Source organism: Coenobita brevimanus, chromosome 110 (genome assembly GCF_032717465.1).
Source record: "Coenobita brevimanus isolate Jiangsu-jjx chromosome 110, ASM3271746v2, whole genome shotgun sequence".
Lineage (NCBI taxonomy): Eukaryota > Metazoa > Arthropoda > Malacostraca > Decapoda > Coenobitidae > Coenobita > Coenobita brevimanus.
In genome coordinates this window covers 4,212,535-4,284,623 of record NC_137063.1, presented here as the reverse complement: position 1 = coordinate 4,284,623, position 72,089 = coordinate 4,212,535, and the positions used below count along the sequence as shown (strand labels likewise).

General features: G+C 41.8%; 3 protein-coding genes across 4 annotated transcripts; 1 reads left to right on the top strand and 2 right to left on the bottom strand.

Annotated features, from left to right (window-relative positions):
- The first annotated feature begins 13,998 nt into the window (after positions 1 to 13,998).
- On the top strand, positions 13,999 to 18,343 carry LOC145417412 (uncharacterized). The gene is made up of 6 exons (XM_080286093.1): positions 13,999 to 14,160; positions 15,098 to 15,275; positions 15,654 to 15,757; positions 16,258 to 16,319; positions 16,786 to 16,915; positions 18,131 to 18,343. Exons 1-6 carry the CDS (start codon positions 13,999 to 14,001, stop codon positions 18,236 to 18,238), a joined length of 744 nt encoding a protein of 247 aa, XP_080142219.1. The 3' UTR covers positions 18,239 to 18,343.
- A 7,159-nt stretch (positions 18,344 to 25,502) lies between these two features.
- On the bottom strand, positions 25,503 to 42,506 carry LOC145417362 (glycerophosphocholine cholinephosphodiesterase ENPP6-like). The gene is made up of 8 exons (XM_080286037.1): positions 42,367 to 42,506; positions 41,371 to 41,617; positions 39,365 to 39,571; positions 36,445 to 36,583; positions 33,957 to 34,117; positions 32,058 to 32,178; positions 28,552 to 28,686; positions 25,503 to 25,984 (listed from the first exon to the last, which is right to left on the bottom strand). Exons 1-8 carry the CDS (start codon positions 42,501 to 42,503, stop codon positions 25,737 to 25,739), a joined length of 1,395 nt encoding a protein of 464 aa, XP_080142163.1. The 5' UTR covers positions 42,504 to 42,506; the 3' UTR covers positions 25,503 to 25,736.
- Positions 42,507 to 60,066: 17,560 nt separating this feature from the next.
- On the bottom strand, positions 60,067 to 69,268 carry LOC145417316 (uncharacterized). Of its 2 annotated transcripts, XM_080285990.1 has the most exons (4): positions 69,094 to 69,268; positions 62,418 to 63,050; positions 60,849 to 61,016; positions 60,067 to 60,593 (listed from the first exon to the last, which is right to left on the bottom strand). In XM_080285990.1, exons 1-4 carry the CDS (start codon positions 69,254 to 69,256, stop codon positions 60,355 to 60,357), a joined length of 1,203 nt encoding a protein of 400 aa, XP_080142116.1. In that variant the 5' UTR covers positions 69,257 to 69,268; the 3' UTR covers positions 60,067 to 60,354. The 2 variants fall into 2 exon arrangements, with proteins under 2 accessions (XP_080142116.1, XP_080142117.1); XM_080285991.1 differs by lacking the exon at positions 60,849 to 61,016.
- Positions 69,269 to 72,089: the final 2,821 nt, after the last annotated feature.

The window sequence follows — 72,089 nt, the reverse complement described above, 5'->3', positions numbered from 1 at the left end:
ATAAAACTAATAAATAAAAAATATAACCATAAATAAAATAGATAGAAATAGATTAAAAAAATTATCAGATAAAAATAAAAAAATAAATAAAATAAATAATAATAAATAGAAATAAAAATAATAAATAATAAAAGGATAATAAATAGAATTAAGAAATAAAAATAAAAGAGGAAATTAAAACTGAAAAAATACAGAAAAATAAAAAAAAAATAAGGCAGTGATAATAAAAATATAAAATTAATAATTACTAAGAAAATGAAAAAAAAAAATAAGTACAAATAAAAAAACAAAGTAAATAAAATAAATAAAATAGGTAAATAAAAAATAAATAAATTGAAAAAATAAAAATAAAGATCAATAAAATAAGAAATAAATTAATATGAAAAATAAATACAAATTAAAGAAAGATAAATAAAATATAAAAAAATCGATGTAAATGAAAATAAATACAAATAAATAAAATAGAGTAAATAAAAATGAAAATGAAAATAAATAATAACGAAAATAATGAAAATAAAATCAGTCATTCAACCAGGCAATTAATCTCATCCCTCCAACACTGACATCTTTATTATTATTATTATTATTATTATTATTATTATTATTATTATTATCATTATTATTATTATTATTATTATTATTATTATTATTATTATCATTATTATTATTATTATTATTATTATTATTATTATTTATTGATTTTTTTGGGGGGTCAGGGGGGTTGGCGCTCCCTCCTCAACCCCTCCTTTGCTAATCGTGGGGGGGATGTTGGGGGGATAGGGGCCCCGTCCTAAGCTGAATAAAATCGTCTGTAGTTACTTAATATATATATTTTTGTCACTTGCTATTTCCAGAAGTTTTCTCTTAGCTCAGAGGGGGTTTATTTTGAGACTGAACCCCCCCCAGCTCGAAAAAATCCCTCCTATGGTCTATAAAAATCGTCTGAGGGCAGCAAAACACACACACACACACACACACACACACACACACACACACACACACACACACACACACTTAAATAAATAAAAAATCGCTACTTTGATACTGGCTAATCCCTGCAATCCCATGACGCGATTTTTGTTGTAATCCCACCCTCTCCAGACGATTTTATTCAGCCTCTCAGTCCATCCGAATTGCAGGGGTTACATAAATCCCCCTCAATCCCTTTTAGTTCCGAGAGAAAAGAAAAAATCCCCTCATCAATCCCTCCCCCCTCCACTGCAAAAGGACTCATCATCAGCTTAATAAAATCGTCATGAGGTAAAAAGCATAAAAATCGACATGACGTCCAGTGGGGTTGAAAGGCTAAATCCGCTTCATCCCGTAACGTAGCTCCTCATTCCGTGCCTACCTTCCATTCAGACGGTTTCACTCAGGAGGGACCCTTTACGGAGCTGCTGGGGGTTAGACACAGCTTCCACAACCCCTCCTCCCCTTACCTATTCTAAAAAAAATAAATAAATAAATAAAAGCGTGTAGGTGGCAGTAAAGATAAACCAAAACAAATCACTGGCCTGAATTTTGAAAAGGTGAAATTTTGTGGCAATTCGTCGCCATGGTAACCAACACCTGTGGATTTACGACGCCTTACACCTGTGCCAGTCCGCCATGTTGTTTACCTGTGATGTATGTTTAAAATTTGTTCAGTAGGTTTTGAGTAAGACGAGAAATACATAAGGAAATTTGTAGTTTGCGTCTAAATTACACAAGAGCTCCAGAGCTCATACTTAATGTTTATTTACATGTTCAAATGTTAGCACAGAATATTGCCAGGCGAACACTGAATACCTGCCATGAAAAGTGAAACAAGGAAGTGAGCATGGAAGTGAAAAAGTTACTACATGACAGTATTGATACCAACGCTAACGTATGGAAGTGAAGCTTGGACCTTGTTGGAGGGACGCAAGTCAAGAGTGAGAGCAGTGAAAATGAGTTATTTGAGAGGAGCATCTGGAGTCACATGGAGAGAAAGACTGACAAATGAGGAAGTGAAGGAGCGTTGTGGTGTGGGTGTGGATGTGATAGGAAGCGTTAGGAGAAACATACTGAGGTGGTTTGGCCATGTCGAGAGGATGGAGAGTGAGAGACTGACTAGGAAAGTGTATGTGATTGAGATGGAGGGGGGAAGAGGGAGGGGGAGGCCAAGGATGAAATGGAGGGATGGAGTGGATAGGTATATGAGAGAGGGGGGTGTGAGCTGGGAGCAAGGCAGTGAAATGGCGGGAGACAGGGCGACATGGAAGAGATTTGTTTGTGGCCACCCCTTACGGGATTATGGCGTCTGGCAATAGATACTGTAGATAGAAAAGTGAAAGATTATGACCTATAGATAAGCAACATGGCACCCGGACAAACACAATTACCGCAAGTCTATGAAAGGCGCTGATAACACACCTCTTGCTTATCAGCTTATATCTCTGCATACTGGAATAATCCCCCGATCTCCAGACGAGCTGATTCATCTCTGGGGATTTTTTTTTTTTCAAGGCCTCAGCTATATGAAACTTAAATTTAAACCCTCCCTCTCCTCACCCATAGATCCAAAAATTCGCTTCTAAATTGGATAGTCTAGTGGAGGTACCCGGAAGTATATAAAGAATAAGTTGAGACTGAAATATTTGACCCATTCATTACGATACATCTTTTTTTTTTTTCATTTCATACTCGCTACTGCCACATTCTATAACCATTTTCTTTTTCTTTTCTTTCTTTCTTTCTTTTTTTCTTTTCTTCTTTTTTTTTTGAGCGGTGGGTGACTTTTTTGAGGTATTGTCCAACCTCACTAGTTCGTTAAGCGTCTCCTAAATAGTCATATTTGCTTCACTTTTTACCCATGTGACTTGCCCATCATATGCATCATTAGCATCATCGTAATCGTCATCATCATCATCGCCATTATCATCATTATCATCATCATCATCGCCATTATCATCATTATCGTCATCGTCATCATCATCGCCATTATCATCTTTATCGTCATCATCACTATCATCTTCATCACCATCGCACGTCTACATCCCACTAATACGTATGAGGTGTGTAGGATCGAGAAACACACACACACTCACACACACACACACACACACACACACACACACACACACATCCAATATTACTCACGAAAACTGTCCATATGTTATTATTATTATTATTCATTCATTCACTCATTGCCAGACGCCATGTATCCCAAACGGGGTGGCCAAGGGCTTAGAGTTAATTGTTTTACAGGGAGGGGCACTAATCGTCCACCAACCCCACTTTTATTATTATTATTATTATTATTATTATTATTATTATTATCATTATTATTTTATTATTATATGTTCAGCCTCAATATGTGTGGAGTTCAAGGTCCGAATTCTCGTCGGGTAAGGAAGCTCCCTAGCACTTCTTCCTTAGCGATTTATTTTAGGATATGGGTGGCTAATATCCTTTTGTAGGTTATTTATGCAGAGTATGGCGATATTTGAAGGATTTATGTAACACAGAGGAGGATAGTAGGTGGAATAAACAAAATAAATCTCTCAGGAAAAGATGTTAGGGAGCTTCCTCAACCAACGGGCTCAGGTGTTTATTTCCAACAGCTATGAGGGAGGGTGTTGTGGTGTGGCTGGCGGGGATCTGTGTGGTGATGGCGGCTGCAGCTCTTCAAAAAAGTAAGTCAACAACGCTTTGCACAATCATCAGTTTCGTCTACACTTCCACAGCGCCTACTTCACACTTCATATCTACCCGTCACTTTCCCCCCCTACGCTTCATATACAAGGGAAATATCCATGGGTAGAGGAAAAATATTAATCTTTACCTAACGACAAATGTGGAGTTAGGTACAGATTTTCCCCTATTTTTCCACTTCATTTCTTACAAACTTGCCTCTCGCGTTTTTTCCTCACTCGTTTATCAAGGGAAGCTTACCTCGTCTCTCTCTCAGCTTAGGAATATTAACCAGCATGAGAAATTGAGAAAATATGAGGTAAACTTTAAAATCTTTCATTGTATTCATCATTTCTCATGTAATCGAGTCATCTGCATCGCTAAAAATCAGAGTTAATGTCACTACTATATTCTTTTTACTCTACGTTTGGCCTAAAATTGTCACCTCTCCATTTTCTGTGCTGGGTTCCAAAAATGAATGAACACTAGAATATGTTGATGGTCACGAAAAAATGCCATGAAAAGTATGCAGAGCCCTGACATTATTTTTCTGTCCCTGAACTGCGTGAAATAAGCTGCGGAAGGATGAAAATTTGGGCCAGGATAAGGTAAAGAGAGTACAGTGATTTTGCCCCTTATTATTTTCTTCTGTATAAAATTGCATAATGACTGAATATTATCGTCCACGCCTTGTCTAGTTAACCCTGCTTGTGTTTCTCGTATTTTATTTTTTTCCGAAGGCGATTTTCTATTTCTTCCTTCATTTTGCTCAGGAATCATTTTTAAAGGATATTGTTAACGTTACAGGTCTCACATCTTTGGCTGGTGATTTCTTCATTTTTTGCATCCTCTGTTTTAGAGATTTCCGTACGTCTGTTTTTAATTCTTCTTTTCTAACTCAAAAGTCAAAATATTTCCACACGCAGCTCAGTCCCTCCCAGTACTTTATATAGTTATAGTTCTCGTCCATGTGGTGTTTTTATTTTCGTTTTTTTTCATACATTCTTTGAGTTTGTTTGTATTACGGAACGTGCTATTGGTTTAGGCTTTCTCTCCGTGTGTATTGTCAAAATATTCTTGGGTTCGTTTGTCGTCTTTGTATTCTTCAATTTGACTTCCATCATCGTTACATATCCATATATTTTTTCTGCTCACTTGTATTCCATAATGAACTAATATTATTTCGGTGTTTCTGGTAAACCTTTTCCCCCAAATATGCCAATTCTTTTCTTGTTTCATTTTGTAACTATTCTTCAATATCATGCAAATTATCTGATTTAAATTTCGTATTCCTTGGTCTAAAAAAAATAAAAAAATAAATCAACAATGGTGTGTCTAATGGCTTTGGGCAGGACTCCTAGGCCGCCCCAACCCCCCGTGAGAGGAAGTCTGGAGGTCTCGCCCCGGCTAAAGCTCTGAGAGAAGGTCTAGTAAGCAAAATTCCGTGTTCTTTGGTTATAAACTGTGGCCGTGCATAACAGCTAAAACGACACAGTAGCTCAGTAGGTACCTAAGTGACTGAGTGACGCAGATGGGGGCAAGCACTGTATCTGGGAGCCCCTGTGGGTGTCGCAGAAGTACGGCGTCGGACTGAAAGCTTCGTGTTTAGCATTCCTGTCAGTTGAACAAAATCATGTGGTGTGTTAATCAGGTAAGGTTGGTTGGGCGGCATCGGGTGTGGGTGCTGGTGCTGGTGTGGGTGCTGGTGTGGGTACGGGTGTGGGTGTGGGTGCTGATGTGGGTGTTGCAGCAGTGAACGCCTTACTCTCCGCTTCACCACAACACAACGCGCTCATCATCATCATCACACACACAGGATCAACGGTAAGGCAGGTGGAGGGGGAGAGGGAAACACAAGGAACCTCTCGTAGTTATGCAGGTATTTCAGGTAACAGCAGACCTCGTAACACCTCTTCCTTAGCGAGTTATTCCACACATCATACCTTAATAATAACCTATATGCTATTGATGGGAAGTAAGCCTATAGTGAAACAATATACGAAAATATAACGTTAAGGTGTAATACTCAAAATAAGTCGGCGAGAAAAGGGTGTTGCGATGACTCATATACTACCTAAAATAAGACTGTAAGACCTATTTAAAGTATATATTTAATTAAGATAGATGTAGAAAAAGGTGTGATTTAATTAAGGTCTTTAGTGAAATAATTATGAGAGAGAGAGAGAGAGAGAGAGAGAGAGAGAGAGATGTAGTCTGGCTGAGAAGGCAAGATAAGATGTTGAATTAGCAGAAGATGCATAGTTGGATGTGTGTGTGTGTGTGTGTGTGTGTGTTTGTGTGTGTGTGTGTGTGTGTGTGACGGTATGTGTGTCTGGCAGTACGGTGGTGTGGAGGGGGTGAGGACGCCAGGGGGTCGAGCTGTATTTCACGTGGACCTACCTGACGATGGAGGTAGGGACGCTGCCAACGCCACCCACACGCAGCTCTCACGACTCATCCACCAGGCTAGGGAGGTGGGTCACTGGCACATCACTGCTCACATCACGCTGTCACATCACTCCTTACATCATACTGTCACATCACTAGCACATCACACTGGCACATCACTAGCACATCACACTGGCACATCACTAGCACATCACACTGGCACATCACTGCTCACATCACACTGTCACATCACTAGCACATCACACTGTCACATCACTAGCACATCACACTGGCACATCACTAGCACATCACACTGGCACATCACTAGCACATCACACTGGCACATCACTGCTTATATCACACTGGCACATCACTGCTCGTATCACCCACATCACAATCCTGTAGTGGCAGGTGGGGTTGACCATGATCCATCCACTCACTTTTTTTTTTTTTTTTTTTTACGTGTCCGACTCTGGGCAAAGGCTCAGGGCCTATTCCTTGGGGGCAGTCACCTATCCCAAGGCCCAGTAGTCCTCCTACACCTCCACATGTCACCACTTCGGCGCTAACACCCAACGTCCATATTGAATACATGCTAGGGGTGTCTCATACAGGACTGGTGTATTGGTATTAGCGGGGGTACTTTTACGACTTGATGTACTGCTGCGTACTTCTTCCTTCACCTTTATCACTCTTTTTATGCGTCTGTCCTCCTCTCTTTCTTTATCTTCCATCCTTTCTTTCACTTTTATTACTTTTCTGGTGAATCTACACTGAGTGAGAGACCTAAGGGTTTCCTGTAACCCAGAAAGCCATGTAAACGCTGGGTGGTAACCATATTGCCAAATTACGGGATTACGTGGAGCCTACTGTGGTGTCCCTGTTAAATGGATGGAGAAACGCAAATGCGACATCCATCTGGGAACCAAACCTCCACACGCTTCCCCGCGCCTTGCCGCGGTGAGGCACGGTCTTCTGCAAGGGAACATCAGTCCACCGTACGGGACGGGTCTGTAAGGGCGGCTTCTTGCCTGTGGGTGATGGGTCTGCTCGGCCAAACAGACGGGGGTTACTCAACAACAAAACAGTAGCATCATGATCCTGTTGTATATACATAGATCAGTGACATTCATCCTGACTCACGTATACAGTTGGCTTGTAAGTTTTTATACATTATACGCTTTCTTTATACATTACACACTTTTCTTATGCAGCCTGGTACAGTATCCCTTGATTGTGGAACCGTTCACTTTTTAACATAGTTTTTCTCTCTCACACACACACACACACACACACACACACACACACACACACACACACACACACACATTTCTATTTATGTATTCTTTCCAGTAAATAGGAATGTTCTTATAGTAAATTCTAGTCTCTTAAAGATGCCATGAGGAGGCTAGTTGCTTCTGTGGAATAACTGCATATCCTTTCTGCTGCTTGGGTCTCCGTCTGTAATTATTCTGTTGTTGTTGAAGATGATGTTGCTTATCCTCGATCTGTCTAGCCGAGCGGACCAGTCGACCACAGATAAACAAGCTGCATCTGTGGGACATCATCGTGTGGAGAAGCAGATCCTCTTGTATTTAGAACCTCATCAGTGTCCTTGGTTAATTAGTTCTCATAGGCCATATTTTAAGTAATTATAGGGATCTCAAAACACCTCTTCCTTAATGATTTATTTTGCACTTTACATTTCGGTACCCTATTTCATGTTATTGATGCAAGCTGTGTTTATCCATATTAAAGAAAGTGGCTGTCGTGGTGTAATAAGCAAAATATATTGAGAAGGATAAGGCATTACGGAATTTTAAAAGCCACCTAAATTACGGATCATATTACAATGGTTTAATTCTGGCAACCTCCAGACGATTTTCGCAGGGTTTGGGGAGGTTTCTCATAATGAAGGGGTTATGACGTAGAGAGTGAGCATTATGTAATTATTTTTCTCCAGCTGCGTGAGGTATCGTGGCACGTGACGGTGGTAGTGATGAGTGACCACAGGGCGTTTTTGTCCTCGATGACCCTGTGGTTGGTGAAGGGGAGGCTGCTGGTGTGGTGGACGAGGCTGCTGGTGCTCACTACACTGCCTCTACACACCCTGCACTCACTCAGACACACACTCGCCTTCACCAACTCGATCCTGCTCCATCTCAGCCACACACCCACACCAAGGCAAGTCTTTAACACACACCCAGGTAAGACTTTAACACACACAGGTCAAGCATTAATATTCAGGTCAAATATTAACTCACAGATTAGACTCGTAAAAACACTCAGACTTTAACACTCATACACTCAGATTAGAATTTAACATTAGGACTCGTCCATATTGTCAATTGAGGTCATGTTAGCTGCGTGGTCAATCTTCGCAGTAAATTTTTGCATTATACTGATCGCGGTCTCAGGCGGGTCACTTCCCCTGTCTTCAGCACAAACATCACGAACCTCCAACCCCTATTGTCCCGCCCATCAAGTAGTGGGTCTTTAATCACCGCTGGGGTATTTCGTAATTTCATAAACACAGTGCAGCATAACAGGACTGTATCTGGAAAACTGTACCTATCTGCTGGTTTGTTTGTCTGTCTCTCTTTCTGTCTGTCTCTCTGTCTGTCATTCTGCCAATCGTTTTGTCTGTCTATTCTTTGGTCTGTATCGTTCTGTTTGTCTGTCTGTTATTCTTTGTTTATCTTTCTGTCTATCTTTCTGTTTGTTTTTCTCTGACTGGCTTTCCATCTCTATCCATATGTGTATCTGTATCTGTTTTTGTCTTTCTGTCTGCCTGTCTGTCTATACCCAGACGCCTTAACTCAGATCGAGCAGCCACAAACAAATCTCATCCATATCACCCTGTCCTCGACCATCAATTTGTCCTCCCTCCAAATCACACCACCCTCACTTGACTTATCCTTCAGTCGCATCCCTCCACCTCCTCCTCGGTCTCCTCCTCCCACTCAACCCCTCCACCCTAGTCATATACACTCCCCTAGTTCATCTCTCATTCCCCACCCTATTCACATGGCCAGACTCTATCAAGGTACCATTCTTCTCACACTTTTCAACATATCTACATGAACAACACAACGCTCCTTAACTTCCTCATGCTTCTATTTCCCACGAACCTGGAATTATCATGTGAAATAACATTGCGATATACGAATTTAACTTTATATCTTGAACGAAAAAAATATACACTGGGGGGGCTGTAACTTAGCAAATTCTACTTGGTTGGTTTTACTGTTCCTAATGCCATTTTTGGATCATACACTGACGACCGTTTGTTTATAAGTAAAAATGCAAAGAAACTCGTAACTTTTGTCGGCACATTTTGATGCACGTAGAGTAGTTTTTCCTAGCCTCTCTTTACGGTGCTAACTGACGCCTGTATATGGGATGCAGGCTAATATAATCTAAGCTCCAAGTGTCCCATATTTTTGTCCAACAGAAATTAATGGTTTGCCTTTCCCTTCAACGAGGACTATGCATAAAGTTGTTATTACATTTTATATACCAACCGACAAGCTTCAGTTGGTTTGAATACAGTTTGGACATTTTTTAGCAAACTGTTTACGTGATGCTGATGAATAACCTTAAAACATATGAATAAAATGGTATCTATACTTTTTCATTTGTTCATTCTTTACTAATTATAACAAAGAAAAATTAAGATCTAAGCCCCTGGGAATATCATAGCTCCTATCTCGAGACAGACTTTGTTCTCATCGCTCTTGAGTTCGTATATAACCTAGTCTATGTCCATTTAGATACCTTTTTTGTGAGTGGTCAGTTCAGAGAGTCATAGTTTCAGAGTGAGCTTGTTTGCCTCTTGAGAATGCCGCCTTTCAGAGTGAACTTGAAGGTGTTTGCTAAGAGAGAGTCATATTTCAGAGTGAACTTGTTTGCTATGTCGTGTGTCAGAGTGAGGTGGGAAGTGTCTGCTAAGAGTGCCACATTTCAGAGTCACCCTGTACGCGGAGCTGCCTTACACCCTCGATGGCACCCCGCCCCTCACACTGGCACTCTGGACGCCTCACACTGGCATCGTTAGACAGACACACACACCTTTTTTCTTCAATAAATTTTTGAAGTAAGGGACAGTACGAAACATAACATTTTTTTTGGCTTAATTAGGAAGAAAATGCCCCTATGTACTATGTAATATATGTACTATGTAATATATGTAACAATGGTATCTCGCTATAACAAACTCATTACATTATGTTTATGCTGATAAGGGCTAAGAATAATGAGGCCGAATTATTCAAAGCATTTTTTTCGTGTTGCCTCTTGCTTTGCTGTTTATTTTAGATTTTGTAATTCAGCTCCTCAAAACCATAATAATTCGCCCCTCAAAACCATTAATATTAAAATAATTATTATTATTTTTATTATTATTATTATTATCATTATTATTATTATTATTATTATTATTGTTATTATTATTATCATTATTGTTATTATTATTGTTATTATTATTATTCTTATTATTATTATTATCATCATAATTATTATTATTTTGACACCCTTCATTTTCCAACATACAACCAGGTGTTACCCCTTCACGAGAGGCCTTCCTTAAGCAAAATAAATTCGTCTTCAGGTACTAAGAAAGAACTGAATCGAGTAAACCATCTTAAGGTATTTTTCAAGATGTTATTTTGCTGATGGAGTTAAGGTGTCATTCAAAAGATAAATAAATAAATAAAATAAATAAAATAATAAATGAGCGAAGACCAACGGTGATCCAAAAAACCCTAACACCTCTCCCTTACCGATTAATTTGTATATTTCGTCTTCACTTCTCTTCCAGGCTCTCCCTAGCACCTCTACCTTACCGATTTATTTTGTATATTTCATCTTCACTTCTCTTCCAGGTTCTCCCTAACATCTCTCCCTTACAGATTTATTTTGTATATTTCATCTTCACGTCTCAGGTTCTGCCTAGCACCTCTACCTTACCGATTTATTTTGTATATTTCGTCTTCACTTCTCTTCCAGGTTCTCCCTAGCACCTCTCCCTTACCGATTTATTTTGTATATTACACCTTCACATCTCTTCCAGGTTCTCCCTAGCACCTCTCCCTTACTAATTTATTTTGTATATTTCATCTTTCTTCCAGGTTTTCCCTAGCACCTCTCCCTTACCGATTTATTTTGTATATTTCATCTCCTCTTCCAGGTTCTCCCTAACATCTATCCCTTACCGATTTATTTATTTTTTTTATTTCATCCTCACTTTTCTTCCAGATTCTCCCTAGCACGTCTCCCTAAGCGATTTATTTTGCACATTCCAGGCTGCCCCATCGTCCTCGGCTGGTGGTGTCTCGCGTGGTGGTGTCGATCGAGAGGACGGAGGTGGTGGCGGACCCGACCCATCCCGGGGGCGAGAGGGTCATCGCATACAACGCCGAGAACAGGATGATGGGCGCGCTAGCTGCCTCCGTCAACTTCACGTGAATAAGCATCAATTTTCACGTGAATGGCATCAGTTTTCACGTGAATTACCTCAGAGTTCACGTGACTTATCATTTTTCACGTGACTGTCATAAACTTCTCACGTGAATGTAGTCAACTTTTCACGTGAATATCATCAACTTTACGTTACTATCACGAACTTCATTGTGAATATCATACGTGAATATCGTCAACTTCACGTGAATATCATAAACTCACGTGAATTTCATTAACCATGTGAATATCATCAACTTCACATAAATATCATAAAACGTCAGATAAATATCATCAACTTCACATGAATATCATCAACTGTTCACGTGAATATCATCAACTGTTCACGTGAATATCATCAACTTTTCACGTGAATATCATCAACTTTTCACGTGAATATCATTAACTTTTCACGTGAATATCATTAACTTTTCACGTGAATATCATTAACTTTTCACGTGAATATCATTAACTTTTCACGTGAATATCATCAACTGTTCACGTGAATATCATCAACTTTTCACGTGAATATCATCAACTGTTCACGTGAATATCATCAACTTTTCACGTGAATATCATCAACTTTTCACGTGAATATCATCAACTTCACATGAAGGTCATAAAACTTCAGGTGAATATCAACTTATCACGTGACTGTCATCAACTTCACGTGCATTTCATCAACTTCAGGTGAATATCATCAAGCGAATATCATCAACTTCTCTACTTTCACGTCCTCCTCTGTAGTTCATTCTGGCTACTGATGATGATTTTATTTAGTTTAAGAAATGCAACACCCGATTACACTCCTAAAACATGTAATTCACTTTCTCGCAATACAAATAATAATAATAATAATAATAATAATAAGAAGAAGAAGAAGAAGAAGAAGAATAGCAATGACAATAATAATAATATAAAAAAAAATAATAATTTGGTTTTACGCCAGGTATCCCCGAAGGGCTAAGGCGTTGCCCCTGGGTAGAGGACTTTTGGACTGGAGCGTGTAGCATTTTATGACCGGATGCCCTTCCTGATGTCTACCAATGACCCTTGGGTGGATTCGATCCTCCGACCCTTCGATGGATCGAATAATAATAATAATAATTATAATAATAATAATAATAAAATAACAAGAACAAGAACCACAACAACAACAACAACAACAACAACAATAATAATAATAATAATAGCCTAATAATAATAATAATATCATCAACAACAAAAACAACAACAATAATAATAATAATAATAATAATAATAATAATAATAATAATACAACCCCCCCACATACAAAATCCACGAATCATCTTTAAAAAAAAATCTCAGAACTTACAATGCTTCCTATATAATCTACAATTTACCTTATCTTGTATTTCCTTAAGAGTTGACGCAAGGTATATGATTGTCCTGGTAAGCGCTCGTTGTCGGTCACCAGTCACCCAGGCTAACATGGAGAGAGAGAGAGAGAGAGGAATGGCGGAAAATACGAGGGAGGCAGAAAGGGGATAGAACACGATTACCAGGAAGAGATAGGAGTGGTAGACGGAAGATGAGATTCGGATATTTGCTGGGACTGGATGGAACTGGGCATCAAATAAATCGTAGTTGAGGAGGAGGCATTTGTCCTGCAGCGGTCTGACTTACGCTGATGATGATGATGTTAGATTTGAGGAGAGTTTAGCACATCCTTACAGTCCATCTCTCACATCCTCCTTCCCTCCTACAGGGTCCTTTACGTGCCTCCTTCTGACGGTCACTGGGGAAGCCTAAACAGCGAAGGGAAGTGGACTGGGATGATTGGGATGGTTGTGAGGAAGGTAGGTACAGGTGTGTGTGTGTGTGTGTGTGTGTGTGTGTGTGTGTGTGTGTGTGCGTCCCAGTTCGTAACACCTTTCTTGCATCACCAGGAGGCGGACATCGCGCTTGGCCTGTTCACCATTACCCCTCAACGCCTGCAAGCTGTGGACTTCACCTACCCCGTCACCATTAGCCACGCCCGTATCCTGTCAGCCCGACCAAGCCCTGAAGTGACCCTGTGGGGCTTTCTACTGCCCCTGACGCCGATAGTGTGGCTGTCGATCCTGCTGTCACTCGCTGTCTACACCCTCATCATGCTCCTACCCTCCTGTCTCCCTCAGAAGTCACTAAACAGCTCCAAACTTTTCAACAGTTCGTGCAACATCATCCGCGTGCTCTTGCAACAAGGTGAAATGTCCACGTGCATTTTACTTACTCCTGAAGGGACAGAGAGGAAAAAATGTCCACTGAAAGAAAGGATTAAGGTGTAATATCCCGGACCCCTACGCTCCTATTTATTGGGGGGAAAAATTGCACTGATGATGACAACAACGATGATGATGATGATGACGATGACAATAACGACGATGACGACTACGACGACGATGGCAACGACGATGATGACGATGATGCTGTGTTTCAGACGTGCTGGCGTGCGAGGGGTGGTGGTGGTGGGAGAGGGTGGTGGTGGGCGTGTGGATGCTGACGACCCTGGTACTGACGAAGAGCTACGCCGGCAACCTCATGTCCCTCTTGGCCGTCAGGTATGTGCCAGACGCCTTCAACACCCTCGAAGACCTCCTCAACAGCCGCGTCACCGTGCTCTTCGCGAGGGGCACGGAAGAGGAGAACGCCTTCAAGGTAATCAGAAGTCTGGTCTTGGCTGGGCTGTTCTGTCTCTGTATGTATAGAGATGGCCCGGGTTGTTGACGGGTTTGGCTGCGTTTGCTTTCTTCTGTACACTCGCGAAGGTGATAGTAGGAGGGCGAGATAGTTTGCTTGGTGTGTGTGTGTGTGTGTGTGTGTGTGTGTGTGTGTGTGTGTGTGTGTGTGTGTTTGTTTGTGTGCAAAGTAACTCAGTTTTCATCCGATTTTAATCAGACTTGGAAATGTTGAGGGTCAGTCAAGGAGCTAACTTTTTTTTTTTTTATAGAATAGATCACACGTCAGAATCAAATGACAAGGTAAAACAGCACTGATCCGACATAAACCAGACTTAATGGAAATGGAGAGAGTATGGCAGGAACAAAAAGAATAGATTATGAGCAAAGTGAGAGGTAAAGGCCACAGACTTAGACAAAATTCGGCCTATGTGTGTCTGTATGTGGACAAACTTGGATCAAACTTGGCGGAAGGGTTGATGGTCAGCCAAGTGGTTGATCTGCTGCTTAAGGACAATAGGTCAAAAGCCAAGGTCACATAACAAGGAGTGTATTATTATTATTATTATTATCATTATTTTTAGATTTAGATTAAACTTTGTGGAAGAGGTCAGAGTAAAACAGAGATGAAAGGAATCGATTGTAAGGACAGTCGAAGGCCAATGTCAAAGGGAAATTCCTAAGGTCAAAGTTACATGTTGAGGTCAACTTAAGCCATTTTGATACGATTTATACCAGACATGGTGGATGGGTTGAGGGTAAAGGGAAGGAGAAGGGTGGTCGATTTAAGACACTCAGGTTTTGAAAAATTTAGGCGGGAGTGAATAGAATCATCGGGGGAGCATGAATATAAAAGACGTCCCCTGAATGAACTTATTATTCATTTATTTATTCATTTTTTATTTATTTTTTGACAGACTGCCACCAGCGGCCTGAAGCGTGAGGTGTGGAAATTGAGGGAGCAAGACCGAATTGGATTTTTCACCTCGGTAGATTTTTTCCAGACGCCCGATATGCTGCGTCGATCCGCCAAGGTGCTTGTCAACAACGAGGTGTATAGTAAGAAGTCTATGGCACTCGAGTTCAAAAATAAAGGTAACCCATTTGATCCTTCGTGTGTGTGTGTGTGTGTGTGTGAGAGAGAGAGAGAGAGAGAGAGAGACCCACGCCTTTGAGATCCCTAGAAAGACTCCATTCATTCCTACAACTCGTGGTTTCGCTCTCTCTCTCTCTCTCTCTCTCTCTCTCTCTCTCTGTGCAGTCTAGGATAGTTACCAGACACTGCCAGATGGTGTTAATATCCTGGGAAAGAGAAATACTATAAACACCAACAGACTCATGCACAGGACGATGAAGAAACGACAGACAGAATGAAAGAAAGAAAGAAAGAAAGGGAGAAACGAAGATAGAGAAATGAAAGAAGGGTATTCATCCTTCTAAGCCCCCATGACCACTGACCTACAATCCCCTCAGGTCACTGCGATCTCAGCCTGGGTCATGCGAGGTACGTGACGTCACTGGAGGCCATGGCTGTGGACAAGAACAACCCACTCGTTATCCCTCTGACCCGGAAGTACGTGTGACAGAATTTATGACACAGATGACACAGTATTTATGACACAGATGACACAGTATTTATGACACAGATGACACAGTATTTATGACACAGATGACACAGTATTTATGACACAGATGACACGGTATTTATGACACAGATGACACAGTATTTATGACACAGATGACACGGTATTTATGACACAGATGACACAGTACTTATGACACTTTATGGCACAGATGACACGGTATTTATGATACAGATGACACAGTATTTATGACACAGATGACACGGTATTTATGACACAGATGACACAGTACTTATGACACTTTATGGCACAGATGACACGGTATTTATGACACAGATGACACAGTATTTATGACACAGATGACACGGTATTTATGACACAGATGACACAGTACTTATGACACTTTATGGCACAGATGACACGGTATTTATGACACAGATGACACAGTATTTATGACACTTTATGGCACAGATGACACGGTATTTATGACACAGATGACAGTATTTATGACACAGTATGACACAGATGACACAGTATTTATGACACAGATGACACAGTATTTATGACACACATGACACAGTATTTATGACACACATGACAGTATTTATGACACAGATGAAATAACTTACGATAAATTGGTCTGTAAGTGTATAAGTGTGGATCTGATCAACAGGTGTGTAAGTGTGGATCTGTAAGTGTAGTGGAGTGTAAGTGAAGGAAGATTTAATAAGTAGAAGTGTAAATAAGTGTGCAAATAGGTGCTGACGAGTTTGTAAGTGTAGGAAAGTATTCAGAAGCGTTTGCAAGTGATACAAAAGTGAAGATGAGTGTAAGTGTGCATGAGTGTGTAAGTGTAGAACAGTGTGTAAGTGCAGTGTTACCTCGTGTACATGGTGAAGACGTACATTGATGATTACTAGTAGTGGTCGTTAGGGTGTAGAGGTGTAGTTAAGGGTGTAGAGAAGTGTGTGAAACTGGAGTGTGTAAGTGTGGTAAGTGTACACATGTTCTCTGGTGTACAGGGTGATGCAGGTGTCGGAGGGAGGGCTGTACGACCACTGGCAAAGGTCCCTCTTCCCAAACACCACCATCTGCCTCAACCCGCCCACCAAGTTCGCTGTCAAATCGGCTCTCGCACTGAAGAACATCTGGGTAAGTACTGCAAGGCTACCACTTGAGTCTTACACAGTCCCTCTCCTTCAACAACCCCTGGAGAAGTACTTGAAGGCTGCCACTTGAGTCTTCCACGTCCCCTTCCTTCATTCCGACCTCACGACAAATCACTCTACATCTGGGTGTTTTCTTTGTCCGTCTCTCGCCTGTTAGAGATTATTATTATTATTATTATTTTAGTATCTTCAGTACAATAAAGTCTTTGTGTAAACCTTCAGCACGTTTATTTATTTATTTATTATTTGTTTACCTACTCTTCAACACTCTAATTTTTGTCGCCCCTTCACCACGATGTTTTTAAGGCTGTTACCCCTGCAGTAATGACGTCCCGTTTTCCTTTTACACTCCAATTCCATTTTCTAATACACTTTAATCTGGCCACATTTAATTTCAATCCATTCAGTACGAGGACATCTTTTAGTAATTGTGCTATCTCTATTTTTTCTTTTTTCTTTTTTTGAGACAGCTACACCCTTCTCATTTTAACTTGGCTCAGATTTTCGTCCTTCTGCCTATTTCACGTAGCTCATAGGCGGGAAAAAAGACAATACTGGAGCTCTTCATCCTTGCCATTGCACTTCTTCGTGACTAGCATTATATTCTAGAGTTAGCCTCATCCTACCACTCAGCATTTAAGATGGAGAGGTGACAATTTTAGGCCAAGAGTGAAAAGGGTATAGTAGTAAAGAGGTTAAAAATCCCTGCACACACCATCAGGCTTGTGGAGGGCAGTCAGGATTCCATGGTCTTAAATGATAGGTTGATGAACGTGTGGCCCATTTCATTAGATTTCCCATTTTCTGCTCTGTCTTGTTTTTGGATCCCAGTATATAGGTGAGGAAAAGGGTTGGGATAATCAAATGGAACTGACAGGTGGATTGATAGATAGATGGATTAATAGGTAGATAGGTAGACAGTGATAGATGGACAGGGTTAGATAGGTAGATATACAGATAGACAGACAGATAGTAGATAGGCAGGTAGATACATATGGTAGATACAGATTGGTAGACAGATAGGTAGACATAGGCAGAAGACATATAGGCAGACAGATAGGTAGATAGATAGACAGACAGACAGATAGACAGGTAAACAGATAGACAGAATTAACCAGATGGATCCAGAGACAGGTAAACAAGTAGCTATAGAGAAAGACTGATATTTTTTCGATCCCATACAGTCCCTCTCCTTCAGGGCATGTTTCTGCTGCTGGCGGGTGGCTGGGTGCTGAGTGCGGTGCTGTGGTGCCTGGAGGTGAGCTGGCGGGTGCTACACAGGCCACAACGACACCCAGCACACTAGCACACGCGCCGCCGTAGCACACGCACATGGAAGTGGGCCGTAGCGCGGTTGGTAACGTGCCGCGCTTGGGTTGCGAGGGCTGGATCGACACAAGTTCTCTTCAGGCTATGGGCAGCTACTTTCCAACGAGTGAGAAAATTGTAAACGCGCCTCTCTCACATTCCTATCCTCTAACACTTCCTAAATCTCTCTCTCTCTCTCGCCGCTGGGTAGCATTTTAAATTCACAAAAATACTATGAAATAAATACTATGTTGAGCCACTGACATCAACTCTTACTCCCTGTACGGTTGCGAACAGTACTATCGATCCAAACGATGAAAAACGCAACGGTGAGCGATGACTTTTGAAACTCATTGATGTTGTCTCTGGAACCCAACAAATTTTTCAGAATTGAGTGTAAAAGTTTCGTAATTCTTCAGCCAAAAAGTGGAGCTAAATTTCTGACCGCAACTGTACATCACAATAAAAAAAAAAAAAAATAAAAAAATAATAATAATAATAAAAAGTTGGTTTTGGAAAGTCACACTGATGGGTTTCGAAAGTCATTATTTCCTGTCTTAGTTATGTATCGTAAGTGCCTCTACATTTAAGTCCGCAACTGTGCATTAACCATCAGATGTGCAGTCAAGGTCCCTTATTCAATAGCTTTCATGAATGTACAAGACTAGTGGCTATTCTGTGCAATAAATTACAAAAAAGGCAAAAGGAGTGTTATTACAAATCCCACCGATGTTCAAAGAAATAACAGAATACAAGTACTCATAACAAGCCCTGATAAAACACTAATTTCAAGTTCTCGAAATAATAATAATATTTATAATAAAAATAATAATAACTATATTTTGAAATTGTTTAAGCATTATTCAAGACCTCCACATTGTAGACCTAATATTATGGGACTTTTGGTATCATTTTTTTTTTTTTTACGGATTTTACCTGTGACCATGAGATCAAGGTCAAGGTCATGTACACTACGCAAATCACGTTCACTCATGACCCACTACATTTCCACCGAGTTTGGTCAAAATTGGCCAAATATTTTCCGACTTATCACTTTCAGTCATGAGGCGGGTTTTCGTTTTCCTCAGTATCTCAAAAAGTATTTGTTGGATCTCAATAACAATACCCAGGTTTTTTTTTTTTTTTTTTTTTTTTTTTTTAAAGGCGTAGACGCACTAGACAGGTTGATGATTGGCTGAATGCAACATGTCCGAATAATATATTGACTAATCCAGTTTTCTCCTTCAGATATATGTTGTCAATTAATAATACTAACGAATACAAAGATTATGAAGTAATGTTGCATTCAGCCAGTCATCACCAACCTGTCAAGTGCATCTTCGCCTCGATAAAAATAAATAAATAAATAAATGTGTATATGCTGGCGACTACATACTGGAACATTTGGAAAGCAATCAGTCCAGTAGTTTTTGCTGCGCAAAAAAAAAAAAAAAAAAAAAAAAAAAAATATATATATATATATATATATATATATATATATATATATATATATATATATTACAGAGGGCGCTAGTGTTGAGCTAAAGCTAGGAAAAAAGATATGCTAAAGGAAGCCTGTAACCTAGATACATCATTCCTGAAAATTTCCAGTCTCTATCTCGAACGGTCTTGGAATGTCAGCCTTCTAGATCTTTCCCCAACCCACCCCCCCAGAAATATAAAAATTAAATAACAACAATAATAATAATAATAATATCCACAGTATCAGTAAGAACTTCACAGAACATGGAGTTCTAAATAATACGGTAAGCGCACTAAGTGGCCGCACACCCCCGCCAGCGCCTAGACCAGACAACTCTGATCACCAAAATAAAATCAACTCTTCCAGGGCCCATGACCCACATATCCACAAATATTAACTGAAATCCATCATTTTTTTTTTTTTTTAGATATCTTGCAGACAGACAGACATACAAGCAAGAGTGAATTAATAAACTCCTCCAAATTCGCTGGCGGGGGTAATAATCTCTCAGTGTACAGTAACATGTAGGACTGCAGCACTGCCTAGTTACATACTGTAGAGTTGCAGACCAGTATGGCTATGTACATAATAAGAAAGAAGAGTATGAAAAATCTTAACAGGTATATATATATATATATATATATATATATATATATATATATATATATATATTGGGGTTGATTGCTCATGTAATGCCACTCAGGGATGTGTGAGGCTGGTCACTCTCATCTTAAATGTTGAGACCAACTGCCTAGCCCCGGGCTCCTACGCTCCTTTTGGGGCAATGTAGGATTGGATGATGGATATATATATATATATATATATATATATATATATATATATATATATATATATATATATATATGAGAATCATCGGCAGGATCTTACACTAGAATAAATGTGAATTGGACATGCATTCCCAGGCAGACAAGAAGTATCTCCACGGTATGGGCGGCATAGTCATTAAGATCCCAACTTTTCCTTGTAACTCCTCTGTGTGTGTGTGTGTGTGTAAAAGAGGTGTCTACTACCGCAACATTTAATCACAGCAGTTTTGTGTGTGTGTGTGTGTGTGTGTGTGTGTGTGTGTGTGTGTGTGTGTGTGTGTGTGTGTGTGTGTGTGTAAAAGAGGTGTCTACTACCGCAACATTTAATCACTGCAGATTTATTTTCTCTCTCTCTCTCACAGTATAGTAAACCATTTCCTAACTTGGTTTATGATATATACAGTACTGTACTATTTCCATATTAGTTGTTCGGACTAACGTAAATAGAGAGGTGCTTGAAGTACAGAAACCCCTAGCTGGCTGTGAGCGAGTGTGGGGAGGGTAACTTGTGGGGTTATGGGGTTGGAGAGAAAAGTGGGGGGGTTGGGTGGGAGTGTGGGATAATGAGGAAGGGAGGAGGAAGGGATACCTCTCCATCGAGCAGGGCTACAAACACCTTAGTCCACGGAAAAGGAAACGAACTTATTCCAACGTCTGCCTAACTACTGATGAATCATTTCTTAAGCGATGGACTGCTGGTTCAGCTGAGGACTTTTTTTTTATTTTTTCATATGTATGTGAGGGGAAGGGTCAGTAATATTAAAGTACTTTTTCAAGGGGCGGGGTAAAAAATATTTCATTTCCCCAACTCAGTGGCGTATATATGTTTATGCAAAGGGGGGCGGCATCTCAAAACGGAAGAGGACAAGTCTCAAGATAAGGCTATGTAAAAAAGACTATGCATACAGGTTATAGAAGTAATTGACGAGGAGAGGGTGGGGTGGGGGAGCACAATCATGTCAACCGTGCTTTCGTCAAGGGCAATCAGTGCCATCATCATGACATCCGAGGCACGGGAGGTAAATTAATTAAGTTTTGGAGGTAATTACAGGTACAACTTTTAATGCCTATTTGATGCATACCACTTACTCTAGCACAATAAACCCCCAAAGTAACAAGATTCATAGTCATAACTTTAAACTTTATTGGTGAATTTTGGAATGGAATCGTGCTGATCATCTTTACTTAATGCCTTCTGCAGCAACATTTTCTCAGAAGTAATGTCCAGAGAGTTCCTTCTTCCGTGGGGAAAGAGTGATGCCTGCAAAAAAAAAAAAAAAATGTCTTTCTACTGGAGCTGAAGGAGTGTTGAACTTTAAGCAAACTTTAATGCAACGGTGTTTACTTTGACAACTGCAAGCATCTTGCGGATTGGACTCTTCCTCTCTATCTCTCCCCAAAATGTATTAGCCTCTCTCCAAAATGTATTAGCCTATCTGTAAACACGAAATACAAATTCACTTTATTTATAACATTCAAATACACAGAAAATTAGATATAATTATAAACAAGGGCATTTAAGAAGAACGTATTTTTGAATAGTAAACCCTCTTAATCCGGATTCGTTTCTCCGGAGACCTTTTAAAATTATAATCCACTTTACCCCCCCCCCAAAAAAAAGTTTAATCTACCCGCCAAATATCAACTTAAAAATGCTGTCCGTTATAATTATCTAAAAAATAAAGTCCATTAACAATACTAATGACACTGATTTATTATGAACTGTAGAGCATGTATGTCTATCTATCTATCTATATACCTAGGCTGCTTCCCCCAAGGAAAGGGAGGTAGCCGAGACAGGACGACTCACTCTCCATTTACTCATCCATTCAAACACATTCATTCGCATCTTAGCCCCAAAGGGGAGAACGGACAGATCCTCACCGCATCACACCGCACAAGGGTCAACTGCGCAATGCAAGCAGTGACATCCACAGCAGGGCCCGACAGCAGAACTGGTTTACCCCTGCCACATCATAACAGACCCATCCCCTTACCCGCACCTGACCTGACTAGCTGATCAGACCAAATGCGGGAGAATATCCCCTCAGGGCTGCGTCATCACTTATTCATTCACAATTTCTCTCCATTTATTTCTGTCACGCACAGCCACTCTTCCTTGATCAACAGACATCCCTCTCGCATCCAGCGCTCTCTTCACACTGTCCATCCATCCTATTCGTGGTCTTCCTCTCAGTCTTACACCTCTCACATCAGATCTAGTTATCTTTTTCACCAATCGCTCATTATCCATTCTCTCCATATGCCCAAACCATTGCAACACCCTCTGCTCAACTCTACCAGCCATCTCCCGAACAACTCCAGTTCTCCTTCGCACTTCATCATTTCGCACTTTCGATCCATACGCGTCACTCCACACATACTCCTCAGACATCTCATCTCCATTACATTCAAACTTTTCCTCTCTGCTACACCCATATTCCATGTTTCAGCCCCATATAACGCAGTCGGTACCACAACACCCTCATACAGCCTTCTCTTTACATCCATTCTAAGCTTAACGACATTTAAACACTTTTTTCATTCCTCCCAGCACCTTTCCTACTTCATTAATTCTAGACTTCACTTCTGCATCTATTCTTCCATCCACAGCAACATGTGACCCTAGATATTTAAAACAATCTACCTCCTCAAGCAACTCACCATTCAAAACTATATTCATCCCCCTACCATCTATCAACCTCGTACACTTCATCACTTTACTCTTATTCTCATTTACTTTCAATTTCCTCCTTTCACACACCCTTCCAAACTCCTCTACCAACTGTCTCAATTTCTCCTCTGAATCAGTCACCAATGCAGTATCATCTGCAAACAGCAGTTGCTTCAGATTCCACTCTCCTCCATCAACATTTACCAGACTCAGACCACCTAAAACTCTTGCATTCACCTCCCTTACAACACCATCCATGTAAATATTAAACAACCAAGGCGACATCACACATCCCTGTCGCAGCCCCACTCTCACGGGAAACCAATCACTCACAGCATTTCCCACTCTTACACACGCTCTACTATTTACATAAAAACTTTTCACCCCTTTTAGTAACCTACCATCAAGTCCATACAATCTTAAAACAGTCCACAAAGCCTCCCTATCAATTCTATCATACGCTTTCTCTAAATCCATAAATGCCCAAAACACATCCTTGCCTTTCGCTAAATACTTTTCACACACTTGTCTCACAGCAAACACCTGATCAACGCATCCCCTCCCTCTCCTAAAGCCACACTGCTCATCACTAATCACTCCCTCTGTACCCTCTCTAACTCTCATAATTAACACTCTACCATACACTTTACCTACAACACTCAACAGACTTATACCCCTAAAGCTAGTACATTCATACTTATCACCCTTGCCTTTATACAACGGGACCACACAAGCACTTGCCCAGTCAATTGGCACCATACCTTTCTCAAAGCACACATTCAATAATCTTACTAACCAGTCAACAATAGTCACTCCACCACCCTTCAGGCATTCCACAGCACACCCATCCATACCTGCAGCTTTCCCTGTTTTCATCTCCTTTACTGCCTTCTCCACTTCCTCCTTCGTGATCAAAGAATCATTCAACTCTCCCAACACATTTATTCCTTGCACCCTTCTATCTGCCACAATCTCAGCCACGTTTTCCTCCTCTGCATTTAACAATCTTTCAAAATACTCTGCCCATCTCTTCCTTACTGCATCCATCTCAATTAACATCCTTCCATCCTCTGCTTTTACTCTCGTTCTTCCTTCCCAGAATCTCCCTTTAGCACCCTTTTCACCTCCTTCCAAAACATTTTCTTATTCTGTTGAAAATTCTCTGTCAGCCGCCTACCCCACCTCTCATCTGCTGCCACTTTAGCATCACGCACAGCCCTTCTCGCTCTATTCCTCTTTTCCTTATACCTTTCATATGACATCTCATCCTTCCTCTGCAGCCACACTTCATATGCACGTCTCTTCTCAGCCACAGCCATACTTACTTCCTCGCACCACCATTCACTTCCTTTTCTTACACCACCACCCACACGTCTCACACCACACACCTCTTCTGCATGCTCCACCACAGCACTCTTAAACAACTGCCATTCCTCCTCCACGCTGCCATTTTCCCCGATCTTTCACTGCGTTCCACTCATCTTTCAATTTCTCCTGATACTCTATCTTTTTCTCTCTTTTATCCAACTCACTCACTTTCAAAACCTCCCTGCCACACCTAACCCTCCTAGCTCTCACCCATCTCTTACCTACTCTTAACTTTCCCTCCACCAGGTAGTGGTCAGACATACCTCCACCCTCCCCTCTCAGAACTCTCACATCCAACAATCTTCCTATTTCATTCCTAGACACAACCACATAGTCCATCAAGGCTCTATCAACAACCCTTCCACCCTCCTGTCTCACCCATGTATACTTATAAATATCTTTCTTCTCAAACAGCGTATTCCCAATCACCATCTCTCGCTCAACACACATCGCTATCATTCGTTCCCCATTTTCATTTCTTCCAGGCACACCATGCATACCAACTACGCCTTCAACTGCTACATTTCCCACTCTAGCATTCAGATCTCCCATCATTACCACATTCACACTCGCTCCAAAACTCTGCAGACACTCATCAACATCATTCCAGATGTTGTACAGTATGTATATGTATGTACTGTATTACTGTATGTATGTAGCAAAACTTAGAACCCAGACCCATCTTTGAGCGAGACATTTCACACGCAGCCACTAAGGGACCAGAGGCTAATATTTCGTGTCTGGTTCAGAATGATATTGCATGAGAGGGCGTTTTGGCCATTTCCGTGCTTCTGTTGCAGCTTCTTTGGTGAAATGTGGGTGGCACGAGGCGTAGATTTTTGCAGGTACACTCGGGATGATTTGTTAGTGTGTGTGGGGGGGGGGGATCTGAGAGAGAGAGAGAGAGAGAGAGGTAATAGTCTGATGTCCTCTGAGGTGATGTTTTGGCCGCTTGTGTGTTCCTTTGAGGTCGTAACCATCGTAGGTAGCAGCAAAGCCACCACATCGCCAATGGAACAAGGCCCTATATATGGAATGAAGCAATTAGACTTTTGTTCGACCTAAAATAACGCAGTCCTACCTAAAAAAAAACTCCATTGTACTTAAAATAAGTCCATTCTGCCTTTAAAACAGTCCAGTCTACCTAAATAGGACAAAAAAGGAGAGAGGAGAGCACAGCAGTGAGGTCAAACAGCGATAGTCCTGGGGTGGGTGATGAAGCTGCAGCTGATGTCCTGGTGCAGCCGTCCCGCCCCTCGTCCTGTGCCAGCGCCCCCTGTACATGGGCCCAGGTGCCGTTGTGTGGCTGTGGGGTGATGGCCAGGGTGTGGGTCATAACCTGGTAGATGTCCACCATGTGTATCGGATCCAGGGTCCATCCGCACTTAAAGGCTGAGGGGCAGAGAGACGGGAGTTACGGGTTAGTCACGGTAATTTTCATCTCAGTAGGAGTTAAAGGATTAATTTAGTTCATTTTACTCCTAGGCTCTAATTATACTAGAAACCAAGTCTAAGGGAAAGGTTAGCAAGGTGAAATAGGGTAGTTTTCATCCCATTAACCAGTCTACAATTTCCTCAGCTGAACAAGCTCGTTCGTTCGAAGATTTCCAGCACATATAGTGCAGGCCGGGCCATACATTAGCCCGGTCAGTGGGGTATAGGCTGGTTAAAACATAGTAAGTGGGGAAGACAGGACCTGGGGATTGCCCAGCACACACGTCCTGTCTCCTGACTGGCTTTGTGGTGTGTGCGAGCTGAACAAGGCTCATGCGGGACATTTGTTGCCATTAGCAGATGAGTGGAGCTGACCAGTAGTTTGTCTATGGCAGGCTGATCCAGTATCGGAGCAAATACGACTTAAATGAACAAAAAAACAAATTTATTATTATCTAGGCGAATGAAGCGAGCAAGAAAACTTAAAGAGGCAGTAGGGTGTGAACGCTACACAGTTATTTCGAAAAGGGTTATGGCGAATCACTGCACATCCCTGGAAAAGTAATAGTGTGTTTTTGAAGTGACTTTTATCAAAATTTGCCACAAGATTGCTTAAAAATGCACCAAATAGAACACCGAAATTGCGCTGACTTGCAAACCTCAAAAGCCACAACAGATCTACGCACATTACTGAAAAGTGTGAAGAAGTAATTGATGACTTGAGTCGCTTTTTCCAAAATTCGCCACCATATTGCTGGAAAGAGCAAAAAACGCGCCAATACGGCTATTTCTTACACTGTTAACGCTACAGAAAATCCAGTCCCCATATCTAGAGAGTTTAGAAAAAAAAAAAAAAAAGTGCTATCTGGGTGACTTTTATCATAATTCCCCATAATTTTGATGCCAAATTGATCACCAAAACTGAATTATCTCGGAAATTATTGAGCAACAGAGGATCTACACACGGCTTATAGGAAAGAAATCGGTGTTGCTAATGTTGCTTTAATAAACAAACAAAAAAAAGTCACCATCATATTGCTAAAAATAACCAAACACGCCAAACTGATCATCAAAAACGCAATCTCTGAAATCAACCCCTTCAGTACGGTGACATTTTTATTTCACTTTCGTTACTTGAAGATTTTTACTCACCTCCTCTCTCTCTCTCTAGGAATCAGTGAAGGCTACATCTGTTCCCTCCTGTTTAGAATGCCTCCATTAAAGTGAATAAATCCGTCTGGGAGAGGCAAGAAAAATAAAGATAAGCCTCATCAGAATCACAGCGAGCCCACACACATTGGTTAAAGCAGCAACATCAGCAAGCCTACCCGCTCGAACACACTCCACACTCTCAAAACGTGGACGCCTCTAACTTCATTATCTTTTCTTATATTTAGGAAATACTAGGACGGAAGAGTGTAGAAACTTCCCATGTCCAGTTCCTCCTAAAAAAAATAAAAATCTACGTTACGGCAGGGAATCGATCTCAACCTTCTGACGACGAGAGGCCAGGCTTGAGCTGAACAAAATCGTCTGGTGGTATCAGGTTTAAAAGAGGTGTTGGAGCCTAGAGGGGGACGCCTTCACGTGGTGGCAACGCTATAAGCAGACCCTGATTATACAACCTCTCTCAACTACTTCCTTCTATCCCGAAAGGAGGATGGTGGATTGCAGGAGGACAGTTAAAGCCTACAGTCCACCGGGTTCAGGTTTCAGATGAACCTGGGCCCACAGCAACACCATCAAGAATAAAATAAATAAGGTTTCCATGGCTGTCGGAAGATCGGTGTAGACTCTTTTTCACTCTGTTAGTCCCACGAAGCATTTTTCAGTTTTATTCTTGCTGCTGTCTGTTTTTTTTTAATGTAGCTTAGAATATCATAGCAGTGAAGGGGTTAATGGCAGCTACATCAAACTCCTCTAGTTCGAGAAATAAACTAAATAAATCGGTACGGATGCAGCAAGAAGCAAATAATCAAGACGTCAAGGTGAAGCAGTATTGACACCCCCAGCCTCCATTTTCAGGGGAATGATGTCGTCTGGCGTATGCACAGAATACTAGAGTACTCCTGACCATGAAAGAAGTAACGGAGATATGATTTACATTCTCAGCTCCTATGACTCACTTATGATAAAAAAAAAAAAAAAAATAAGAAGGACGTAACAGGACTGGAAAAACACTAGCATCATAAGCCCGTCTCCTGCCTTATCCTTCGGGAAGTCACACAACGATCCACCTACGCACAGTTTACCAAGCCACTCACCTTACCCACCCACCCTACTCATCCATGCCCCCTTCCCACCCATCTACCCACACACCCACTCTATCATCCATTCACCCTTCCCACCCATCTACCCACCCTACCCACACATCCCATCCACTCTCCCTACTCATCCACCCACCTTCTCCGCCCACACCCCACGCTTCCACCACATCTGTATTGCCGCTAAATAAAATCGCGTGAACGTACCCAACACAAATTAAACCAGGCGTTATATGACTAAACAAATGTTGACAGGATTACCCGGGCCCTTGGCGAAGAATATACCCCTCATGTCCTCTTCCTCGGGTCTGTAGCCATGCGATCCCTTGTCAGACAGAGACGCTTCCTCCCGCGCCGGTACCTGTTTCGTAGACCTTGATGGTAAAATGAAGTGACCTGCCGTAAAGAAAACATTATTATTATTACTATTATTATTCGAAGTGACCTGTAGTACACCATCATTATTCCCAGCAGCAACACCATCATCTTTATTATTATTATTTCTGTACTGGTCTCTCCGGGTGTGGTGCCTCAAAGCTACGAGTATACAGCCCCTGCCAGACCTAAAAAGACTTCATGTACAGTACTTTAAATCGCTTGACAGAAAAGACAATCATTAGCGAAATTTTATCACTGAGGCATCTACTTACCCGTCAGTCACCTGCGCAAGTCTTGTGTGTACAGTACAAGCACGACTAAATACCACAGGCACATTTCGCTGTTCAGTTGATGCAACCACGCTCGGGATGAGAGAACGGATGTATGTGTGTGTGTGACAGAGAGAGAGAGAGAGAGAGAGAAATGGGAGAAATGGAGTTCCCCCGAGCTAAGCCCTATATTGGACTATATAGCCCCGCTAGGGTTACAGGAGCGAGCTACCACTCCCGGCACGGCAGCCCGGGCGAGGCTCGAACTCGCAATCCCCCGATTACGAGTCCGGCGCGCTACCACTGTGCTACCGCGCCCCCTAGATAGAGAGAGAGAAAAATACTCGAAGTGTTATCCGGTTTCAATCAAACTTGGTACAAGGGTCGAGGGTCAGCCTACGGATTGAACTGTCGTTTTTCAGAACAACAGACCTAAAGTCAAGGTCACATAACTAGGCCAAATCTTGACCTGGCAGGGTCTACTTACACCATTTCGGTCCAATTTAGACCATACTTGGTGGAAGAGTTGAGTAAAACAATATCGAAGCCATTCAATTTTGAGAACAATGAATCAAAAGTCAAGGTTACAAGGCAAGTTGAAAATTCGACCCATCTGTCTGTGTGTGAATAAAATAGCTAACACAAATTATTAACACCAGCTGTGAACCAAATTTGGAGAAGTGTTAAGGAACACTCAAGGCGTTGACCTACTGTTTTTTAAAACAATGGGTTAAAAGTCAAGGTCACATGGAAAAGGAAAAAATAAGGGTTTATTCAATTTAGGGCAAATGTGGTTCAGGCTGAGGCAGGGAAGGTCGCATGGCACAGTCAACTTAAAATACTTCTGAATCAATCTGGACCAAAGTTGGTGGAAGGTTTAAGAGTCCAGTAAAAATAGAGCAATTCAGTCATCAGAACAATTAGTTGAAGGTTAAGGTGACAGGACAAAGTCATATATTCAGCTGCTAGACTAAATCGTATGCAAGGGTATTGTACACACCGAGTGTTCCCTTTTTGCTGCTTTTTTCATCCTAGTCCGAATGCCTGCATCTGTCCGCCACTGATTTGTCTCTCCCGTTTGCTTTGGCTTTCTTGGAGTATTTTTGTGTACGTTATCTTCCCTCCGTGGTATGAACTGCTCGATTCTTCAAAGTCCCCTTAGATCGTCCTTTCATCCTGGATCATTTGTTTTTAATCTGTTTTGTGTTTCCTTTTGGAACAGTCTGCATGCATTCAGTGACATGGTGCTGCATAAACTGTTGACTCTCCTTTGCTCTTGATCATCACTTCTGAGAGCTCTTTCCTTTCAGAGTTTGTTCTTTTCATTTTCTTAGTTTTTTCAATGTGTTTATGTTACTTTATGTTTTGTTGAAGCCTTACTCTTAGAGACTAAAATCTGCTGCTCTTATCTGGGCTTTGGACCACCCTCTTGGTCAACCACATCTGCTGGGGGAATAGGTGTCAGATGCTGGTTCTTTATTTCTTCCTCTCTCATCTTGGTTGAAACCCCCATGGGACACCAGGCTGAGTCATGCCTTCTGAGTTTTCTCCCTGGTCTAATTTTGCTTTGCTGTTCGATTTGTGGGGCTCCTCGCCTACCCTCAGATTGATCTAAGAGGCCTGTGTCAGTGCGAATCATACCAGGTAAGGACCAGGACTACTTGTGGCCCAACCCCTTTTGCTTAAAGGTAAGTGTAGTTCATGCTAGAATGTCCAAGGCGATTGTATACTTTCTCAAGTGTGATATCCGCTGGGGAAGAGGGAGAATCTCTTCTTTGGATCCGCCCCAAGAGTATCACATCAAGTTGGCGCGAGTCATACTCCATATGTTACATAACACTTGACTCCTAATGTGAATAAATGTGATGTATTTCTTAGCTCCAGAATGCCTGGCGTGATGTTCCTGTTTGTAACTGCATTTATATTGTCATTTCCATTTTGTGCAATTTTTAGGGCCACCACAGGGTACATCCTGTTAACAACTGGAGGGCGAGTCACACACAATATCCTGTGGGGCATTTCACCCTTGCATGAGTAAATGTGATACAACACACACAGTTCCAGAAACACCCAGCATGATGCTCCTTTTCGCTGGTTCTAATCCCTCACATTTAATTGTTACTTAGGAGCAACAATCGTAACCATCACCAGATGCTCAATTCCCACTGGATGCAGCTTGTGAAATACAGTTTATTTACCTATTACGACTCGATTCCTTTACGGGACGGGATGTGGAGTTTTCCGCTTTCTATAAATGAATTTTCTCCATTCATCCAGTATTCCAACCGAGGATGAGACAGTATCTTTCTTATGTCTACCCTGTCTATTGTTCTGCTTTTCTAGGATATGATCAGCCATTACCTCTTCTGTGCTCAAGTGCATGCACACGATTAGTTCTATGACCTGTGAGAGTTGTAAGCTTATGTTCAGTACATCACACTCTCTGTGCTGAGACCAAAGCTACTTTAGATGTCGATCAGAGTATACACATCACCCTGAGCACTGAAAACCCCTCCTTCTGCACGTACAGTATACAGTATATACCCGCCACCCGAAGCTTAAGTGCTCCCGAGAGGTATTCGGATTGCCAGTGTCTCCTCCCAGTCTCGATGGAGGAACTAGGAACTGGGGTTAAGAGCTCCAGGTGCTTACGTCATGTTAAAATGTAAGTGGCATTTTAGCAGAATCCATTGTTCTTTTAGCATATCATTCTGCCACAAGACAATCCCAAAGGAACTTCATGGGTACGTAAATTTTAAACTTGGAGTCTCTTTTCTACAGAGTGATTTAAACTGCAGGATCCTACTCTGGCCTGGCAAGGGACACACAGCTTCAAGGCACTACACCCTTGGAACCAACAAATAAAGGTGTTTTATTATGAAATCTGCCATTATCATTATTATTACCATTATATTATTATTATTATTATTACTGGAAGTAACTTGCAGCACAGCATCAGCATCATCACCAGTACCAACAACATTATCTTCATCATCCTTATCTGTTTTCCAGCTTAAGGATGGGTAAGGTATAAACAGGACATTGACATTCACCCTGCTCAGTTAATTATTTTTTTTACTGCAACTGTGGTGTTTAGGACATGATGCAGAAGATAAATACCTTTTTCAGCAATTAGAATGATCTCGTGGATGTATTTGTGATGTTGATAGTGGTAATGTTGTGGGACGTCCTCTCGCCTATACGCCTTCACACCAGGTATCTTGGACAACTGCTCATACACCTGCCAACAATATGACACGTGTGTCCAAGTTTGTCTCAGTTGTGGTAGGAACAGCATGATACAAAAGGCCTAATACTACTATGCAAATTTGCAGTCAAACTTACCTGCTTATTTTCAGTTGAACAAAATCATCTGGTTATACAGGGAATAGAAATCTAGAGACGTTCCAATCAAGTACTCTTGATAGTGACAGTATTAGTACTCAGATTCCTGACTCACTCTCGACTGTGTAAAATCGTCTGGCATTAGCTGGACTAGAATAGCAGACACGACCCTAAGGTGAACAAGATCATTTGATGGGAGCAAAACTATACTGGGACCAAATGAGCCTAGAAAGCACAGTGATGTCGCACCCTAACTTTGACTTTATCCCATGACCTTGATCTTTGATCTGTCCGTCTCAAAGTCGAACCAGTTCTAAAATTAGATTGGAACTGGATCTTGTGTTCATGAGATAACGCCGTCTTCTGAACTTTGATCCTGATCCAACGCCTTGATCTTTGATTGATCCATATCAAAATCATTTCCTCCCAGACCCACACACAATGAAGATGCCAATTTTGATCCAATTTATTAATGATGGTATTTTATATATATACATACATACGAGTACATACAGACTTAAGCATACATAAACATGGGCTCGATCACAAGAGTTAAGCCTTTGGTGTTGCTAATGAAAGAGATGTCATCGAACTGAAGGGATGAAGAAAGCACTTAAAAATGGATCGACAGTGAGACATACTTTCACTGTTTAAGTTATCTGAAAGGAGGATGTGGACAACTGACAGACATATGAGGAAATGAAGGAGCATTATCATGTTGATGTGGGTGTGCTAGAATGTATCAGGAGAAATGCCCGAGATTGTTTGGCCATGTGGAGAGCATAGTGCATGAGAGACTGACGAGGCGAGTACGTGAATGAGGTGGAGGGGTGTGGGGGGGGGATACCGCGGATGATATGAGGGGATGGGGTGGAGAGGAATATGAGAGAAGGGGTGTGAGTCAGAGGGAGGGTAGCCTAATGGCAAAGAACAGGGTCACATGAAAGCGATTTGTTTGTGGCATTCCCTTACAGGGTTAATGCATCTGGCGATGTCTATTTTATATATATATATATATATATATATATATATATATATATATATATATATATATATATATATATATATATAGACAGACATAGAGATAGATATACACAGACAGATAGATAGACACTGGGATACATGGCAGCACAACGGACATCGCTTGCGCCATGGTGTGTTGCTTAATGGTGTTCATAAAGGAGATTTTAGATATTAAAGTCAAAGGGTAATGAATGACACCAGCCAATATGACTACATGAAAGTCAAGCTAAAAGATGACACAACAGACTGCATGGTGAAAGATGACACAACAGACTGCATGGTGAAAGATGACACAACAGACTGCAAGCTGAAAGATGACACTGAGACTGCATGCCTGAGCCTCTCCGGTTTGAATATGATGCGTGTAACAAAATTGCTGAATGAGGTAAATATTTAACCCACTGATGGTCGAAACGCAGTATTACCGTCTCCCTGATTAATTACCTGCTGATCAAGATGTAAATTCATGTCATTCAGGACTGAGTATATTACTTTTCTGGACCCAGATGATACAGACATGTTTGTATTTATGAGGCACTAGGAAATTATTTATAAACGATCCACGCCACATGGTTGTGAATGCAGTACTCTACCCCACTTTCTTTCCTCCCATCCACCGCTTGACTCTCTCTCTCTCTCTCTCTCTCTCACCTTGTCCACGTTCTGCTGCTGCACCTTGATGTTAACAAAGGCCCCATAATCGACCACCTTCTCCACCAGTGACGCGTCCAGGAAGTCATCAAGCTCGTGCAGTGTGACGTCACCCGGGGCCACCGACGTCATCCCGTGGTCACTCGCAATTACAATGTTTACTGTAAAAGGGGGAGAGGTTGAAATGCCTGTATTCTCCCTAGCACCTCTTCCTAAGCGATTTATTTCTGGATAAGGCTGGTTACTGTCAATTTACATGCTATTCATACTGATAATGGTGGTATTAGAATGCCTTAAATGACACAGAAGAGGATAGTGAGGAGTAATAAAGCAAAATCAATCGCTTACGAAGAGGTTTTAGGGTGCTTCCTTAACCGAGCAGAATACGAACCAAAGATTTACAGCGAGTTGCACAGATACACAGACCACACAGACCTCACGTCCCCAACAAGGTGGCCAAGTCTTAACACTCTACGTCATTCACTTTCTTGGCCCAGATTTTCTTCCTTCTTCAGCCCTTTTCACGTACCTCAATGGCAAATAAATAAATAAATAAATAAAATACTAAGGCTCTCCATCCCTTCCATAGCACTTCTTCATGACAAGCATCATATTCTAGTATTAATCTCTTGTTATAAACTGGTATTCAAGATGGACAGATGGCAATTTTAGGCCAAGGTAGAATGAAAAGAGTATAGAGTATAAGAAAAGAGGAAGACGGTAAACTCTCTCTCCCCATGAGTCCAGAATCTCCAGGAATATGGTATACAGGAGATATATATATGGTATACAGGAGACATATACAGAAAAAGCATCTTCCTGCCTGTAAAATACTGAAGGAAATTTCATAGGACTGGTCGAAGGTAGTGTCTGAAAGTAATGGATAAGCAGCGTCTCACAGTAAAAAGAAACTCATATTTACACACACCTTTTAACAGATTATCCGTTTCAATATCTGTTTATCTATATCTGTCTATCTACCTATCTATATCTTTGCCTATCTATCTATTTAACTATCTGTCTATCTATAAACCTGTGTCTATGTATCTGTCTGTATGATCATGAATATATATGGAAGTATTTTTGATATAATTACACTGCCTTGTTATAACTATGCCATATTTTATTGATGAACATATGTGAAAGATTCTTGTACGGCACTGCTCATAACCGCTAAGCAACTTCCAGGCTTTGAGCTAGACTAAACAACAAGGCCAGCCGGAATTAAGAGAAGGCTGGGAATTGTGTGTGTGTGTGTGTGTGTGTGTGTGTGTGTGTGTGTGTGTGTGTGTGTTTCCTTGTACTGTCACATTATATCATTTGTTCTAGCACAGGAAAACGAAATTTTGCACAGTAGCAGACCTCCACCCCGACCAGGTTTTAGGCAGGATGAAACCAAGGAAGACCCCTGACTACACCCGGACATAAAGTGGGCCCCCGCAACATCCCCCCAGTATTCTAAGTTTAATATAAGAATCAGAAGAGTTACTGGTGTGGGTGGTGTGGATGGTAGGCAGTATAGTTGGGAAGGAGGCGTAGGTGAGTGGGTGGTGTAACTTCCATCAGCTGACGTGAATTAAAGGGTAACTAATGGTTTGTGACGAGAATGGTGCTGATGTAAATGGTAATGACGATAATGATGAGGATAATTTTGATAGTGGTAGTGGTGATGATACTGTTTGTGATGATAGTAACAGTGACGCCAATGCATATTATTATTATAATTATTATTATTATCATTACTACTACTACTACTACAATTACTATCTTACACAGGAAAGCGAAATTTTGCACACTGGTAGCCTTCCGCCCAGACCAGGTTTTAGGCAAGGCGTGACACCCAGTGACTGACCCCTTCTACAGTGGCCCCCCATTCAGATTACAACCACAGTTATTTACCTGGGAAAACCTCCAACCGGAACAAGTTTTAGACAACCTGAAACTAAGATAACGTCCTCGGGCTGAAGTAGTTAACCCTTTGAACCTTGTACTGTATTTTAAATTTTACTCCTGTTTTCTCCAGACGAGTTTATTCAGCTTCGGAGAGACTTTCCGAACTGAGGAGGTGAATCAGTGTGTTCATGCGACTATATCCCTTCACTACAATGGCTCGCCCAGACCTAAGTAAAGTCGTCTGGAGGTTAGCAAGAATAAAACTCACATGACACCCACCTCTCCACCACCCCTCCCTCTCTCTGAAGAAGTTAGTTGTTGATGTACTTTATGCTACGATCCCGAGATTCACTGAGAAAGTAGAGTATGGCGTCATTAAGGTAGAGTATGACGTCACAGTGGCCAAAGTTCTACAGCTGCGGTCAGGGATATCGCTCCACATTTTGACCCAAGAATTACGCAACTCCTACACCATAGTCTGAAAAGTTCGTTGGGCTTCGAAGATAACATCACGAAGTTTCAGAAGCCATCGTTCACTGTCTTGCTATTTATCGTACGGCTGTGGATCGCCATTACAGTCCTCAGTAGCACATACCTTGGTCCTCGAGGTTGCGATGCCGGAGTTGTTCAAGGAGGTGGAGTACGCCGTCATCCAGGGCCTTCACCGCCTGTGTCAGCTCGGGGGAGTCGGCACCCTTCTTGTGGCCCGCGTAGTCTGTGTGCTCTGCGTATATCTGAAGGACAAGAGACAGTTTTAATCCTCTCGCTGTGGCTTGTGCAACCGTTTTCCTCCCAGTCTAACATGGAATACCTTCAACGACTAAATATCCCAGCTGTTAAAGGCTTCAAAAGCTTTCTCGATTATGGAAAATGTGACTGTCATCCTTGCATCGATTACGGAACCTGTGTATGGCTCCTTGCAAGGTGTAGGGTCCCGAGGCTAGGCTCCCTTAGTCCAAAACATTTAAGGGTAGGTGACTGGCCTACATCCCTGCTGGTATAAAGTCGCTGAAAGAACACCCAAGCCACCTCCATGAGATTCAAACCTGTGTAAAGCGTTGTCGCTAATCCCAGTGGTTCCACAAGCCATTATACTTTCTTTAACTAGGCCTAAAACTGCCATACATCTATCTTGAATGCTGTGTCAATAGATTAACACGAGAATTTAATGCTAGTCACGAAGAAATGCTATGAAGAGGACAATGAGCCACATCCATGTCGTTCATTACCAAGGAAAAATGGGAGAAATGGAGTTCCCCCGAGCTAAGCCCTGTATTGGACTATATAGCCCGGCTAGGGTTACAGGAGCGAGCTACCACTCCCGGCACGGCAGCCCGGGCGAGGCTCGAACTCGCAATCCCCCGATTACGAGTCCGGCGCGCTACCACTGTGCTACCGCGCCCCCCTCATTACCAAGGAGCTGTATAAAGACGAATACCCGGCCCAAACAAGTCAAGGTAGAAGAATTATTGGCCTCAAAAGGGACAATATTCACTTCACAACATGACGTTTCTTTGAGTATATTCGTGCTGCGTCCAGATGATTTTTTAAAAGTTAAGGAGACTTTTGCAATTGAAGGGTTTACCTGGAGCCTTATTAACCTGTTAAACACAATAGCCCATTCCTTTCTTGCATATCGCCCGTATCCCTGCCCGCCTGGGAGAGAGTTCCAACATACTTATTTTCTCCTTATGCTTTTTCTTTAGTTTTTTTTTTTCTTTAATTCTTTATAATCAAGCCTTCTGCTTATTGTCACCTTTTCACCCCTCCATTGGGCTCCTCCGATCAGTCTTGTGTCTGTAGCTTATCCTATCGCTCCAGCAACACCTGTGGACCCACCCAAGAAAGGCGCTTATGCGTTTTGGATCTGTGGATTGGGAGGCTTGCAGATACTGCTTTTAATTCTGTTGGCATGATTATTGCTGTGTATGGCTGAGAGTCACCTAAGTATGCTTCCACCATTACCCTAACACTAATGCGAAAAAGGACTGCCTTAATCAAGCTTATTCAAATGCTGGCCACAATAGGGAGGTAGTTTTGAAAAGCCGTCAGTGCCAATCGACCATTTAGTCCCGTTCCCCTAAAGTTTCCATGTGGAATCGTACTAAGTCTGTTCTTCGTCTTACTAAAACAAATTTCATTCATTCTTAACGTTCTAAACTCTTACTTACATTCTCCTCGCCTCTTCTTGCACCTTGCAAAAAAAAAAAAAAAATAAAAGCTCTGTAGCTGTTTCATCTATTGACAAGGTAAAACCCCTTGCTCAGAATTTCTCCTTTAATTGTACTTTGGACGTTTTAGATGCTATCCTACTCCTCCTCTCTCTGATTTTTTTCATGATTATAAATAAAAATTCTTTATGCATACTTTCTGCCCTTGCTGGCCTCCATATTGATAAGAAGTGCAGTCTTAATAGGGTCCCTCTTTTCAAGAATTGTGCATCCGTACTGACACTCTGCTTTTACACTCTCTTTTTCCTTTGTTTCTCAAGTAGCGCCTTTTCTTTATGCCATTTTACGAATCTCTGGTCTCTAACCCCCCCCCCCCACTTTCACCCCCACCTCTGCCACCCCAACGCCTCGCATCCTCTTGTTCCCGAAGCTCCGTAGTTCCATGTACAGTATAGAGATTCATACTATGGCTGGGAACGAGACCCAACATATGACAGCCAGGGTACATGAGAGGCCAGCAGTGACCCAGGGGATAAAAACCGCCACCATTATCTTGATTGTCATCATAACAGGATATGGTCATGGCAGACTGGCCTCTAAGCTAATTCATCTTCACATGCCTCGTTCACTCTCTCAAACACCCCTGTTCCTCTCCTTTCTCTCAACAGTAAATTGCTCATCTCTCCTCATACCACAAGAAGGTCTGCCTTAATCAACATTACCTTCGATCGCGTTTTTGAGGACTTTCTCTGGCCTCTAATCCATGCGAGTTCCCTGTATCCCTATTATGTCACTTTTCTTATTCATTCAGCAACTGCACATCTCATTCCCATCGTCTTTTCTTCCACTTCAGCCAACTCATTGATTTCCCTGTTATTTACACCACCCCTGCTGCTCATGCCTGCATCTGCTCTGAGAAAGGTCTCGTCTACACCAAGTAACCTGGAATGTTTACAATCACGCAATGTCCAGATTTCTCTCCCATACAAGAGAGTCGGCAGTAAAACACCTTCACGCTGGATTTCCTTAACTTTTCTACTAACCATCCTACCTTTCAAAACACAACCAAGGACTCCTGCAACTCATTTTTCCTGAAGTGATCTCTCCTTAACCCCACATTCCATTTTGCCATATTTACGCGATACGGCTCCCACAAACTGAAAACCATCAACCTCCAACGCGTTTCACCTCCCACTTGTACCCTGCTGGTCACTGTGCTTCCAACTTCCATTCTGTGCTACATGCCAAAATCTTCTATGTCGTGTTCCTTCTTTTCACTTTCTTCACATTCACTTCGAAATTTCAGATTGTACAAAGAAAAATGTGGAAAATCTATTTACTCACCTGCACATAACTGAAGCCCTGACTCAGTTTGTCCAACGCCCTATCGATGTACCGCTGGAAGTTTTGTTTGGTGGGTTTGTCAGTGACGCGGCTGCAGAAGGTTGGAGTGACGCCATCTATGGGCACGTCGCAGCGCTCCCACGTGAAGAGAGCCGTGCGCAGCTCTGCCTTCTCTGCCGTTGTCCACACTTTTTCTGCTGTCCACCACTACGAGAATTATAGTACCCAGGTGGATTAATGTCCACTAATGACAATATAAAGCCAATCACTGAATTACATAACATTACACTGCACACTGCAGGTAGATGTCCACAACTATCTATCTATCTATCTATTGCCAGACGCCTCAATCTCGTTTGGGGTGGCCACAAACAAGTCGCCTCCAAGTCGCCCTGTCCCCCGCCATTTCACTGCCCTGCTCCCAACTCACACCCCCCTCTCTCATATACCTCTCCCCCCCATCCCTCCATCTCATCCTCGGCCTCCCCCGCCCTCTTCCCCCCTCCACCTCACTCACATACACTCTCTTCGTCAGTCTTTCACCCTCCATCCTCTCCACATGGCCAAACCACCTCAGTGTGTTCCTCATAACGCTTCCTATCACATCCACATCAACACCACAACGCTCCTTTATAACCTCATTCGTCAGCCTGTCTCTCCATGTGACTCCACAGGCTCCTCTTAAATAACTCATTTCCACTGCTCTCACTCTTGTGTCCTTCCAACAACGTCCAAGCTTCACTTCCGTACGCTAGAGTTGGTATCACAATACTGTCATGTAATAACTTCCTCATTTCCATGCTCACTTCCCTGTTTCTTCTCACTGCTTTCAAAGAACCAGCAACTAATGCCCACCAATGACTATCATATTAAATTACACGACACTGGAGGTAAATATATGTCCAAAAACGACAGTATTACATTACACTGCCCTGCTGGTTACATCTACAACACGGACATGGACCAACACTAAAGGGAGACTCGCAAAAAGAAAAAAAATAATTAAATAAAAAAAAAAGCCTGAAAACGCGTCCAAAGGTCAGCAACACTTTTCATTATTTTCTCAATGCTCTTACCACCATAACTTCTTTATTTTTCCAGGTAAATTAATCTTGTTTGTTATTTTAACTGAAAGGTCAGTGCCTGAAGGTCGTAGTTGGAATGATGCTGAAGTGTTCAGTGAATTTCATTTTTGAAAATCACTTTCTGAGCTTTAATAGCGTTTTCGGACGATTTGTTAAAAAAAAAAAAAAAAAAAAAATTATATAGCACATAAGCAACTTTCTTGAGAAACACAGTAAACAACTTGTAAACATTCTCATATGCGACGGACTTGCATTAAATCGTATGTGTGTGTGTGTGTGTGTGTGTGTGTGTGTGTGTGTGTGTGTGAGGGGGAGAGGGGGCAGTAAGACAACCTCCCTGGTAAATGGTGGACAAATTTGGGTCAGGTGGTTAACTGACGCCCGCAGGCAGCCCAGGGAAGCATGGCAGATACCGCAAGTGAGCAAATATTGAAACAAGCATAAAATAAAATGCTAACTATACTGATCCCGAAATCTGCCAGTAAATTACGAGGTTGGTCCCCTGTGCCAGTCCCTGTATTCAGGTGTTAATGATGATATTTTATGGTTATTGGCGGGTAATTATTCAGCTTTGGAAGGGCATCTAGATTCTGAGGTTAAGAGAGAGAGAGAGAGAGAGAGATGGGGGGGAAGGGAAGAAATTAAGCCCTCTCACATTTTGTTTTGCAGTAGCGTCGTACCCAGATAGTGTAAACACATCCCTGTCTTCTTAGTCACAGAAGTTGCCTATGATCCCTTTATCTCTACATACTGACCCATGGTGAGGGAGGTCCAAGTGGAGCGGGAAAGTAAGGGGAAGAAGGAAGGACAGCCAGAGAGAAATTGACACAGAAACAGAGAGGGAAGAAGGAAAGACAGCCAGAGAGAAATTGAGACAGAAACAGAGAGGGACAATAGAGCCAAAGACCAGAATTTCCTCACCTTCTGCTTCCCCATTGACTCAGGATCATACTGCGAGAACACGTCCTTGTCCTCCGGGTCATAGAAGTAATTGCCGACAACGCCGTGTGATTCTGCGTACAGGCCCGTGACGAGGGTGGTCCAGGAGGGGAAGGACAGGGTGGGGAAGATTGGTATGGTCCAGCGCGCCCTCACACCCTCCTGCAGGAACCTTGTGAACCCTGGAAGACTGCTTGCTGGTTGCCTGTCCACGTAGTCCCACCGGAAGCTACAACGAATAAGGCTTTGATTAATGCCTTTCGACTACACGAGAGGACTGGCTAAATCCCCGAACTTTACAGCCGGAATCTTATGAACCTCTATATGGTCTCACTGAAAGCTAGACTGGAGGGCCTGAGTGATGGTGAAGGTTTAATGCTTATTGACTACACGTTTAACAAGTCTTAATCTTCCCCTGCAACACTACTAGCAATTGCTCATGTTACTTCCTCGTTCCCATGATGCTGCTGGGTGAAAAGGAACTAGGGGGAGAGAGAATCAGACTGCAGTTCTTCCAGTTGTGGGTTGGACGTGCTAACCACTGAACCACCAGGACACCAGAGATGATTATATATGATGTTTGTGGTGACTGATAGTAAGATATAATGATGGTGGTCTTGAGGCGTATGGTGGTGATTATGATGGTGACTATGATGATGACGATGCTTGTTGTTGTTGCACTGGCCCCAGACTCAAGTGGATGTTAACATGATGGACTGTTGGCTGAAGTTGCTGTTGTGCAGTTCGCCATTCCTCTGTTGCAGGTAATATGTTATGGACAGGTGTGCCATATTACCACAACATGTCCTATACAACACCTGCTGCCAGTCACCCCCAACCCCACCACCAACAACAGTAGCATGAACAACAATACCACCACCACCACCACCATACCATCTTCAACACCACTACCACCACCACCACCATAATCACCACCATCATCGTTATCACCACCAGCATCACCAATAGCACACTCACCCGTCCATTAGGATGTACAGCAGTTGGTTCCTGGTGTTGTGGTGTGTGTCCTTCGTGTGGTGGTCAGGGAAGGACGAGACCAGGGCGGCGAGAGACAGAACCATCAACACAAAACACAGGCAAGACATTGTGCCCATCTTGGATCTGGGGGAGACAATGTAGGTATGAGAGAGAGAGAGGGGGGGGGGGAGTACAAGGCCAAGTAGTACCTCAAAAGATCTTACGACATATACCGTGGAGGTACCATGAATGATGCTACCAGTTACACAATGGTACTCTTAACAGTGAGAGGAAAATATAGTAAAGATGAAGGTTCCTCCAATTCATCTTTTGCACTCGCAGCATAAGCACGGTGAAGGAAGTGAATCTGTCTGGAGGGGGGGAAACAAAAGGCAAAGCCGGGAAATTTTAAAGGAATGGAGGAAGTCGGGCCAAACAACATTTTCTAACCTAGCTTTGAACTGGTCTGTCGAGGAACTGTCGATCATGTTTTTCGGGAGACGATTCCAGGTACTGCAAATTTTATACGTGAAGAGATTAACTAAGATATGGGTGGGAACGCTTCAAGTCAAGGGCCCATCTGTGATTCTTCTTTGGGATGCTGTTTTCACTTAGCATGTGTTGGTACTCGATGTTTTCAGATCCATGAGGGATTTTGAAAACTTAGATCAGACGTCCACGTAAACATTTAGTCTCGAACGAAAAAGAGGCTCCGTCCCTGCAGCCTTCCCTGATATCCCATGTGTCTTAGACTGATGTAGCCTGTGCCTGGACTCTGTAAAGCCTTCCAGTACCATTCCTCAGGGTCAGTGGCCAGAACTGCACAACATATTCTTGATGCTGCCATTTCCTTTGCGTGAAAGAATGGAAGGTCTGAGAGAATCCACGTACGCTTCTGGCATTAAAAAATATATGATTAGGACATTTAGATATTTGTATAGTCTTATCTACGTGGGCATTAGTGAGACGTTTGTTAGTTATCACCCCTAACATCTCTGATAAGTTTTGTTCTCATGTGACCGTTGGCCTGATCCGCATCCTGCGAGGGGCTATGATCTTCCCTGATGTTGCTGAGCTGACTAAGCTTCCCTGAGAGGCTTTGTTTTGACCTGCCGATGCGGATCTGACGTGAACAAAGCATGTGGGCCTTACACTCTCCACCCACTTACTAGGCTCTATCCTTGTATAAGCCACCCACTTATTAGGCTCTCTTCTTGTATAATCCACCCACTTACTAGGCTCTAACCTTTATCTAATCCACCCACTTATTAGGTAGGCTCTGTCCTTGCCTCATCTCTGTCTTAAGAACTTTCCAGCTCTAAGGAAGTAAACATTGAGGGTGGTGCACATATTAACAAATTTCTCTAATCCTTTCCCATTCAGGTGGACTTCATCACTCCTAAAATAGCTATGGTTTCCTGTAAAAACATCCCAGGTATCTATGAACGCTATGGTAGTCTCTGTGCACATCTTCTCTAACCTATCGTATGTGCTTGAAAGGATATTTGTTGTTTGCCCCGGCACCTACTGTCAAACTAGGCTCTTTGTACTTAGCATTAATCTGGTTTATGCTGCGAGTAATTCTGGTAATATCAGTGACAGGAGACATGTACACGTAGCCCTTGTTCTTTCGTCTACTGGAATTGATTTCTTTTATTCAGTGATCTCGCTAAGCTGTCGCCATACGGATTTATGTCTATCTTCAGGTGTGCTGTCTGCGTCGTCATCACTGTCAACATTCTCCGCTTGAATTTCGCATCTGTTCTTCAGGGGGCTGGATGAGTCTCCTTGAAGGGCGGAGGGTGGACTTTCTTACATTGGTCCTGGAGCTTCCTGGGGGACTCTGGGTTTGGGGAAAGAGGGGAATGAGAAGGCATGGGAGGGAGAGGGGGCAGAAGAGGCGGGGCAGCTGGGGTATATTCCTGAGGGGTTAGGGGTGGGGCTCAGTACGCTCTTGAGGGGGCGGAGATGGAGCTGAGGGCATGTACTGGAGGAGGGGGGAAAAGGTTACTGGAAGGGGAGAGGGAGGGGGAGGGAGGAGGCATGTTGGGAAGGGATCGAGAAGGGGGGACTGGAAGCTGCGTAAGGTAGGACTTAGACTGCACTCAGCAAAACTGCTTCTTTTATTTTTAATTTCTTTTCTCACTACTTCAGCATCTTTCTAGAGCACCGACTTCTCCCTTTTCAAAACAGCTACGAGTAAGCTAGTATGCAGACCAGTTTTGCTCATTTTTATTTGCCATCTTGAGCTAGGATTGGTGGAACAGAAAAACAATACAATTCCATGGACCATCTATAACCATGAAGTCCTTGATGAACATATGACCACACCCAAAAGTAAAGACGGGTTCATCACTCCGCATTCTCGGTCCAGTCCGCCCGTGTGTGAACCAAAGTGTACCTGTGTGAACCAGAGTGTACCTGTGTGAACCAGAGTATACCGACTCAAGAATTCGATGCGTCAGTACAGGGTAGCTATATGATGGGTGTATGGAGGGCGACGGAGAGGATGGTGGCTGCATAGCGATGGGGAGGAGACGAAGGTATATGAGGGTGGCGGAGTGCAGGAGATGAGAAGAGAGAGAGAGAGGACAGTGTATAGCATTAATCAGGAGGGGTGACGGGGTGATGGGAGAAGAGGGGGGGTGGGTGGGAAGGGCAGGGAACGGCTATAATCCATTAATAAACATGGATGTAAATACTGTCTTCGATGAAATGGTACCAACACAGATGAATGTGGTGCTCCGATGCTTAATCTTTTTATTTCTTTATCCCTATTCCTTGCAAGTATCCACATCAATGACATGACAGTTAGTGATCGCCATGAAGGCGGTGGCTGAATCGGTAGAGAGGTGGCCTGAAGTCCTAAAAGACCCATTACCCGCCGACACGTCGTAAAAATACCCCTGCTAATACCAATACACCAGTCCTGTATGAGACAGCCCTAGCATGTATTCAGTATGGAAGGTGGGTGTTAGCGCCGAAGTGGTGACATGTGGAGGTGTAGGAGGACTACTGGGCCTTAGGATAGATCACTGGCCCCGAGAAATAGGCCCTGAAGCCTTTGCCCAGAGTCGGACACACACACACAAAAAAAAAAAAAAAAAAAAAAAAAAAACAAATTAAAAGAGAATAAAACACCGGGACCGGACATAATATTTCCATGTGTATTGAAGGAACTACAGAAGGAAATATCAAAGCTTTTATCTGAATTGTTAACTTACCACTTAAGAGCAGTAAGGTGCCACATGAATAGAAGCTTGCTACCGTAACCCCAATATTCAAAAAGGGCAATAGAGCGCAACCAGAAAACTACCACCCAACTAGTTTAACATCGGTAATTTGCAAATTGCTTGAGACTATTATCAGAGACAAGTTTGTGAAACACTTAGAAACAAACAATCTCATCAAGATTTGCAACATGGTTTTCGAAATAATCGCTCTTGCCTCACGAATCTGCTGGACATTTCAATGATATACTGACCATGTGCGACAAAACTAAATCTGCTGATGTTTTCTACCTCGATTTTCAAAAGGCTTTTGACAAAGTTCCACACAAAAGACTCCTTCAGATGCAAAAGGCACACAGTTTCAGCGGCAGTGTGTTCGGGTGGGTAGAAGACTGACTCACCGGACGAAAGCAAAGAGTTGTAATAAATGGAAAAGACTCAGACTGGATAAACGTTACAAGTGGAGTGCCACTGGGTTCAGTGTTAGGTCCTATTCTTTTTTTAATATACATAAATGATACTGATGAAGGATTATGTTGTAAGATTTCAGAATTTGCTGATGATACTAAAATAGGTAACAAAGCAGATACAGCACTGCAGAGGCAGGCAATTCAGAGAGATCTTGATCAACTGTTTAACTGGGCCCAAGCATGGCAAGTGGAATTCAATATTGATAAATGTAAAGTGCTAAACATTGGCAGTAAAAATGTAAGAGCTAGTTATAACGTGAATAATGTCCAACATGATAGGGCAAACCATAAGAAAGACTTAGGAGCTATAATAACAAATGATTTGAAACCAAGCAAACAGTGTACAGAAGCTGTGAAAAAAGCCAATAAACTGATTGGATTCATAGACACTGCATTTCAATATAAGTCCGATAATATCGTCCTCACTTCGTATAATACCTTAATACGCCCGCACTTAGAGTATTGTGTTCAGTTTTGGTCACCGTATTATAAAAATGGGTTGAGAAACATGAAAGAGTACAGAGAAGAGGGACAAAGATTATACCTAGATTGAGAAATAAACCATACGAGGAACGTTTAGAAGCCCTGAATCTCTTCACCCTAACTAAAAGGAGGTTACGAGGATATTTAATTCAAGTATTCAAAATATTTAAAGGACATGATAACATGGCTGTTGATAAATACTTCACAGTTGATCACTCGAATTATACTAGAGGCAATGGGCATAAAATAATTGGCAAACGATTCCTGTCGCATGATGCTAAGCATTTCTTCTTTAATAGTTGTAAATAATGGAACAAATTGCCCTCCAGTGTAGTAAATTGTGGTATAGTACTAACCTTAAAGTCGCTCTTATAACTATCTGTCGTCTAATCTCCAGCTTAATATGTTTACTCCTGAATAAAACACTTGCGTATATATAAACTTTTCTTTTTCAGAGCCCGGATCAATTTATTAAATGCAAATACAGTATAAGCACAGACTAGGATATGCATAGATAGCCTGAGTTAATGGTTAATACTCTTAGATTCGACCTGTGATGGGCTGTGGATCACTGAGGGTCCCTGTTAAAGTGACCACCATCAGGATATTTTTAATGTACCAGGGGTCACTTGTGTACTTGTCCCGCATGGGAAAGTTCCTCGTCTGAGTGGCGTGAACGGAGCTGGGGCCTGATTGACTGCTGCCTACCTTGAAAGCGCCAGGCAAGGCTGCTGCACCACCCATGAACATCCACATTGTGCATTTTCCACACTGTGTCTACAGACGCCCCATTAACTCAACGTACCCGCACATAATGTTGTGCCTTAGTAATTTATTATTTGATTATTTACATTACTACTTTCTCTTCCAGGTTATTCACACTGGTTGCTTATAAAGTATTACAGAATGTAACTTTTCAGTCTTGCCTATGAAATTTCCATGTCAGTTTTTGCATGCTGAATGGTGTTTTTTCTCGCTTTTTCTTGCCAGTTTTAACTAGAGGGTTTGGAGGCGGGGGGAGCCTTCTTGCTTTGCTATCCTTATCCTTCATCATGTAGAATTAGATCTCGCAGTCATGGTCTACTCTAACATGCAACCTCGAAAGGACCATAAGGTCTGTTGCTGTTTGCTCTCCTTTGTATTACCACTATGACCACAACTAACACAGCAAACAAAGGAGAGTGTGGATGCTTCCCGTGCCCGCCTTTCTTCCTGGAATAACAAATACAACAGTAACTTCACGAGGCGATGCCAGGTTAAACAATCGTTACACACAGTGTTGTTGCAATATGGAGAGGACACTTACACTTAGTAAGCTGTATTTAAAGACGAGTAACTGTGCACAGCGAGGTGGGAATTAAATCGGAGGATGCCGTGCGCTTCGGAGGGGTGTGTGAAGAAGACTGCACTGCGAGGTGGGGAAATATATGTTGACGTTACCTGGATATATATATATATATATATATATATATATATATATATATATATATATATATATATATATATATATAAAGTATATGAAGCAATACGAGAGAGTTCTAGGGTGGATGAGTGAGTGTGGGTGCGTATGAGTGAGTGTGTGTGTGTGTGTGTGTGTGTGTGTGTGTGAGAGAGTGGGTATGAGGGTGTATGAGTGGGTGAGGGTGTATGAGTGTAAAGAGGGTGTATGAATGTGAGTGTGTATGAGTAGGCATGAGGGTGTGTGAGCGTGTATGAGTGTGTGAGTGTGTGTGAGGGTGTATGAATGTGAGTGTGTATGAGTGGGTGAGGGTGTGAGTGGGTATGAGGGTGTATGAGTGGGTGAGGATGTATGTGTGTGTGTGTGTGTGTGTGTGTGTGTGTGTGTGTGTGTGTGTATGAGTGTGTGAGGGTGCGTGTGTGTGAGGGTGTATGAGTGTGTGTGGGTGCAGGAGTGTGTGAGGGTGTAGGAGGGTGTATTGAGTGTGTGTGAGTGGGTGTAAGGGTGTATGAGGGTGTATGAGTGTGTGTGAGTGTGCGTGAGTGTGTAAATGTAGATGTGACGGTGCATGCGAGATGATAAGTATGAAGTCACGAATATTAATAAGGGGCAGGGTAGTGTTGCCATACATATACGATAATTTCACCTTCGGTACATAGCATTTCTCATTATCGTACGTCTTATATGATAATTTTACGATTCCCCAAAAAATGAGAGAGAGAGAGAGAGAGAGAGAGAGAGAGAGAATGTTCATCTCATATTCACTGGCTTCGTACCAAACTATAAAGAAACGAAAGGGGTATCAACCAAGCAAGTCAAGAGGAGACATCGTTCATGAAGCCTTATAGTCCTTTGTTTGCTTGAAAAAGAACATGTTAGTAAGAAAAAAAAATCGGGCTTTATAACAACTAACTTGGTGGCATAAGCGACCTCGTTACACCTCCTCCTTAGCGATTTATTCAGCACAAGGCGTCCTGATATTTTCTTAGGTGGCTCGTTGTGACACCATTCAATATCGAAAAAAAAAAAAAAAAAACGGAGTACATTATGCAGACAACACTAAGGAACACGTGCTGTGAATTTTCGAAAACCACTGAAACACACACACACACACACACACACACACACACACACACACACACACACACACACACAAATAAATAAAAAAAAGTGATAAATGCCTCGACCAACAGAACACCATTGACTGCAGGTCCCTGATTCCCGCCGGTTGAGGAAGCTCCCTAACACCTCTTCCTAGGCGATTTATTTTGTTTATTACAACTTACTCTCCTCTCTGCGTTGCATACATCCTTCCAGTATCGCCAAAAGCTGCACAAATAACGGATATAGATATTACCCACCCATATTCCAAAATGAATCGCAAGGGGAGAGGTGTTAGGGAGCTTCCTTACCCGATGCGAATAATTAGACTCCAGTTTTGTGATATTCTTACTTAGGGATATTTTATGCAAATCTGTTTACTTAGGGTCATCTTAGGCAAAATCTGTTTACTTAGGGTCATCTTAGGCAAAATCTGTTTACTTAGGACCATCTTAAGCAGAATCTGTTTACTCTGGGTCATCTTAGTAGGAACGTTTACTAGGCAGAATCCGTTTACATTACGTCATCTTAGGCAGAATATGCAGAAGAAAATAAGGACAAAGATTTCGTTTTTTAAAAGTGGTTTCATAAAGAACACTACATTTATGGAAGCTCAGAGTTTCGTATGAAAAAGGACTACCCATTACTAAGACTCGCATCAGTTAATTCTATGCTTATCTAATAATAATAATAATAATAATAATAATAATGATAATAACCCACAATTGCACAAATAATATATGGTTTTCGGTGTCAAAGCCTGTGCCACAAAAATATCAAAACAATGATAAATAATATAAAAGAAAATACAAGATACATACCGAACTTAGCAGATTGTTATCCTCTATCAGCATTTACTTACCCCTACACTTCTCAAGACGCAGGCTGTGCAAAGTGCTGCGCTGATTGCTCGCCGCGCAGTACCCCACCACAATCCTGAACACTGCAGTGACTGCAAATGCGTTGCCGGTGTAGCGATCGTACGTCTGGCATGTATCTGACAGCCTACGCCTCATGGGCAAAGCATAGGGGACAATATTTTAAGCATTTCAAGGGGAACCAGTCACCAATCTCGCTACACCCGGATGTGAAAAACCCTGCCGTTCCCAGGCCTAACCTGTCATACAGATTCAGAAAATTTAAGTCGTTGCCTAATGTATTGTATCTTTGCTCTATCCTCCCTATGATGGATGTGTTGGGGAAGATAAAAGTTTTGAAAATTAATAAAGTCGTTGCATTCATATCTAGCACCAAGCATCCCTGAAGACTACTGTTTAAGAAAGATTATTGTTATCCTTTTTACTTTGCTGTTTTGTACTTCAGATGAGATGTGTACGAAAAGCTTAAGGTAAGACAGTCATTTAAACAGTTATAGCCAAGGGAAAATACTTAGGATAACAAAAAAAAAAAAAAAAAAAAATAGGCAGATGATATTTTCAAGAGGTAAATCCGTTACTCTTACGTGTGGTAGCGGAGCGACATTCCGTTATCGTCCGGGGCAGCGTTTGTACCCAGCCTATTCTCGTCTTACTATCTTTTCCTCGGCGATTTACTTGTTATATTATCCCTTCATATTATCATTATTCTCGAGGTTCATTATCATCATCATCAACAACATCATTCAGAACAGATAACAAGAACACAGCAATCAGAACGCGCCTATGCCAGTCAACTCATCAACAAAATTTAATCAACTCCTGGGCCCCATGACCCACATATCCACAAAAATTCACTGACCAACAATAACTTTCTGAGATATCTTGTGGACAAACAGACAGACAAGCAGGGGTGAATACATAACCTTCTCCAGCTTTTGTTGGCGGAGGTAAATAAGATAGATATCCACACACGCACTTCTCATCTCATTGCAGCCACGTAAATCCAACGATAATTTCACGTACTAAGATGATAAAGACGAAAAAAAAAAAATAATAATAACAAAACTCGCTCCACTCTACAGGGGGAGACTATGAAACCAGAATTCTCACAGCAAACCCAGATAATACCATAGTTAGTCCTAAAAAGAGTTCTGTAACAATGCCATATTTAGTCCTGAAATTAGTTTTTGTAACAAGATTATTTTAGAGCCTCCTCCTCCTCCTTCTTCTTCTCCTCCTCTTCTTCTTCTTCTCCTCCTCCTCCTCCTCCTCCTCCTCTTCTTCTTCTTCTACTTCTTCTTCCTCCTCCTCCTCCTCCTCCTCCTTATTTCCCTGAAGACACACACACACACACACACACACACACTTATTCCGGGGATGATCTATATATTTTTTTTCCTTTTCGATATCAGGTCACAACGCAGCCCACTTTAGCAGGTCACATAATGAGATTCCACGCTGTTCATTGCCTTAGCCTCGACCTTTAAAAAAACTCAAAGTACAGGGCGAAGTGGTGGCGATTTGTTTGTGGCCACCTCTTACAGGATTAAAGCCTCTGGCAATAGATAAATCGAGAGACAGGTAGTTTCTCTGGTAAAATGACATATTGCTTATAAAAAAGAAAAATATCTGAAGGCCTTTTGTGTTCATTATAAACATTCTTGGGAACGTAATTTGAGTTTTGACCTTGGATTTCGGAACCATCGAGAATTTTTACTTCATTCTCTCTCTCTCTCTCTCTCTCTCTCTCTCTCTCTCTCTCTCTCTCTCTCTCTCTCTCTCTCGTCAGCAGCGTGATACGAATTACAAACATACATTATCATATTGTTATCTGCCATATCAGTCTTTTATCCACTGTTGTACTGCTTTATCTGTACAAAAAAAAAGTAAGATAATGGTTTTGAGCGAGAGGTTGTGGGTAGGTCAGGGTTTCACTTCACATCAGGGTTTCACTTTCATATCAGGGTTTCACTTCACGTCAGGGTTTCACTTCATTTCAGGGTTTCACTTAATCTCAGGGCTTCACTTGTCAGGGTTTCACTTCATGTCAGGGTTTCACTTCATGTCAGGGATTCACTTCACGTCAGGGTTTCGCTTCATGTCAGGGTTTCACTTCACGTCAGGGTTTCAGTTCTTGCACCTTAACTTGGCCTAGATATTCGTCCTCTAGCAGCTAATTTTCCGTAGCTTCTCACGAGGCTAAAACACACCGCTACGCCTCCCCACCCTCCCCGTAACACCTCATCTCGGGAAGCAGCTAAAACATAAAGCTAAAACGCTGTAGCACACTTTGTTAAACCCCAGAGTCCTTCTTGTTCCTCTTGTTTTTCTTGTTTGTGTTCTTTTTTTGTTTTTTTCTTCTTCCTTTTCTCGTTTTTCTCCTTTTCCTCCTCCTCCTCCTCCACTTCTTCGTCTCCTCCTCCTCCTCTTCTTCTTCTTCCTATTCTATTTCTTTTTCTGCTTCTCCTTCTCCGTCTTCTTCTTCCTCTTCTTTTTCTTCCTCATCAGAACGGCCTAGATCTAAAATGCAACATTCACTTTTTTTTTCTTTATCACAGAGGGGCTACATTCTCCACTGACTCTGATCCTTGACAGTTGTTTACCTAAAAATGTCATAAATTATAAGCAGGGAATAGGTTAGGTTTACAGTATTGATCCGATTCTGACCAAACGTGGTGAACGGGCCGAGGGTCAGCGAAGGGTGGAGTGATGCGATTTTGGGGGAATTAGAGGGATAGGCCACAGGACTAGGTTATATTTTTGACTCTTTTACTCAATAAGTTTATGTTAACTGGTTTCTAATACTTGTATGTAATAAATAGCCCTGCGGACGTCACACATCTTGTCACACTGTCTCACTCCAACACTGATCTTAAACCACTCATTTAAATGCCCACCTGCCCACAACTACGCTTCACCCATATCATACAAACTTTTAACAGCATTCAGCAGCTCTCAGTCCACACCATACACAGGTAAATACTGCAATAATCCTCCTGGTTTTATCTTATACACTTTTTGCAGACCCATAAATGTCACAAATACCTTACAATCTTTTCGCTAGTTGTTTCCACTCTCATTGGAAATCTTTGATCCACACATCCCCTGCCACCCTGTTATTCACTCTCTGGATATTCTGTGCTTTCTTTCCCTTCTCTATTATCATTATTCTTCCATATACCTTTCCTGCAGTCCTCACCAGCCTTATACCAAGATCTTTTCACCTTTGTTTTCTGTATAAGGGCACAGTCACAGGCTTCTCCCACTACTGATAAAACGCAGCTGACTCAAACACTTCCCTGCACTCACTCCTCTACACTTATCTCTTCGCACACCTCACCAACACCTGATGCCTTCCCACCACTCAGTTGGTTCACAAACTTTTTATAATAACACTCACCCAAGCTTTGTTACATATTTCCAACCTACACCGCCTTCTGTCCACAACACTGCATCATCTCCACACGTTTCACCCACACTTGATCTCTTCCTATTTCATCGTTTCACAACATTTTTCACATCTGCCAATGCCACACATAGCGCACCAAATACTTAATTCACTTATAACTTGGACTTAACTGAGATTTAGTGCTTACTTTTAACTGTACGACCTGAGTACACTATGAACGATATATATATATATATATATATATATATATATATATATATATATATATATATATATATATATATATATATATATATATATATATATATACTTGAGTACATTCACGTCACGACAATTTAACCCGTGTAAAAATTTAGCTTGTGTAAAATTTAACGTGGAAATTGTATAATTTGTGTAAAATTAAACTTGTGTAAGATTTTGTAAACGAATCAAACTATGCCATCTTAAGTAACAATGTCAGGCACTTTTAACAGCTCTGTTCCGGTGGCTCTACAAATTTTTGTTGGGGAAGCCAAGTCCTCAGAAACATCGTACGTGTCCAGTTCCCAAATATGTCACCAGCTTGTATTTTATACTTTTCTATATAAAAATAGCATTTGTTGAATTATCAGCTACATAAAAACAGTCAACCAATATATAGTGTGATTTGAAGGTCTTAGTAAATGCTGTGGATATATTGGTGAATTCTGTACTTGCATTTAGGAGATGTCAGCTCTGAATCATACGCGTCTCGGTTGACACCCAATCCGCCTTTCGAGCAGTTTCGTTTGTAGTGGCAGGAAACATACCACATTTATTTATCCTCTGTTGGTAAATTAGTATATGTTTATCTGTGTATTGTCAGCCAAAAAAGTCGTGTCTTCGTTCCAAACCCCGTAAAAATTCGAACAGATAAGTGGAAGCAGCAGGGATAGCTTCACAAGTCTGGTAACTGTGTCAGACCAGACGGTGGTGGGGGTGAGTGGATTGGGGGTGTGGGTGAGTGGATTGGGGGTGTGAGTGAGAGGATTCGGGGTGGAGGTGGGGTAGTGGACGGTGTGTGTGCTGTCATGTTTTATATACCATGCATTACCGTAGGGTGCAAGCTGTTGGGAATAACATACTGGGTAATAGGGTTATAGTCAATTTTTATCACTAATATGTCGCTAAACATCTACATATGCATCATCATGAGTTTACAGTTAATCAAAATATACTGCAGTTTCATATGCATGGGCTGTCATGTCTAATTCATCTTTGATATTTGGAATACTTCAGAGGACGGAATGAGTGTGGAATACATTTCATAACGAGTGTCTGGAATTTAATGGAACGCCATGATTGTGATAATATAAAACAACATTTGTTAGTGACAACATGAATCTCCCCTCTACTTTTTCTGTTTCCCAATATAGATAATTAAATGACTGTGAAGCTATAACTATTTGCTGGTGGGGGTATATCTGGGTGTCATCACCGTGCGCAACACCTGTGGCCAGGTTTCTCTTACCCCTTTACCAAAACATTAACCACTTGTGGAAACAAATGCTTTTCTCGTTATTACTGTGCCACACCACACACGGTAGTGGTATGTAATATATCCTGTCATGTTCAAAAGGTAAACATACAGTAAAAACACAGCTGTCTGTCCTTTATTCCCATGTTATGTGGCTAGCTGATGCCTGGCGGAGGGGGGCGGCAGGAAGGTGGGGAGGGGGGACAGCACCTCGTCATTTCTGCTAACGCTTGACTGGCTACAAGTTATAGACATTACTTCAGGTTAACGATACATTTCACTATTTACAGGCATTAAATCAAGTGTAATATCACATTTAGCGCTTTTACTGTGCGGTGTATTGCTAGACTACACTGCCAACAAAAATTACAGATTACACTGCCAACAATAATTACAGCACATCCCCCCCCCACTCCCCGACCTCCACCCCCAATCCACTCACCCCCACCACCGACTGGTCTGATACAGTTACCAGACTTGTGAAGCTATCCCTGCTGCTTCCACTTATCTGTTCGAATATTTACTGGGTTCGGAACGAAGACACGACTTTTTTGGCAGACTATATTAAGCTGAGAATATGTTGTAAAAGTTGCAGTGCTTCCGTTTGTACTGAATATGAAATGGAAAATAAATACAGTGAACCATGATTTTTTTTTTCTTTACGTACAGGTCTTTTGACTTTGTAAAATCTAATAATTATACTTGCCCTTTTCCCTTCTTCACCCCACCCTCAATTAAAAAAAAAGAAATGGGTCAAGGTCATGATTCAAGGTCCATAAATGGGATCCCCTAAAAAAGGAGGGGGGGGGGGGAACGGTGCCTTACAGTGCGTGATGGTCCAATTGCTTTCCTGTACTAGAACGCCAGGAAATCATGTACTACGTTGGGTGGTAATCATATGACCAACAATCACACACCTGGTGTTCTACTACGTTTAGGCGTCCCAGTTGTATTCATAAGAGTTCAGTTGTAGAGTATTACGTGCAGCTATCGAGAGAGAGAGAGAGAGAGAGAGAGAGAGAGAGAGAGAGAGACCGTCCCCAAGCTAAAAGGATTAAGTGATCTTCTGCAACACCCATCCATACATCATCCCATGCTAATCCCGCCACACCTGTCTTAAATGAGACAGCCGTGGCATAATCAGGGATAGTGGATTTTAGTGCCCAAGCGGCGGTATGTAAAGGTGATAAAGGTGTGGGTGTTATATGACGGATGTATAAAAAAAGAATTATTTTTCCTGCCTTCCAAAAGAAATATATTAAATCATAGGCTACCAGTATATAAAAAATAAATTTTTTCTGTATTTCCTTGACATTAAATCCTTTCGAAGGGGGCGCCCACCATCCACTCACTCGACGCAGTGCTATCCTTAGGCGACTCTACACTGCATGACAAGCTAAATGGTTTCCAGTAGACTAGGAATCTATTTATGGGCCTACGATGTTGGGTGGTAACCATGACAGCCAAATAATCCCTCGGGTCTTTCAATCAGATGGATCCCAAAGGGTTTACGTGCAAGATATTACGAGTTTATTGTTTATATAATGCCACTCAGGGTCACTCTGGCCTTAAAATGTCGGGACAGTGTAACCTAGCCCAGGGTACCTACGCTCTTGATGAAGCAAAAAGAACTGGATGGATAGATTCACATTTCAGCTTCTCAAAGCTTGATAAGGAGAGAGAGAGAGAGAGAGAGAGAGGAGAGATGACAGTGCATAGCCTTATCGTAGTCTCATATTTTTATTGAAGGTTAACTAATTCTGACTGTAATTCCTCAACAACGAATCTATCTATCTATCTATCTATTGCCAGACGCCTCAATCCCGTTTGGAGTGGCCACAAACAAATCGCCTCCAAGTCGCCCTGTCCCCCGCCATTTCACTGCCCTGCTTCAAACTCAAACCCCCCTCTCTCATATACCTCTCCACCCCATCCCTCCATCTCATCCTCGGCCTCCCGCTCCCTCTTCCCCCCTCCAACTCACTCACATACACACTATTCGTCAGTCTTTCACCCTCCATCCTCTCCACATGGCCAAACCACCTCAGTGTGTTCCTCATAACGCTTCCTATCACATCCACATCCACACCACAACGCTCCTTTATATCCTCATTCGTCAGCCTGTCTCTCCACGTGACTCCACAGGCTCCTCTTAAATAACTCATTTCCACTGCTCTCACTCTTGACTTGTGTCCTTCCAACAACGTCCAAGCTTCACTTCCATACATTAGAGTTGGTATCACAATACTGTCGTGTAGTAACTTTTTCACTTCCGTGCTCACTTCCCTGTTCTTATCACTGCTTTCAAAGAACCAGCAAGCTTTCTTCCCTGCTGTACCCTTTCAAGCACTTCACCCTCCAAACCTCCATCCTCACTCATCACACTACCCAAGTACTTAAACGTACTCACATTTTCCAATTCCTCACCATCCAACCTCGCTGTACATTCACTGACTTCACCTCTCTCAAAGACCATCACTTTACTCTTCCCTACATTCACCTTTAGATTCCGTTTCTTACACACTCTCCCAAACTCATCCACCAGGCCTTGCAGCTCACCATCGTCTTCACTCAACAACACAGTATCATCTGCAAACAACAGTACAGGGAGTTTCCAAACACTATCTTCTCTCACCAGGGCCACTCCAGCGTCCACTACCCTACATTGTATATACCTCTTTTATTACCCCCATCCATGTACAGATTGAACAACCATGGAGACATGACATCCCTGTTTCAACCCAACTTTCAAAGAGGAAAATTCACTTAGTTCACCATCCACACGCACTGCAACCTTCGCACCATCGTACATACTCTTCACAGCATTCAACAACTTCCCATCTACTCCATATATTCTTAACACTTTCCACAATTCTTGTCTATCCACCCTGTCATATGCTTTCTCCAAATCCATGAAAGCCGCATACAACTTCTTTCCCTTCTCTAGAAACTTTTCCACTAAAGATCTAAGAATGAATATCTGATCTACACAACCTCTTCCCTTCCTAAAGCCTCCCTGTTCTTCTCCAACTAATTTCTCTGTTCTTTCTCTAACCCTGCAGCCTTCGCACCATCGTACATACTCTTCACAGCATTCAACAACGAATGCTTTTACTTATTTTGATAGAGAGTACATTTTCTCTTACTGCTTTTATAGAAGAAAACGTTTATATTTGAAGGGGTAAATTTTCCATTTTTACTTGATCGAGGTAACACCGTCTATAAGAATGAAGTATGTTCTTAGAAACTAGGTAGGCGTAAGGATAACTTAGATTAAGATATACGGAAGGAGTCAGATGTATGTATAATGGGCGACGACTTCAATCTTCAAGCATCCCAGGTTTCCAGTGAGTTGAGCTAGATTTCCATTCCACCTAGATTGCGTTAGGCTGGGTTTGGTTTGGTTTGGTTAGGTTAAGGTGGAGCTGGGTTGAATTTGTCCGGGTTTATTTCTTATGGCTGTTTGGCGTTATTGGGGCATTTTTTTTAAAGTCAAATATCGCCATCTTCATCATCAGCATCAGCATCCTTTTCATCACCTCCACCATTATCACCCTCATCATCATTATGGTCAAGTTGTCGTCGTCGTCGTCATCACTATCTTAATTGTCTGCGTCATCATTATCATCATTATTGTCGCCACCATCACCATTACTACAACCACCACCATCATCACTATTATTACCACCGCCGCCACCACCATCATTATCATCATCATTACTACCACCGCCACCATCACCATTATCATCATCATTACTACCACCGCCACCATCATCATCATCATCATCATCACTACCACCACCGCCACAACACCATCATTATCATCATCACTACCGCCACCGCCACCGCCACCATCATCATCATCATCACTACCACCGCCACCACTACCACCACCACCACCACCACCATCATCGTCGTCGTCGTCATTCTCATCCCAACCCTCAACATCAGAGACAAGACAGAATGCAGAAACAAATACAAAACACATCAGTGGCAGAACTATCACCAGCACCCCTATTTTCTGACACCTAACACCTCTTCCTTAGCGATTTAGTTTACATATGACACCAGATTGTTTTCTAAGCTACTGAAGATTCCGTAACACCTCTTCCATAGCGATTTAGTCTGCATATCTCCCTCTTCAACTGATTCAAACCACGACAGACTGATTATAGGATCGGGTCTCCCAGGCTTCCACTCACGCTTAAAATAAATAAATAAAAAATAGGGAAATAAATAAATAAAAATAAAAACAAATAACTAAATAAATTAAGTTTGGCGTTCTCTGGCGTAGAGCTGTGTTGATCATTAGAGGGTTAGATTTTTTTTTTTTTCTCAGGATGGTGAAACGGCATTAGAGTCCTTCCCTGTCTGGCGTTCTTTCGTCTTAAAACAGTTCCTGGGTACGAGCAGAAAATCGTCACATCTGTTATCTAGTGTGGGAGGAAGAACAAGGGAAGAAGAGAGTAGAACATTTCCTTAAGTTCGTCCTGAAAAAAAGAAAAGAAAGAAAGAAAGAAAGAAAACGTATCACAGTTGGGACGGGGACGCGATCGTGTAAAATTTGATGTATATGCAAAATGAATCGCCAAGGAAGAGGTGTTACGAGACTTCCTAAGTCCGAATACCACACTCCAGGGTCCCAGGCTTCGCTCTCAGATGAATAAAATCGCCTGCCGTGAGCTAGAGTTGAATACTATCTGGACCGCAAGGGGGTTGAGGGTAAAAACACAGAGGCTCTAAAGGTTCACCCAGCTCTATAAAACCGTCTGAAGTTAGCTAGTAGAGAAGTTGATAAAAAAAATTCACTGAAGGGGTTGATATCTTCCCTATACGCTGATGGCTTTTTTTATTTTGCTCTTGCCATCTCCGGACGATTTTCTTCAGCTGAGGGAGGTGTTTCGTAAGCTTAATAAAATCGTCTGGAATCAGCAGCAATAAATCTTTAGTCAGACCTCACCCTACTGTAGGGGTTACTTTGGTTTTCTTCCTTTTTGGTGTCCCCAGACGGTTTATTTCAACTCAGGAGGGAGCAGTGGGGTTGATGAAGGCTGTCTCTAACCCCTCCAGCTACGAAAGTCTCCCGTAAGCTGAATAAAATCGTCTGGTGGCAGCGAGAGTAAAATATACGCTTTGGACTGGAAAGGATAATTACTGAACACACTCTTACAGTATTCTCTCTGTTGGTCAATTGGATACACAAATACACAGACCACACAGAACTCACGGTCCTCTCTTGGTTCTAGGTCCTATACAGAATTGCATACTCTCTAGATGTAGGAGAGAGAGAGAGAGAGAACGAGAGAGATGGGGAGAGAGAGAGAGAGAGAGAAAGAGAGAGAGAGAGCTGGTTGGAAGGGAAGGTGGTTGGAGGGTGAAACTTTAGGAACAGAGGTGTGGGTAATATTACTGACAATACACGATGTACTTGAATTCATATCATCATTCATGTGTGACTGAAGTTTACAGTGGACGTTCACACACGAAGTGACGTGCTTCATAACAACCCTCATCATTTCCATATCCTCTTCCTCCTCCACGAATGCGCAGCTCCAAACAGTCCTCTGGAGATCCCAGCCATCCGCCATTGTTGGGCTCACCTGTGCCCCAAGGTATCAGGTGAGCCACGTCTGTACCATCAGTCGTCTTCCACCTGCCCTCTTCCCCAACATCACTTACACCCAGCCACACTGATGATGGTTCTGCACAAAAGACAAGAATATAGTCATCATCATCATCATCATCATCATCACCACCATCATCACCCTATTTCCCACTCCCACCCAACCAACAGTATTCTCCATATCTTTGATAATCGTTCAGCTTGAAGGACATCAGTTACCAAACCATTATCATCAATATCTTCTTTATTACCCCATTTCTGACTCGCACTCATCCACTGGCTAGGTTAGATTACGTTAAGTTAAGCTAGAGGCGATAGGCTTCCAAATTCCTACCTTGGATCCGGGCAGCGACCTGTGCAATGAAGCGGTGCATGTTCCTCTTGGGTTGTGCCAGGCTGCCTCCGTAGCGACTGTAACACCAGGACAAGGCCGTGCGCCAGTTCATCCGATTCGCAGTGTGCACGTAGAACTCTTGACCGTCGTGCACAAATTTTACCAGATCTGCGGCATGAGTTTGTAATTGTGTGTAAACTGATTAGCACTAGTATACCGACGTCTTTTACAGATACACTCTTGGACAAAAGTTCCTGACAATCCTCCACGGGTATTGTGTCCTACCTTCCACATTTCTCATCCCCAACACCCCCACCTAAACGACAGAGAGCGTCCTTCCTTCCCATACTCAGCTGTTGTGTGTTTCCTATCGCAACCACACGAAACCGTTCACATAACACTTTCCACTTCCACAATCGACAAAGAAATGTCGAAACTTTTGCTCAGGACTGTTATTTCAACCCTCTACTCAAGCATTTTTCACACACGAGCCAAACGAGACTTGTTCACCATTTACACAGGGACTAATGGTTGCCGTGGTAGTGGTACTGATGATGGTAGTTGTGGCTGTTGTGGTGGGAGTGATGATAAGTATAATGGTGATCGTTCTGGTAGTGATATTGTGGTGATGGTAATTGTGATAGTAATGGTAGCTGTGGCAATGGCAGTAATTGTAGTAATGGGTATGACTGTGCAGTGGAAGTGAAAGTAGTTGTGGCAGTGGTAGTGATGGCAGTTGTGAGAGTAATGATAGTTGTGCCAGGATAAGGGATAGTAGTGATGATAGTTGTGTTAGTGGTAGTGGTAGCATTGTTTCTCTAAATCACTTCAATGTCAATGGCCTACATCTGTGTTGCCTCTGTATAGTTCGGTATGTCGTTAAAAACCTTATCGTCTGTGAAAATTGGAGTCAGGCAGGAGATTCGTGAACACATTAGCGTTTCTGTAATGAGTTGATGGGGTCTGCTTACTTCGTTTCCGCAGATGGTGGGAGTTTAGTATTCTTCTCACCCTGCAAAGATGCACTATCCCTACCTAACAAAGGAGTACTGTCCTCACTCTGCAGCGGTGTATTGCCTTTCCCCTGAAAGGTGTTTTATTCTGGCTCTGCAAATGTATACTATTCTCGCTCTTCAAAAGTGTACCTATCCCTCCCCACAAAGGTGTATCCTCCTAACCCACAAAAATGTATTAACCCCATTCCACACAGGTGTACATGTATACTCTTACTCCACCTTACCACCCTACAGTATATATATATATATATATATATATATATATATATATATATATATATATATATATATATATGTATGTAAGGAGGGTCTTGGAGGCTGCAGAAGATACTTTTAAAAACTAGGGGTACACTATCCACTGAATCCACCGATGTGTCGAAGTTCATCCCTCAGTAACTCAGTGGCAAAAGCATTTCTAGGACCAGCCCCTGGGAGGGTCTGGCAAAATCATTGTATGTGTATGTTCTTAATAATCACTGCTTGTTAAGAAACAGTACTTAATTGTGAAGATGAAGAAAAGTAGTGGCAGTGTTCACTAATAAGCAATACTAACCGTGGTCTTGTAGATGGGCCAATTTTTTCTCCAGTCCGGCAAGGGTGCTTTGAACGGAGGCCAAGCTGCTTTCCAACGTGGCCTGTGCTGATTCATGGAGGGTGAGCTGGTGCTGAAGGGATTGGTAGTTGGCTTGGTTAAGTTGTAATGTAGCCACACTCTCTCCTATGGAAGCTTGTGTTTGCTGCAAGTTGCGTTGTTGCTCCTCTAAGTTGGTCTGCTTCTGCCCGAGAGTGAATAAATCATCTTCCAAACCAGTCACATTTCTAGTTAAGGCTTCTTCACTAGAGGCCTGTGATTGTTGAAAAATAGTTTGCTTTTCTTCCGAAATTAATTGCCTCTCGTGCAGTGTCGTCATGTTTTCTATAACTGATGACACAAATTTATTATGTGAATATTTTAATGCGGCGAGGTTTTCTTGTAAACTAGTTTGGTTCTGTTGCAGTGTGCCCATATTTTCAACAGATGTCTGTAAATCTGGTAACACGGCAAGGCTCTGTTGTAAACTGTCCTGGTTCTGTCGCAGGGTAGTCTGTTCATTTCTCAGATGTTCCAGCTCTTCCCCGGCCAGCCTCAGCGCCTGCATCACGTCCCACAGACTGAACACCTCATGCACGTCTCCTCTCTCGTATTCTGAAATAAAAGTTATCTATATAATTACATGAAAACCAGACAAAAAGCCTATCTCACAGTCCCATCGCACACCCGTGAAGCACAGTTTCTGCTCATCCTCTACCGCTACCCCTGGCTGAGAGGAGGTCGTAGGCAGGGTAACACACAGAGAGAAAACCTGTTAGTAGTTCGAAGCTTTGGATTGCACGAGTATTAGTGTCATTGCAAATTGTTTCTCTTGCAATCAAAGGCCGAACTACCACTTGAACCCTAGACAACAAATCTTCTTGCAGTGTGAAGCCTTGGGTATGACTTCCTTCAGCGTGGGGCAGAGATGGAAGGTGAGCAGGAACTACATCCCACGAGTGTACACCCAGTAAACATTCCGCCTGGGTCACCTAGAAACGAGATGAAATACGAGTAACCTAGCAGCAGTGTGTGTGTGTGTGTGTGTGTGTGTGTGTGCGCGCGTGCGCTAAAACTTAAAGACTGATTCTATTTCAGTAACGATCAGAATTTAAGATCCTAATATTTTGCTGCTGCCGCCGCCACGTTACCCATTTCTTGAAACTCGGTGGCCCAGGCTGAATTTTGTACAATCCTCAACCCTCACCACACCAATTCCCAGCAATACTAATGTGGATAAATATCAGTCATCATTTTATCGGTGTGCGAGCCGTTCAACCTCGTCCCAGTCATATACATGTACCTAAAGCCCGGGTCACACGAGCACTTTTTTCGGCAATAAATAGCCGGCAACACAAACTCGGCTGAAACTCGGCTAGAATTGCCGATATTTTGGTGAGTCGGTCGTGTCCGTCTTTTATTGCCGATTTTCGGCAATACTACGGAGCAGAATTGACAACTGATGCTTCACCTGAGAAATTTGTGAAGCTTTTATATATGATTAATCAAGCCAATGCTCATTAAAAAGTTATATTATATATATGTGAGGGTGGCAGACATAGTGAGTACTGTCTTGACCTCTGTACAGTATTGTGAGAAGACAATCATAGAGACCTGTTGTGTGAGAATAAAAAAAATTTGTTTAAAAATGCTATTTTGTCGGCTATTGATTCAAGTACAGGCACAGTATCCAAATATTATACAATCTATTGTTTAAACTGAAAGCAAGACAGTCACAGTACGAAAAACAAAGGCGTACCAGCGTGCAGCAAACTCCAAGTGAACATCTCTTCAAAACAATTCGTGATGGCAAACATAAAGAAGAAAATGGCTTGGTGTCGGTCTTCTGAGGCCTCATTACTTCAATATGTGAGGCAGAATCCATGTCTGTGGGACCCAAGAGATCCTCTTTATCACAAAACCAAGCTGAGGCAGGAGATTTTCAACAACATTGCAGCCACTCTCATGGAAGAATACCCAGAACTCTCACAGCTAAATGGAGGTGAGAATAATTTACATATGAAAATATTTCATAGTATCTAAGACTGTAGTTACCTGTATTCACTATTATGTTCATCATAAAGAAGGTAGCTTGGATGGTAAACTTTTACAAGTAGCCAGTACACCCCCTGCCCCCCTTCCACAACACTTTCTGGTGTATTTTGATGAGTAATTTTTTTCTTCCCATTTTTGTATTGGAAATACGTAATTTTGCAAAATCTGCTCTTAGTCCACATTATTGCAGGTGGACATAATATACAAAAATACCAAAATTTGGAAATACTTCATATTGGTTTCTTTAATAGGCCTATATGTGGATGAGTATTTAAGAAGTTTTAGTGTCAAATGGTAAATACCCCTTTTTCAACAGCAATCATCATAAATTACCAGGGCAGTCACTGTATGAAATGACTTTCAGATTCAGTTCAAGGATAGGTTATTCAGTTGGTTAGATTATTTTTTTTTAATAGAAATCAGTATTATCCCTGAATCACACACCCACCCACACACACAAATGTTCACCCAAAAATTGAAGTTGACACCAAAACTTCTTAATTGGGCTGCCCAACAAGGTACCAGACAAACTTACCTGATGCTAAATAACAAAGTGTCAAGGTTAGGCGTTCGTTGGCAGTCACTGCTTCACGCATGTTGGTATTCTGATTTTCAATGACTGGAGTGACCAGGGTAAGGAGCTCTTGGAACTGCGCCTGGTCTAGCCTAATCCAATTTCTCAGGCTGGCTGGATCTTCTTCTCTTAGCTCCCTCATCAGTCTGAAAGCCATACTCTCTTCTTTCCTTCTCTGTAGCCACTCACGACTCCACAGACGCTTCCTTCCTTTCTTCTTTTGCTTCTTTTTCTTCAGAAGTAATAACATAGCATAAGCAGCTATATTATCATCCATATCTGTGATGTTGTTGTCTACCCCCTCCAGTCAAATCAAACAGACCTGCTTCAGCTTGTTATTGTACACGTACGACTCGGTCTGGCACCGAATAAACAGTTGAGCCGAAATCAGGAACAAACCTGGCTATAGTAGCCGCAGCGAGAAATGAACGCTGTGGTGGGGCAGGCGGGATGACCTGGGATTCCCCCACTGTTGCCATATCCACTTGTCACCGACCATAGAGGTAGGATGTCACCGACCATCGGCCACCGCTGCAGCCCCGCTCCATGATCCTTACCCTGTGTCTCTGGCTTTCTCTTTCTCTCTCGGTTTCTATATAAACTGGTGTATTTCCGAAACTAATTATGAAATTATTATGACTTTTGTTCCACACCACCACTGAGGTAAAAATCAAGGAGAGTTTTCTGTATAAAGGTTTCCCCCCCCTTGTCTGAGGGCAGTTAAAAAGAAACAATACACAAGAATGCTATAGGTGTAAAAAACGCAAACAGTCGCCGAGGAAAAGATGCTACGAAGTCTCCTACCTCACAGAGAACACGAGCTTAAGAGTGATGGCAGGGGAAACTTGTCTACAGGTTAGATACGTCAGTAGTGGGATGCTGCCTACCTGTCACCAAAAGACAAGGGGTTCAAACTCTGGGGCACAGTTTAGATTGATAAATGTTATGCACCGTTTGCTTGGCCTAAAATTGCCACCTCTCCATCTTGAATGCAGCGGAGTTGTAGCGATAGTTTAACGATAGAATACGATGCTATGCACGAATAACTGTTATGGAGTGGATGCAGACTCATAGTACCGTCTTTTTTCTGCCACTGAACTACAGGAAATAATCTGGACAGGACGAAAATCTAGCCTAAGTTAATCAGAAAGGAATATAATTATTTGAGTTACTCCTTTTTTGTTACGGGTATTGCTAGGAATAATATGCAGATTGTTGCAACACAGTTTTGCCTCTAGTAGACATATCCAAGCAGTTATTTCGTTGTGTTAAGCGACGTAAACATATCACCTCTCCGGACCTCCTCAGAACAAGAAAAATGTTTCATTTTTTTTAATATAATCCAAATTTCGGGATAAGGCATGTTGTACTCGTATGAAACGCATGCTGTCAGATATAGATAGATAGATAGATATAAAAGCGATAGGGCTTTACTTTCTCTGGATACAATAAATATGAAATAAGAGATTGAAAAACAATTTCGTCCTGTACGTAAAAAAGATAAAAAGTCCTATACCGCAACTATGTGATCTATGGACATGCACTTGGTAAACAGAATGAAAAACCACGAGGGAGGCTGTACAAATAACCAAAATCAAATACACATACTAGTTAGGGAGCTAGTAAAGAAAAAAAGGGGGGGCTGGGGTACGTAGCAAAACCTTTGTACAGTAGATGAGTAGACCATTTTACTCATTTTCGTTTTCACCTAAAATATGCTGAAGGGAAGTTTTATTACCTGCGGCGAAAAAGAAAGGGTCCATAAGTGGTACACCTGGAGATCCTTTTTTTTTTTTTTTTTTTTTTCCCTCGAAGGAAAGTTCGAACATCTGCCCTTGGAGAGCTCTGAGCGATTTACTAATGAAATACAAAGTTGCTCAGCTTGAAATTTTCAGCTGATTAAACATGTCAGCTGTTGCATCAGCTGATGCATCAGCTGATTACTGAACAATTTTCAATTTTGGCCATAAGGAGGACATTTTTCGATTTTGGCCACAGGGCGGCATTTTAATGAAGACAATATCACATTCTATGAGTTTCAAAGAGAGAAACCTTTATAAGTTGGCTGGGTACTTTCGCCGTAGGTGTGTGAAGACAGTCTCTCTTTGTTCTGAATACTGCGTCTGTTTGCAACTCGCCTCCCCAGAGTGGTTTCCCCCCACTTCAACCACGGCTGTTCAAGGCCAACTGTTACAGATTTTTTATGAATGGAGGACACTTGTAATCAAATGTATTGATTATTTTTTATTCATTTGTTTCACCTTCCTCTGTTCAACTTCTGTTAAAAAAAAAAAAAAATGTTCCGTATAATATAACCCTTTACGGAATTTATAAAGAAAACTGGATGATTATATCGTGACAAAATTATTATTATTATTTTTTTTTTTAAAGAATGGAGCAAAGTCCCTGCTGGCGGAGTGCAGATTTTTTTTTTTTTTTTGAGATATTTGTTTGAAATATCTGGCTAGAAATTAAAAAGCTTGAGGGACAATGAAACAAATCTAAATATCATGTTGCAAATAATAAAGGAGAGGGAGAGGTTTGAACAACGGTATCTACCATCCTTGACTTCACTTATAGATACCGGTAGGTAGATAGATACGGCAGATAGATAGATAGATAGATAGATAGGTATAGGTATAGATAGATAGACAGATATAGGTATAGATATAAATATATTTCAGATACAAATATATCAGATTACGAAAAGGCTTTCGACTTAGTGAAGCACATAGCAATTATAAATGTATTGCGAGAACAAGGAGTAAATGAGAACATTGTAAAACTGCTCAAAAACATATATATGAAAAGGGAACTGCTACAGTTAAATTACATAAATTCTGGGGAAAAATTAAGACTGAGAAAGCCGTGCGTCAGGGAGGTACAGTTTCACCAATATTATTTACAGCATGCCTAGGAAGTATTTTCAGAAAGCTAGACTGGAAAAACAAAAGAATAAGCATAGATGGAGAGAAGCTTAACCATTTAATATTTGCAGATGACACTGTCCTAATCTCAGAAACAGCAGAGGCATTGGAAGAAATGTTAAATGACCTGAACAGAGAAAGTCTCGTAATAGGGCTAAAGATAAACCGGAGTAAAACTAGAGTAATATTTATTCCAAATACACCAAAGAGCATAAGAATAAGCGAAGAAATATTTGAAGAAGTCGAGGAGTACAATTACTTGGGGCAAATACTAAAACTAAGGAGAAACCATGATAGCAAAGTAAAAAGACGCATTGCAATTGGATGGAAAGCTTACGGTAAACATAAAGACATTATGAAAAGCAGCTTACCAGTTTGTATGAAACGAAAAGTATATAACGAATGTATAATCCCAGCTATGAAGTACGGTTGTGAGACCTGGAAACTGACAAAATCGATGGAAAATCAACTAATCCGTTCTCAAAGAGCACTGGAAAGGTCAGTGTTGGGAACATCTTGAAGAGACAGGAAAAGATCAACTTGGGTGAAAGAGCAGACTAACGTCAAAGACATTATTGAAGTTATAAAAGAACAGCAATGGAGGTGAGCAGGTCACGTTGCAAGGATAAGGGATAACAGATGGAGCAAGAGGTTGACTGACAACTCCAAGAGACTGTAAGCGCAGCAGAAAGTGGCCAGAGAGGAGGTGGAGAGATGAGATAGAGAAGTTTGCAGGCAAATGTGGCAGAGATTCGCTCAGTCAGGGAATTCGTGGAGGGGGTTCGGGGAGACCTTTGTTCAGCAGTGGACTTGCAGATAGATAGATAGATAGATAGACAGAGATAGGTAGATATTTATTTATCTATATATGCACAAACATATACATATATATATATATAATATATATATATATATATATATATATACATATATATATATATATATTACATATATATATATATATATATATATATATATATATATATATATATATATATGAAAATATACTGTCATAAGAAATCTTTCCTTACTTGAACGTCTAAAGATAAGAGGATAAAATTAGGAAAAAAAAAACTCCTGGGAGTACCGGAGCGAACCTTACCGTGAGAGAAGGCTATGTCGTCGAGCATTGCCTCCTGGGCAGCGTCTGTGATGGTTTGGTTGAACTCCTGAGTGGCATTAGGGCTGGTGGCGGCTGGCGTTGACGGTCGTGGTGCCAGTGCCACCATCAGGGCCAGGGACAGTGCCACACAACACACCATCATCCGCGGTGGCAGGCAAAGAACTGAGTCAAGGAGGGGTGGCTTGAGAATGAGGCTTTATACTGCGGATACACACACTCACACACACACACACACACACACACACAAGTACTGAACATGTGCCCCCTCACACACACACACACACACACACACACACACACACACACACACACACACACACACACGTACTATAGATTTGCGTCCCCCCACATACACATGCACTAACAGGTAGACAGATAACAGACAGACACAGACAGACACAAGCACAGACATCCCTTCATACAGAGAGAAACACATTGACATAAAGGCAGACAGAAAGACAGGCAAAACAGACAGGCGTAGGCAGATACACAGACGTAGATCAAGACAAAGACATCAACACAGACACAGAAACAGGTCCAGCATTTACAAACACTGCCACAGACGGACACAGACAAACAAACAGAGATGGTGATGATGATGATGATGATGATGATGGTGATGATGGTGATGATGATCGTTGTGGTGGTGGGGGTTGTAATGATGATAATAGTTGTGATGGTGGTGGTGGTGGTGGTGGTGATAGTAATGATGATGATGGTGGTAATGATGGGGGTGGTGATAGTACTGGTAGTGGTGATGGTGGTGATGAGGTAGGTGTTGGTGGTGGTGATGGTGGCGGTAGTGGTGATAGTAATTTTGATGATGATGATAATGACGGAGGTGGTGATGGTACTGGTAGTGGTGATGATGGTGATGATGATGGTGATGGTAGTTGTGGTGATAATGGTGGTTGTACTGGTGATGGTGGTGGAAGAGATGATGATGGTAATGATGATGGTAGTGTTGGTGGTGGTGGAGGTGGTGGTGGAGGCAAGGATGGTGGTGGTGGTGGTGGTGGTGGAGGCAAGGATGGTGGTGGTGGTGGTGGTGGTGGAGGCAAGGATGGTGGTGGTGGTGGTGGTGGTGGTGCAGGCAAGGATGGTGGTGGTGGTGATGGCAGCCAGACGTTTGGGACTGAATAGGACCTACCCGTTGTCAACAAAGACATTGGAGGAAAAAAGGACATATTGTATATATCTTAATCTACAGTATATCTATATCTATATCTATATCTATATCTATATTCATATACATATCTGTCTAACTCTATAATATATCCACGAAAGCTATATGACGTTTTCTCCTTAATCTTATTTTTATAGGGCCTTGCGTCATTGTAACTTTTCTCACTTACTTATAAGCTTAAAATGTTCTTTCAAAAGAATCTGCAATAATTCAGAAAAAAATATTAGTCACAATGACCGTAACAAAAAAAGTAACACAAGTAACACATATATCACAGTAAGTAAAGGAATGAATCTTTCTGCACAAACGTTTTCACACTTCGGTAATCCCAACCACAACAACGGGGGAACAAGAGCAATATTGTAATGGCTGGTGGGTGGGGCACCGCCTCGTTGGCTGGTTGCTACCCAGTTTAAGACAAGGCTGACCTCTGGGCTGGCGCCGTGTGGACAGGATTCACACGCGTCTAGTACGGTCAGATACACGTCCGCACAGGCTGCACAATGATAAATACACACACACACACACACACACACACACACCCTCTCATATATATATATATATATATATATATATATATATATATATATATATATATATGAGAGGGTGTGTGTTGTGTGCGCATGTGTGTGTGGGTTGGGCGGTTGTGTAAGTATGTGTGTGTGTGCGTGTGTGTGTGTGTATGTTAAAACTTTCCTGCTTCTCAGCCGATACAGAGAGACGTTCATGACAACAGAAGCTGGTTGTGGCAGAGCTCGTGAACCAGTAATAAAGATTTTTATTTGATTATTTTTACTTAGGCATTTGTGCAGATGTCATAATCTCTCTCTCTCTCTCTCTCTCTCTCTCTCTCTCTCTCTCTCTCTCTCCACTGAACTTCTCACAAGGATACTCAGGGCTTAAACTTCTTAACCACTTTTATGTCTGAGGAAAAGGCTTGGATTCCACGAAGTCACATCAATAAATCAAGAACATTTTTAAGTACTTCGTCTCCTGGTCATTATATATATATATATATATATATATATATATATATATATATATATATATATATATATATAAGGTGACCAGCTAAATTTCTGAGTAACCAGAAGGCTATTGTAGGGCTAGAATTGTGTAAAATTTGCAGTATCAACATGGGTCTATTTTTCAACGATTGGGGAGCTGTTACTGATGCCCCTGGAGATAATAGTCACCCTCACAGCCACACCATACGGTCCTCAGTAAATGCTGCTCCTCAGAGGTTAGGAATTTAACTCATGTTGATGTAGCTTATTTTACTCGAAATTAGCCCTAGAATAACAGCCGAAAGATTCCCAAATAATTCGAGTTATACCCTGGATATATATATATATATATATATATATATATATATATATATATATATATATATATATATATATATATATATATATAGTGTATGTGATACTCAGGGGGGGTCACTGGGGTGGGGGAAGGATCAAAGACAAAAATGTTCCCATGTCTCGGCTCAGGTTAGGCTGCGACTACGGATTAACATGACTGAAACATGTGAAGGACATGATAAATCGAAGCAAAGTTTCATACAAGGTTCACAGCAGCACTTCTTACTTCGTCCCATCCTGTCGATTGCATATTTCGAGGAAGTGGGGCAGCGCCCTTAGTCCTTTTGTCTACTGTACTGTACGTGTAACAGGCGTCTAAGGGTTATGCATGCAAAGTATGCAAAGGTGTAGTTGTTGCTTAACGTGATCTTTCTGGCCGAGCAGACCCGTCGGCTACAGGTAAGCAGTTCGAATGTGGTGGCGTA

What these genes read in the sequence shown, in the direction of transcription:
- LOC145417412 (XM_080286093.1), top strand. Translation starts at nt 13,999, where the DNA reads ATGCTGACGACCCTGGTACTGACGAAGAGCTACGCCGGCAACCTCATG. An exon ending in AAGAGGAGAACGCCTTCAAG is followed by an intron (nt 14,161 to 15,097) that starts GTAATCAGAAGT and finishes ATTTTTTGACAG; the next exon opens with ACTGCCACCAGCGGCCTGAA. An exon ending in ACTCGAGTTCAAAAATAAAG is followed by an intron (nt 15,276 to 15,653) that starts GTAACCCATTTG and finishes CAATCCCCTCAG; the next exon opens with GTCACTGCGATCTCAGCCTG.
- LOC145417362 (XM_080286037.1), bottom strand. Translation starts at nt 42,503, where the DNA reads ATGGGCACAATGTCTTGCCTGTGTTTTGTGTTGATGGTTCTGTCTCTC. An exon ending in CTGTACATCCTAATGGACGG is followed by an intron (nt 41,618 to 42,366) that starts GTGAGTGTGCTA and finishes TATTCGTTGTAG; the next exon opens with CTTCCGGTGGGACTACGTGG. An exon ending in AGCAGCAGAACGTGGACAAG is followed by an intron (nt 32,179 to 33,956) that starts GTGAGAGAGAGA and finishes TATTGTTGGCAG; the next exon opens with GTGTATGAGCAGTTGTCCAA.
- LOC145417316 (XM_080285990.1), bottom strand. Translation starts at nt 69,256, where the DNA reads ATGATGGTGTGTTGTGTGGCACTGTCCCTGGCCCTGATGGTGGCACTG. An exon ending in CGACATAGCCTTCTCTCACG is followed by an intron (nt 63,051 to 69,093) that starts GTAAGGTTCGCT and finishes CTTTTATTTCAG; the next exon opens with AATACGAGAGAGGAGACGTG. An exon ending in GGCCCATCTACAAGACCACG is followed by an intron (nt 61,017 to 62,417) that starts GTTAGTATTGCT and finishes CTCATGCCGCAG; the next exon opens with ATCTGGTAAAATTTGTGCAC.